At 40.7% G+C, this 72,089-nt stretch overlaps 2 protein-coding genes, 1 long non-coding RNA gene and 1 pseudogene across 4 annotated transcripts in view; 1 reads left to right on the forward strand and 3 right to left on the reverse strand.

The window, feature by feature from the left end:
• Positions 1 to 32,680: 32,680 nt before the first annotated feature.
• On the reverse strand, positions 32,681 to 33,365 carry LOC149751245 (uncharacterized). The gene is made up of 3 exons (XR_016398564.1): positions 33,172 to 33,365; positions 32,955 to 33,062; positions 32,681 to 32,848 (listed from the first exon to the last, which is right to left on the reverse strand). It is a non-coding gene; the product is annotated as an uncharacterized LOC149751245 (long non-coding RNA).
• A 183-nt stretch (positions 33,366 to 33,548) lies between these two features.
• LOC149751246 (uncharacterized) lies at positions 33,549 to 34,166 on the reverse strand. Its single transcript, XM_089927648.1, has 2 exons — positions 33,818 to 34,166; positions 33,549 to 33,715 (listed from the first exon to the last, which is right to left on the reverse strand). Exons 1-2 carry the CDS (start codon positions 34,162 to 34,164, stop codon positions 33,583 to 33,585), a joined length of 480 nt encoding a protein of 159 aa, XP_089783774.1. The 5' UTR covers positions 34,165 to 34,166; the 3' UTR covers positions 33,549 to 33,582.
• A 33,624-nt stretch (positions 34,167 to 67,790) lies between these two features.
• LOC103719799 (flavonol sulfotransferase-like pseudogene) lies at positions 67,791 to 68,985 on the forward strand (annotated as a pseudogene). The gene has a single exon (XR_015973529.2). The product of XR_015973529.2 is annotated as a flavonol sulfotransferase-like pseudogene (transcript).
• Positions 68,986 to 70,181: 1,196 nt separating this feature from the next.
• Positions 70,182 to 72,089, reverse strand: part of LOC120113234 (ubiquitin-NEDD8-like protein RUB2) — a 7,928-nt gene continuing 6,020 nt past the window's right edge. The window contains exon 3 of the mRNA XM_039134036.3: positions 70,182 to 70,502. Coding sequence (XP_038989964.1) covers positions 70,394 to 70,502 — 109 coding nt within the window. The 3' untranslated portion in view covers positions 70,182 to 70,393. The remainder of the gene's footprint in view (positions 70,503 to 72,089) is intronic.

Below are 72,089 nucleotides of genomic sequence, written 5' to 3' on the forward strand. Positions count from 1 at the left end.
TTGTTGAACATTATCTTAGGATTCTAAACTCTTAAATGGAATGATCAATTGAGGGGGAGAAAGAAAATTTCAGAAGGAGAGGTCTTATGGAACTTAATTACATGAATCTATAGGAGAGGGAAAGAATACTAAATGAAAAGTGATCCTAATACTCTCCAATATGTATCATCTGAAATTTAAATCTGAAAATCTTTATGATACACCTTGAGGCGTGTTATTTGGTTAGTATATCTTATGCATCACTCATGAACCAAATTACAAATCTTAAGAGCCTCTAATTTAATAAAACAGGGGGAGAACAATGTATTAAATTTTCTTGAGTATCTCTTAGAAAATCTATTTTGAACCTCACTAATGAGTTTTAATTGGCTTGCTCTTTAGAACTTCTATTTTGTGCCAATTCATTATTTTATGTATCAAATTGTGCTTATTTTATGAGTGCCTACGAAAACCAGCTTTAGGCGTGCTATGCTTACAAGGTTTAAACTTTTATAAGTATAGCGTTCCTTTTTTTCTCCCTTCGACCCCCTTTTTGTTGGTACTTTCTCACCTTCACGCCATTCCATTCCACCAAATGCCAACAAGAAAAGTCTCACTCCTCTCTTTCTCTCTACGTCTTCTTATCATTATGAAACTGGCATAATATCACTTCAGGGATAAGCCCTAGCTTTATGAATTTTTCATAGGCACTCATGAAACTAGCATGGGCTTTATTGACCCAAAGATTGATATTGATGATCACAAAACCTTGAAGTATAATTACTAATGGTTGTGTTGCAAGAAGAAAGATAATTTGTTTTGCAAAGAATATAGCAAGTTGAAGAATACAAGAAGGGCTATAGTGCCGAGCTGACTCCTATTCACAAGTCGATTTCTGCTTCAGCCGAGTCGACGTAAGGTCTGCGCAAGTCAACTCGAGCACGCTGGGAGGCATAACGGGTAGTTTTTCACGACTCCAACGGCTAGTTTTTCATCTCTAACGGCTCTATTTCGTCTCTAACGGCTAGGAGAAGCTTTTCACATATTTTTCAGGCTATAAATTCATGGAAACACCATTAAACAAAGTGAATAAGAGCTCCACAAGATCAAATTTTTTCAAGAACTCCAAAAGTGAGGGCATAAGGCCAAATCCACAAAAAAGGCCAAACATTTGAGCAAGAGGAGAACTATTCAAGTTAGAATCAATCAGAATATCTACCAAGAACCTCAAGATCACATCCTCAACCTCAATCAATTGGTGAAGAGCTTCAAAGATCTACCACTACACCAATCCGAGTTTTGCTCTTTTCTTCTTTTGTATTTTATATCTTGAGCATAACTCTAGTGTGCTTTAATTTCTTCAATTTTTGCACTTGTAAAGGTTCTTCCAAACTTAAATTGGAAGTTGTTGAATTAGGAGGATTCAACAAGGGAAAAGATTTTGGTAGGTGTGCCTTGGAAAAAATCAACCGGGTTGTTTGTGAGTCCCAAAAAAAAACAAACAGTGTAGGTTTTGGTTGGTGAGCCTTGAGAAAAATCAACTGGATTGTTTGTAAGCCCGAAAAATAAATGTTGTAAATGTTTTGGTTGAAAAACCAACTGGGTTGTTTGTAAGCCCGAAAAAAATGTTAGGATCTGTCACATGCCGCTGAAAATTCAAAAAATTTTCAGATGCACAGCGGAAAGACATGTGCATATCCCGTTCATCGCATGAACGTATTTTAAAACCTTTTGTAGATAGATCAGGATTAAATTCTTATTAAACCATTTTAAAATCATGATTAAGAAGATCAGATCTTCACCTTGTACGGGTACATGGTCTCCGCAAATCTGATTTACGTGGTATTTGATGAAGGTTCAATGGAAGCCGCACACGCGTCCGACCTCTACAGGTATCCACACGAAGTAATGAGTCGATCGAAGCCTTTGGATCTTCTCGGGGTGCTAGCTCTCTTGCAGAGAAGGCTATTGATGGCTGAAGTCCTCTCCTTTGAATCAACCTTTGATTGGCTTGAGAGGAGAAAGAAGAAGGAGGGATCTAGGAAGAAGAAAACAAGGCTCTTCGCAGCCTTTTCTTTTCCTTATGCTAGAACCAATAGAAGAGGAGGAAGGAGGCCACGCCACCCTTTGTTTTCTTCCCTTGTGATGACCCAAAGATTGATTCATAGATTGATTTTGATGATCACAAAACCTTGAAGTATAGATACTAATGTTTATGTTGCAAGGAGAAAGATATTTATTTTGCAAGGAACATAGCAAGTTGGAAGAACACAAGAAGGCCTCCAAAGCTCTCAAGTTGGAAGAAAGCTACAATTTATTGGCCCAAAGTTTAAAGTTCAAAGGATTCAAATTGGAGGAGTAAAATCAAAAGAAAAATTCAAAAGAACAGTCTTCGAGTCGACTCCAGTGGAATTCGAGTCGACTCCGGAGAAGTATGAGTCGACTCCGAAGAAGTATGAGTCGACTCCTAGGAGTCACAGGCAGAAAAGTCAGAGAGCAGTTTTCGGGTCTGAGATTCGAGTCGACTCCAGTGGAACGCGAGTCGACTCCGATGGTTGGTAGGTCGACTCCAAAAAAAGCAAGAGTCGACTCTCAGCGGAACACAAAGAAAAAGTCAGAGAGCATTTTTGGGACTCTGAGATTCGAGTCGACTCCCGCATTGCACGAGTCGACTCCGAGACTCCGCGACCATCAACAGACAGAAAACCAAGTTACTGCCTCTGAGATTCGAGTCGACTTCCAGACAGCTCGAGTCGACTCCAAGACAGCTTCACATCAAAAAGGCAGAAGACCAAGTTTCGCAAACTGAGAGCCGAGTCGACTCCAAGGAAGTTCGAGTCGACTCCAAGACTGGACGAGCCAAAAGACAGAGGATCGGGAGTTCGGGCTCTGAGATTCGAGTCGACTCCCAAGACAGTCGAGTCGACTCAAGAGGACAAAATTCAAAATTGGATCCACGAACTTCAGTGGATGAGCCGACTCCGAAATTGCCAAGTCAGCTCCAGAAGTTGACGAGTCGACTCCGGGTTAAGACGAGTCGACTCCCAGTCGAGGATGCACCATAATTCAAATTTGGAACAGTGGCCGAGTCGTCTCCAGTAAAGCACGAGTCGACTCCTGCAACAGGCGAGTCGACTCCTGATCGCGCGAGTCGACTCCGATCCCAACGGTAATATTATCAGGAAGTGCAGACTGTGTCCAACGGCTCTATTTTTGTCTCTAACGGCTAGATTCTTGTTTCCACGCCATCAAAAGCTATAAAAACAAGAGGAGAGCTAGGGGAGAAGGCATGGAAGTGGGAGAGATCATTTAGGAAAGAGATTCCAAAGAGATTACAAGGGAAATCTCCCATAAGCACAAAAGGGCCATTCAAAGTAAAATAGAGAGAAGAAGAGCATCCAAGTGAATCCCAAAGCTTCCTCTCCATCCGTGTGCTGCCTCGGTGATCCTCTACTTCGTGCCAAATCAGAAGAGGGTCAAGTAAAGAAGAAGCCGAGCTCCTTCATCTTCAAAACTCGTTTGAGGGCTTCTCTTTACTCTATTTGTTTATATTGTCATATTTGCTTGTTTAAGAAGCTTTGTTTTGTTTTATACTTTGTTTTAATATCTTGTAACTTGATTCAATCAAGGGATTGAATCAAGGGGTTAAGGTTTGTTGGTGAGCCAAAAGGAAAACCAACTGTGTAAGGTTTGTTGGTGAGCCAAAGGGAAAACCAACTGTGTTAGGTTTGTTGGTGAGCCGAGGGTAAAACTAACGAGTAGGGTTCGATTGTGATCCCGGGAAAACAATCGGAGTGGTTCTAGTCGGTGAGCCTGGGAAAACCGACCGAGTTCGTTGTGCGCTCGTAAAACAACAAGTTGGGTTGTGAGCTTGTAAAACAACCGGCTGTAATCGGTAGGATTATAGTGAAATTCCCAAGAGGTCTTGGGGAGTGAATGTAGGTGCTGGGGTGCACCGAACCACTATATGTCCTTTGTGTTTGAAATGCCTCTAGTTATTGTCTAACTAACACACTTACTTACTTAGATAAATTGCTTGCTTAATTCTTATCCGCACATCCTTTAGTTGCAAGCATATTTAATCAAGTCGAAGTCTATACATCAAACCCTTGCTAAGTTTAACTTTCACTGTGCATCTATACAACTTAGCATAGTTAATCAAAAAGTTTTAGAAGTAGCATAAAAGTTTTGAAAGACCCAATTCACCCCCCCTGGGTTGTATCTACTGGGCAACACCTTGTTCTTGCGGCTGAAAGGAGGAATGGGAGGGGAGGTTTGCTGCCGTGAAAGCCAAGGAAAAACATGAGAGAAGGGGTCGAAATCCCTCCTCCTTTTTAATTCCTTAAGAGATAAGGATGAGTTCCTATTTTCTAGGAACTCATCTTTATCTCTTCTTTTGGCTAGTTAGGAGGGGCGTACGCCTCTCCTTTTCTCTCCACATACGGCAGCTAGGGAGGGGCATATGCCCCTCCCTCTTATCCCTTTTAATTATCCACTTAGTCATATTAAGTGGCTATTTAGTTTGGGTCCAATGCACGAGTTCAATTCTATTCCAAATAGAATTAGGTGCACCCATTTTCTTTCATTCCAAATTCTAATCTAATTAGGATTCAATTAAACTATGACTCTATTGAACTCTTCAATCCTAATCCAATTAGGAGTCATTTAATTAATTAGATTAAAATTAAAATTAATTAGGACTTGAAAAAATCCTAATCTAATCAGGACTTGTTCAAATTTCAGTCCTAAGACAATTAGGACTTTAAAAATCCTATTCCAAGTAGGACTCTAATTTAATTTGAAATCCTAATCCAATTAGGACTTCATGAATCCCCCTCCAAGTAGAACTCATGATCAAGTCCAATTAATTAAATCTAATTAATTAAATTAAATTGCAATCCGATTGCAATTATTCCTTCTTCTAACCACTAACTCTTAGCGGGTTTTCAATTTATCAATCTAATTGATCATATTTGATTCTTAATCACAATTCAACCATCGAATTGGTCAATACTTCTAATGTGTGTGACCCCATAGGTTTTATTCTGACTGGTAGTGAGATATATTGCAATCTCTATCACAATATCATTGAAAACTCCTTTCAATAGTTGAAACAATTCCAACTCAACTCACCAGGGATTATCGACCATCGAGATGATCCCTGTGAGTCTCACCATCCACCAGTGACACCTAGCAGTACGTAGTGGCTACCCAGCAGAATAAAATGATGAACCTCTAGGTGTAGTTATCGTATGATACAGTCCTTTTATCGTGGATCCCTACAGATCGGAGGTCATGGATAACTCGTCAAATTTCGTTGTCTGTCATATGTCTATATTTATTCGACTTGAGTTCAATAGTGAAAAACTCTTTCTCCACTTTATATTATGCCCTGGCTAAAGTCTTAGAACTCAGTCTTATAAATCACATAGGATCACTCATCTTTTATCAAGGGCGATCGATTCCATGTAAGTGCATACCCTACTCCTACAGTGAACCTACTGCAGCCAATCTACACAACAAGGACCCATATGACTAGAGACCATGTATATGTGCAGTCAAACTACAATAACCTCAATGTGAATAGGCGAAGCACCGTAGGTCAAAGGACCAGTCACACTACTGCAACATCAAGCAAGTCACTGACGAGTGGATAGACATTCAAGTGACTTCTTGTCTTGGTCACGCTCAGTACCCTTGTTCTCTAACAAGCACCTGCACTATCACTTCAGTGTCCCTACACTGTGGACTCGAGTCTCGTCCATTCATAAGAAAAGCGATCTGTGCACTAATTGGATCGATCACCGTCCTCGTGATGATCCATTGATCAGGAGCATTTAGAAATTAATCACCAATGATACATGGCTCAAATTCTCTACTCTTGAGAATATGTATCATCATCTTATTAATTTCTTGGATGATTCATAGACACATAAATAATATGAATGAAAAGATGCCCATTTATTATTCAATAATAATAAAGTCAAGTACAAATTTATATCCCAGAATTAATAATGTGTCCGCCAGATTGGCTTCTAGGGCATACATCTAACAATCTCCCTCTTGCACTAAAGCCAATCAGACATATATCTAAGTCCCATCTTCTCAAGGTGGGCTTCAGTTTTTTTCTGATTTAACTGCTTAGTGAGCGGGTCCGCCACGTTGTCCGCGGAGTCTACTCTCTGCACCTCGACATATTTCTTTTCGAGGTACTCACGTATGAGGTGAAAGCGCCGCTCTATGTGCTTGGACTTCTGATGAGACCTTGGCTCCTTAGCAAGAGCTATGGCGCCATTATTATCGCAGTAGAGTGTGATGGCATCTGATGACATTACATCTAGCTTTGCAATGAATTTCTTGAACCAGAAGGCTTCCTTTGCAGCTTCAGAGGCAGCGATATACTCAGCTTTCATGGTAGAATCAGCAATGATCGGTTGTTTGGAACTCTTCCAATTTACCGTACCACCATTGCACAAGAACACATATGCAGATGTAGACTTTCTATCATCAATATCAGTCATGAAATCTGAATCTGTATATCCTTCTACCTTTAACTCTGATGATCCTCCAAAAACCAAGAACAAATCTTTAGTTCTTCTCAAGTATTTAAGAATATTCTTTACAGCTGTCCAGTGCTCTTCACCTGGATTCGACTGATATCTGCTAGTGACACTCACAGCAAGGGCTATATCAGGTCGTGTACACAGCATGGTATACATGAGACTCCCTATTGCCGAAGCATAAGGGATCTTTCTCATGCGTTGAATCTCTTCAGATGTGTTAGGGCACATCTTCTTGGAGAGATGAATCCCATGCCTAAGGGGTAATAGACCCCTCTTAGAGTTTTCCATAATGAACCTCTTCAGTACCTCCTCTATGTACATCTTCTGTGATAGGCCAAGCATCCTTTTAGATCTATTTCTATAGACCTTAATCCTCAAAATGTAGGATGCTTCCCCAAGGTCTTTCATGGAGAACTCTTTTGATAACCAGATCTTGACCGAGGTTAGCATAGGAATATCATTCCCAATCAGGAGGATGTCATCCACGTATAGTACGAGGAACATGACAGCACTCCCACTAACCTTCTTGTAAACACACGGTTCCTCTTCATTTTTGATGAAATCAAACGATTTGATCGCAGATGGACCTTTTCAAGTGCCAAGAGATTATACCGTTTAGGCAAGTTCTTGACAGTGAAGCATGAGTACTTTTTAAACTTGACTCATAGAAGAGCTGAGTCTTAAATATACGCCAGCATTCAGCATCATTTTTGATGAAATCAAACAGTTCCCCTTCTTGTAATCCAACTCCGAGATACTTGCTTTAGTCCATAGATGGACCTTTGCAGCTTGCAGACCTTGTGATCTCCATCACCGGAGGTGAAACCCAAAGGCTGCTCCATGTAAATATCTTCATCAAGATATCCATTCAGGAAAGCAGTTTTCACATCCATCTGCCATATTTCATAATCATGAAATGCTGCAATGGCAAGCAATGTTCGAATGGATTTCAGCATGGCTACAGGTGAAAAGGTCTCCTGATAGTTAATGCCTTCGCGCTGACTATACCCTTTCACCACTAGCCTTGCCTTACAGGTCTCTACCTTTCCATCCAAACCTATTTTTCTTTTGTAGATCTATTTCCATCCAATAGGTACTATACCTTCTGGTGGATCTACAAAGGTTCAGACTTGGTTAGAATACATGGAGTCTATCTCTGACTTCATGGCTTCCAGCCATTTCTCGGAATCGATATTAGATATCGCCTCGTTGTAGGTATTGGGATCCTGTACATGTCCCTATCTCCCATGAGGAACATTTTCTCGGTATCCTCTACTAGTATACCAAAGTATCTATCAAGAGGATGGGAGACCCTACTTAATCTACGAGGTGGGGGAGGTACAACGTGTACTGGCTCTATGTAAATAGGTTCTATAAGATCCATTACTCGTTGCTTTTCAGAGACTTTCTCTTCAAGCTCAATTTTTCTCTCACTGTCTCTATCAAGGATAAACTGTTTTTCCAAGAAGATGGCATGTCGGCTCACAAACACATTGTGATCCTCTGAGACATAAAAATTGTATCCTAATGACTCCTTAGGATATCCTATGAAACGAGCACTTATGGTCCTAGACTCTAACTTGTCCGCCTGTTGTCGTTTGACGTGGGCCGGACATCTCCAAATCTTGAGATGACCAAGACTCGGCTTCTTACCATGCCATATCTCATACGGTGTGGTAGGAACGGATTTAGAGGAAACTCTATTCAATAAATAAATTACGGATAATAAGGCATCTCCCCAAAGAAACATAGGCAGATCTGTGAAGCTCATCATGGATCGGACCATATCCAATAGAGTTCGATTCCTCCTTTCTGACACCTCGTTGAGTTGAGGTGTACCCGGAGGCGTCCATTGTGAGACTATGCCATTCTACTTGAGATAGTCCCATAATTCCCCACTAAGGTATTCTCCTCCTCGATCTGATCGAGGAACCTTAAGAATTTTTCCAGTCTGTTTTTCTAATTCATTTCTGAATTCTTTGAACTTTTCAAAAGACTCAGATTTGTATCTCATAAGATACACATACGCATATCGTGAATAGTCATCAGTAAAGGTAATGAAGTACGAATAACGACCCTGGCTGACACATCAAATGGGCCACACACATCGGTGTGTACCAGGATAAATATTTCAGTGGCCCTCTCCCCATGTCCTGCAAAGGGTAGTCTAGCCATTTTTTCTTGAAGTCATGACTCACAAACTGGATATGACTCGAAAGTCAATGGGCCGAGAAGCCCATCTTTCTCCATTTTGTTCATTCTGTTCTCTCCAATATGACCAAGCCTGAGGTGCCACAAATACTTCTGGTTTATCTCATCTCTGGATCTTTTAGATCCTATGACATTCGCTACTTGCTCAGACATATTTACAGACATATCAATATGCAAGTGATAGAGAATGTCGATCATGAAACCACGTGCAACTAATTTATTTCTAAAATAAGTAGAATAGTAGTCTTTGTCAAATATCAAAATATGACCATCCTGTGCTAAACATGAAACAGAAATCAAATTCCTGCTAGCAACAGGGACATAGTAACAGTCTCTAAGCAATAAACTAAATCCAGACGGTAATCGTAGAGGAAAGGTGCCCACAGCTACAGCAGCAACTCTTGCCCCGTTGCCAACCCGAAGGGTCACTGCACCTTCCGCCAGCCTCTTACTTTCCTTTAGACCCTACATAGTAGTGCACAAATGAGCACTAGAACCAGAATCCAAAACCCAACTAGAAGTAGAAAAAACCGTAAGGTTAGTTTCAATTACGAGCAAGTCTAACATACCTTCAGAAAGTGTGTCTGCCTTTTTGTTCTTCAGGCTCTCGAGGTATGAAGGGCAGTTCCTTTTCCAATGGCCGTCGACGTTGCAGCGGAAACATTTTACCTTGTCATTAGCCTTTTTTTTATGAACTTCCTTCTTCGGCTTCTTGTTTTTCTTCTGCTTCTTTACAGGCTTCTTTTTCTTCCAAGTAGACTTTCTCTTGGAACCAGAAGTCAGCTTAGCAGCCAGAACAGAGCCCCTTGAACTTTTCAAGGCTCCCTCAGCAGTTACCAACATATTCAACAATTCGGTCTTAGTGCAATCAATCTTATTCATGTGGTAGTTTACTATAAACTGCCCAAATAAATCAGGAAGAGATTGCAAGATCAGATCTATCTGCAGTTCCTTATGCATGGTCATACCGAGCTTCTCAAGCTCCTCTATGTCCTTGATCATAGTCAAACAGTGATCGTGGACAGACTGCCCCTCGCGCATTTTTGCCTTGAAGAGCCTCTTGGACACTTCAAAGCGTGCAGTGCGGCTTTGCTCACTATACAACTCTTGCAGGTGTGCCAATATTTTTCTAGCAGTCTACATATTTTCATGCTGGCATTGAAGTTCATTAGTCATGGATGCCATGATGTAGCACTTGACCCTAATGTCATCATCTGTCCACTTTTGATGCGTCTCACGCTGATCATCAGTAGCACGTGCTGGTAACCTGGGGATATCACTCTCGAGTATATACCCTAGTTTCTTACAATTCAAAATGATTTTCAGGTTTCTAAGCCGGTCTTTATAATTGGTTCCAATCAGTCGGTTGGTCTCAAGGATACGGGTCAAAGGATTTAAAGCTGACATTGTGATCTGTAGAGAGTAAAGATTCTAGTTAGACTTTGTACTTGAACCTAATTTATTCTAGAAACTTTTAAAACAAAAATGCTCCCACTATTTTCTCGAATCCCTCATACTCCCCTGATGGAGAAACAAAAATCCTACGCGACTAGAATTTCTAGTGGGTACTGCGATCTTACCGATTTATATGCCGCCTCACCTAACAATTATTGATAACATATAAATGGATGAGTGTACAACTATTGTACAATGCTTCTTAAGCAAATTACAGTGGTACTTGGTCTCTAAGTCATGAAGACCTCACCTAACAGTTATTGGCCCCATTACTTGTTAAGTCAGACCCACCATATAACCGCAGAAATAAAGTCGTCATTGGGTCCTCACCTAATAGTTATTGGTGCCCAACCCCACCTTTACCCCACAACATCTCATATCTAATAGAGAGGTCCAGTCTTCCGATGCAACTTGCCCACTGTGTCCAGCCGAGACAAATTAACACCGGAAAGACCTTAGCAGCTCTACTACGGTGAAAGACCTATGGACTTAATATTGCATAATCATGTCTTAGTGTTTGCAACTTGAGTTCTTCATAAGAGGTGTTGCCCAGATAGACAACCCAAGAGGGGGGGGGGGGTGAATTGGGTTTTAAATTAATTTGGATAATTAAAACGTTATGGATGATTAATTAAAAACTATTGCAAGTTATTTAATTAATGCTAAGTGCGGTGAGTGATGTGAGAGGAAGAAGAGAAGAGACAATCCAATGCAAACACAGAGTTTTATAGTGGTTCGGAGCTACCCCTTGCTCCTACGTCCACTCCCCCAAGTCTCTCTTGGGAATTCACTATAACCCCCTTGGATTACAGCCGGTTGTTTTGCAAGCTCACAACCAAACTTGTTGTTTTACGAGCTCACAACGAACTCGGTCGGTTTTCCCAGGCTCACCGACTAGAACCAACCCCGATTGTTTTCCCGAGCTCACAATCAAACCCTTACACACGTTGGTTTTAACTTGGCTCACCAACCAACCTTAATCCCCTTGATTCAATCCCCCGATTGAACCAAGTAAATACAGTGTGTAAAAGAAAACAGAAAACAGCTTCTCAAAAAGCAGATAAAAACAATATGAACAATAAATGAAGTTAAGAAGCCTCAAACGCTTTTAGATCGGAGATGAGGAATGGCTTCTTGAACTTCTGGTCTCCTCTTGAAAGAGTGGTCGACTTGAATGCAGGAGGAGGAAGCTTTTAATGTTGAGAAGATGTAGTTGGATGCAGTTATTTCAGATCTTCCCTCTTTTTCGTTGAAGAACAAGTTGCAGAGTTGAAAGCTTGAATGCTTGGAGTGGAATGGTTGTTCTCTGCCTTGCTACAGTCCTCTGTGGCTATTTAAGCCAACACCCACGGAAACTAGCCGTTGGAGTGCTTTTTCTGCCCGTTCTGAACACTCTGCGCATCCTGACAATATGACCGTTGGTGGGTTGGAGTCGACTCGCGCGATCAGGAGTCGACTCGGCTGTAGCGGGAGTCGACTCAAGCTTTTCCGGAGTCGACTCGGCAACTGTTCCAAATTTGAATTAAAGTTGCCGTCACGACTGGGAGTCGACTCGTCTTGACCCGGAGTCGACTCGCCAACTTCTGGAGCTGACTTGGCAATTTTGGAGTCGGCTCATCCACAGAAGTCCGTGGATCCAATTTTGAATTTTGTCCACTCGAGTCGACTCGACTGTCCTTGGAGTCGACTCGAATCTCAGAGCCCGAACTCCCGATTCTCTGTCTTTTGGCTCATCCAGTCTTGGAGTCGACTCGAACTTCCTTGGAGTCGACTTGGCTCTCAGTTTCCGAAAGTTAGTCTTCTGCCTTTTGACGTGAAGCTTGTCTTGGAGTCGACTCGAGCTGTCTGGGAGTCGACTCGAATCTCAGAGGCAGTAACTTGGTTTTCTGTCTGTCTTGGGGTCGCGGTGTCTTGGAGTCGACTCGCGTATTGCGGGAGTCGACTCGAATCTCAGAGTCCATAAAATGGTCTCTGACTTTCTTTGTGTACCGCTGAGAGTCGATTCTTGCTTTCTTTGGAGTCGACTCGCGTTCCACTGGAGTCGACTCGAATCTCAGACCCGAAAACTGCTCTCTGACTTTTCTGCCTGTGACTGCTTGGAGTCGACTCTTACTTTCTTTGGAGTCGACTTGGTGAACATTGGAGTCGACTCGCGCACTTTAGGAGTCGACTCGTTGACAGGTTCTGAGTTGATCCTTTCTGTTCTCCTGTCTGTTCTCAGTCGGAGTCGACTCGTACTCATCTGGAGTCGACTCGAGCTCGTGCCAGTGAACTTGATACGCTTGGAGTCGACTCGTGATACTCGGGAGTCGACTCGAGTCTCAGACTTTGGTTCAGCAGACTTCTTAACTTATCCAAAATACTATGAACCAAATCTAGAGACACTTGGACAGGATTTTCACTGAAACACTCAATTGAATTCATTAGTAATCACAAGATATACTCAAATGCTTTGAGCTCATCAAAATCAAATGGGATTTTAATCAATCACTCCACAATCTCCCCCTTTTTGATGATGACAAAACTTTGAGTATATGTAAAATGACTTGCTCAATAAATAATGAAATAAAATCCATAAATGAATTCAAATATCTGATAATTTAATTTATCCAAGTTTGAAAGGAGTGAAACAACAAATTTCGGAGTTAAAGCTCCCCCTTTCATTTGGAATTATATAAGCCTTCATATTATGCAATCAATTGTTTGGCTTATATGTCATTAATGATTTAGCTTGATTAAAATTCAGATTCTCCCCCTCAACATATGCATTCAACTATGTTTTGATTCTCTGAATTTCCTTTTAATGCTTTGAAGTTTTTGAACTGAATTTTTTGTTTTTAGAGGGAAAATCTGTCAATTTGTTCTTGAGTAGGATTCAGCTAATCTCCGAATATCCCTTGAATAGATTCTGGAGATTACTCCATTAGGAGCCCCAAAAGAGAGATAATGAGCCTCGAGGTACCGAATCCACTTAGAACAAATTTATTTATTTCCATTGATTTCTTTTACATATTTTTTCATATTTCTCCCCTTTTACACATTTTATACATATTTCTCCCCCTTTTTGTCATCATACCAAAAAGGAGGAAATCAACCACAATCAATGGCACAACCAATCATCAAATGACACATAATTGAAGATAAGATGTCTACTCATTGTATTGATATGAATTGAAGTAGATTTGAGCATACAATAAGTAAAGTAAAACAATACAAAATAGAACTCAAACACATCTATGTCCTCCTCGAGGATGAAGCTCCCCCTCTCGAGGATGCATCTCCTCCTCTGGAGGATGTGGCTCCTCCTCTCGAGGATGTGGCTCCTCCTCTCGAGGATGGTGCTCCTCCTCTCAATCGGCTCTGCTCCATGAGGAGGGTGACTGCATCTGTGACATGGCCAAGCTGTGTGATGATAGACGTGGTGGCTCTGCTATGTGTAGTGGAGAGCTCTGTCACCGACGCCTGAAGCCCAGTCACTGACGTCTGAAGTGCATCTAGCTTGTCGATGAGTACATTCGACAAGCGCTCGGCCCCCTCGGTGGTGGTGTGCATGTCACGACCTATCTCCTCTCGCATCTGTCGAGTGGAGCTCGTGACCTCACTCATGCTGTGGAACTGGGCCTGGACCAAACTCCGGACATTGTAGATCTCTTCCCGTACATGAGCCGTCATGTCAGTCACGGCTGTCAAGGAAGGGACCAACTGAGAAGATACGGGTGCAGGAGTGGGAGCAGGCACCGCACCTCGGAGCTCTCGAAGCAGCTCATCCCTCACCTCTCTGACTATCTCCTGTCGCAGCTCTCGGAGCTGCTCAGGATCAATCCGGACCGCCATAGAGGGTGGTGCCGAGGAGGAAGGTCCGGCGGAGGTGGTAGGAGCAGGAGGAGTGGATGGAAGGTCTGGATGGTCTGGAAGGTCTGGGTAGTCTGAATCGGGCTCAGGACTGGGTGAAGGTCTGGTGGTCTGAGCGGTGAGGGTAGACTTCCTAACCCATACCCCCTCTCTCTTCCGAAACCCCATCCTGTGCATGGTCCCCGTACACAAGCGATCTGTCCATCGCAATGCACGAGAGGGTTCCCTCTCAGGAATGGGAATCTCGTACTCTCTAAAGAGAAGAGTAAAAATCATGCCGTATGGGAGGGTGAGCCTAGGTCTATCTAGGGGCTCACACATATACCTATAGATGAGTTTGGGGAAGTTGACCGGGGTGTCCTGAAGAATGTAAGACATAATAGCTAGGTCCCTCTCATTTACAAAATCAAATCTTCCTGTCTTAGGGAAGATGGACCTGGACAGAATACTCAAAAGGATTCTCACTTCAATAGGAAGTGAGCTAGCAGATACCTCGTCTAGGGGGGACTGAGGTGGATGCCCTAAGACGACCGTAAGGGCCTCAACTCTATCCTCAGGGTGTGCGGGAGCCACCCCTACTAATGGAAGGTGGAGGATGTGGGCAATGAGATCCTCCGTGACACGCACAGGGACACCTACTACTGTGCCCTCGATACCTCCATCTCCCCGATGGACGGTACTATAAAACTCTTGAACAAGGCCAGGGTAAGTGGGAAGGTCCAAAGTGAGGAAGTACTCTAGGCCCTGGGCTCTAAGCCTATCACCTATGGTGAACCCTTCCCGGGAGAGATAGTCAAAGTCGACATACCTCCCGGTGGTGACGGCCTTCCCGGCCAACGGCCTTGCGGGAACCGCCCTAGGCGGGGAACGAGCCGGAGGTGGTTCCCTCGCGGGATCGTGCCGCGCCTTGGAGCGCCGCTCGGGACCGGCCTCGGAACGGGACCTCTTCCTAACCACGGTATTACGAGGCATCTTGACCTAAACGGGAAGAAACACCTAAAGGACGGAGAAAGGTCGACGGAGGAGACTCGGGACGGACAGGAGACGACCTAGGAACGGACGAAAACCCTAAGAACCGGTGAAAAATCGACCGAACAGAGGTTGGAGATGATCGGGGACGACCTAGGAGTCGGCTCTAGGGCTTTTTGAACAGTGGCGGCTTGAAAGAAAAGTGTTTGCGAAACGACAAACCTAGGGTTAAAAAGTCGGATCCCGACTGCGAGTCGACTCCCCTGAGTCGCGAGTCGACTCGACCTCGAGTCGACTCTAGAATATGCGCGAGTCGACTCTCCTTATGCGCCTGTAGACTTCGAGTCGACTCCCGACAATGTGCGAGTCGACTCCCCCTCAGCTGCCATCTTTGCGAGTCGACTCCCGCAAATGCGCGAGTCGACTCCCCCTTAGGAGCCGGCTCTGAAACTTACTCGAGTCGTCTCTAACTTTGGCACGCACCTAAAACTCATGCTATAATCGTGCCAAATGAGGGAAAATCACCTAATTATGATCTGATTTGATGATCATTGAAAAGAAACTCTATTTTAACCATATTGTAATCATCAAAATCAATTATTCTAGTGAAAACCACCACTAGGATGGATCAATCACTCCTAATCCCCTCCTAAGCACACTAAACCTCTCTTCACTTAGGGGTTTTGTAAAAATATCTGCTAATTGATTATCAGTACAAACAAATTGGAGTGCCACATCACCATTCAATACATGATCTCTTATGAAGTGATGTCTTATCTCAATGTGTTTAGTTCTTGAATGTTGAATTGGATTTTTAGTTAGATTTATGGCACTTGTATTATCACAATTAATGGGAATTTTATCTTGTTTAATGCCATAATCTTCTAATTGTTGTTTAATCCACAAGATTTGAGCACAACAACTCCCGGCTGCCACATATTCAGCTTCAGCAGTGGATAGTGCAACCGAGTTTTGTTTCTTGCTAAACCATGAGATAAGGTTTTCTCCTAGAAATTGACAAGACCCGCTGGTACTTTTTCTATCAAGCTTACATCCAGCGAAGTCTGAATCTGTGTATCCTATTAAGTTTAGGCTAGATTCTTTAGAGTACCATAGCCCTATGTTCTTAGTTCCTATTAAGTATTTAAAAATTCTCTTAACTGCAGCTAGGTGTGATTCTTTAGGATTAGCCTGATATCTAGCACACATGCACACACTAAACATAATATCAGGTCTACTTGCAGTAAGATACAGTAAAGATCCTATCATACCTCTATAAAGTTTTTGATCTACAGATTTACCTGATTCATCTTGATCTAATTTGCATGATGAGCTCATGGGGGTGCTGATTGACTTGTTTCCCTCCATATCAAACTTCTTGAGCATCTCCTTGATATATTTTGCTTGATTGATGAAGATTCCTCCTTCAGATTGTTTGATTTGAAGCCCTAGGAAGTAGTTCAGCTCTCCCATCATGCTCATCTCAAACTCACTCTGCATCAAATCAGCAAACTCTTCGCAGAGGCGATTGTTAGTAGCACCGAAAATGATATCATCAACATAAATCTGTACTAATAACATATCTTTGTTTTGCTTTTTCAGAAATAATGTTGTGTCTACATTTCTCCTAGAGAATTCATGTTCTAATAGGAATTTACTAAGTCTCTCATACCATGCTCTAGGTGCTTGTTTTAATCCATAAAGTGCTTTGTTCAGTTTATACACATGATTAGGGTATTGATGATTTTCAAAACCAGGAGGTTGTTCTACATACACTTCCTCATTAATATACCCATTTAAAAATGCACTTTTTACATCCATTTGAAATAGTTTGAAATCCTTAGAGCATGCATATGCTAATAATAGTCTAATAGCCTCAAGTCTAGCTACGGGAGCAAAGGTTTCATCAAAATCTATGCCTTCTTCTTGATTATAACCCTTTGCCACTAGTCTAGCCTTATTCCTTATAACAATTCCATTTTCATCTAGCTTATTTTTATATATCCATTTTGTACCTATAATTGGATATTCAGAAGGCCTCTCTACTAGATCCCACACTTTGTTTCTAGTAAATTGGTTTAGTTCTTCTTGCATTGCATTTATCCAATTTACATCATTTTCGGCTTCTTCTATATGTTTGGGCTCAAAGTGTGAAACAAAAGCTAGATGGTTATTCAAATTTCTAAGTGAAGCTCTAGTCCTAACCGGTTGAGATGGATCATCTAGAATGAGTTCCTTAGGATGCCCGTGAGCATACCTCCAAGCTTTTGTTAGCCCATGATCCACAATAGGCTCTTGGCTTGATGATGCTTCTTCAATCAATTTTTGATTATCATCTTGTAATCCCATCTCATCTATCTTTTCTTCAAGTATTTCAACATCATCATCAAAATTAACCTTCTTACTAGATGAGATGTCACTAGAGTCATCAAAAACAACATGTATAGATTCTTCTATAACTAGGGTTCTTTTATTAAAGACTCTATAGGCTTTACTAGTTGTAGAATAACCTAAGAATATGCCTTCATCAGATTTAGGATCAAATTTCCCTAGATTATCTTTCCCATTATTATGTACAAAACACCTACATCCAAAGGCATGAAAGTAATTAACTTTTGGTTTTCTGTTTTTCCAAAGTTCATAAGGTGTTTTCTTTATAATGGGTCTTAATAAAACTCTATTTAATATGTGACAAGAGGTATTAATGGCTTCTCCCCAAAAGTACTTAGGGAGGTTACTTTCACATAACATAGTCCTAGCCATTTCCTCTAGTGTTCTATTCTTCCTTTCCACAACTCCATTTTGTTGTGGTGTCCTAGGTGCAGAAAAATTATGGGTTATCCCCTTTTTACTACAAAATTCGTCAAATAATTGATTTTCGAATTCGGTACCATGGTCACTTCTAATGGCTATGACTGAAGACTCTCTAGCATTTGTTACTTCCTTATGAAACTTCTTAAACATAGAAAATGCTTGATCCTTATGCGCTAGAAACATGACCCATGTGTACCTAGAGTAATCATCTACTATAACTAGACCATATTTATTTCCACCTAGGCTTGTTGTTCTAGTTGGACCAAATAGGTCCATGTGTAGTAATTCTAGAGGCCTAGAAGTAGAGACACATTTTATGGATTTAAAAGAGTTCCTAGATTGTTTGCCAAATTGACATGCTTCACATATTTTGTTCTTTTCAAATTTTAATTTTGGCAAACCTATCACGGAGTCTCTTTTAACTAGTTTAGTTATTGTGTCCATGCTTGCATGACCTAACTTACGGTGCCATAACCAACTAGCATCATTATCTTTAGTTTCATTTACAACTAGACATTGGTTATGTTTTGCAAGATCTTCTAGGTCTACAACATATACATTTCCACGTCTAATTCCTTTAAAAACTAAACTATTATCATTAGGATTTGTTATAATGCATAGTGATGGTTTAAACATAACATCATATCCTTTATCACATAATTGACTAATGCTTAACAAGTTATGCTTAAGACCATCAACATATCTAACATTATCTATAAAAGTAGAAGGGGTGATTTGAACTTTACCAATACCAATGATGTGACCTTGGTTGTTGTCTCCAAACGTCACAGCACCTCCCTTCTTAGCTTCAAGGGTGAAAAATTGATCTTTATCACCCGTCATGTGCCTTGAGCAGCCACTATCCAAATACCAGCAGTTTTTGTTGACTTTGGCTGCAAGACACTCCTACACAAGCAAATCATGTCATCTTAGGTACCCAAGTTTTCTTGGGTCCTTCATGGTTAGTCAAGTTGGTTCCTTTTGGAACCCATACCTTTTTAATTTTTCTTTTAGTTTTACTTTTCCTAAAATTACACACATTTGCTTTATGACCTACTGTACCACAACAAAAGCAAGTTATTTTCTTAATTTTAGTTTCTCCAGCTTTAACAAAGAAGTTACTGAGAAGTTTTTGTTTATTTCTTGGTTTATATCCTAAACCCGCTTTATTAAATACGGCTCGTTGATTATTAAGTATCATATTTAACTTTTCAGAACTATACGTAAACCTTTCAACTAAAGGTTTGTATTTTCCAAGTTCTTTAGTTAATGTTTGATTTTCTGCTTTTAAATCATTTAGTTCTTTTGTGAGATCCTTGTTTAAGATTTGTTTATGGTTTTTAAGTTCTGAAAGTTCCTTAGTTAGTTTTTCATTATCTTTCGTTAAGTTGTTAGTCTTCTTAATTAAGAGTTGGTTGCTTGTCTTAAGTTCTAGATTTTCTTTGGTAAGATTATCTTTATCCTTAATTAATGAATCATGCTTATGAATGTAAGTTTGGTTAGTTACTTTTAGTTCTCTATTTTTAACATTTATATTCTTATATTCAATCATTAATTCATTAAACGCATCATAAAGTTCATCAAATGTAAAATCAAAATGCGTATCGGAAGTTACCTCGTTTTCGTTGGCCATGAAGCAGAAATTGGCCTTCTCTTCTTGTTCTTCATCCGATGATGAAGATGATGCGTCGGAGTCCGATAGGGTGGTGACAAGGGCTTTCTTCTTCTTCTTGTACTTGCTGCCCTTCTTTAGTAAGGGACACTCAGCTCTGATGTGTCCCGGCTTTTTGCACTCATAGCACCCAATCCCCTCATTTTCTCTTTTCTTACCTTTGTCCTTGCGGTAGGAATTTGAGGGGCCTCTCCTTTGATGATAGGACTTCTTGTGGTTGATGAATTTCTTGAACTTGTGCACAAGAAGTGCCTCACCACCATCTTCCTCATCTTCTTCTTCTTCACTACTGCTACTGCAAGATAAGTCTTTGTTAGATGAAGTAGATTTTAAAGCTATTACCTTTTTCTTATGGGAGGACTCTTCCTCGTTGTGTTGTTTCATGGTGAGCTCGTGCGTCATAAGGGATCCAAGAAGCTCCTCAAGTGGTAGTTTGTTCAAGTCCTTGGCTTCTTGGATTGCCATCACTTTAGCTTCCCACGACCTTGGTAGACACCGAAGGATTTTCCTGACAAGCTCACTGTTAGTATAGTTCTTGCCAAGGCTTTTTAGGCCATTGACAATATCAGTAAACCTAGTGAACATGCATGTGATTGTTTCATTTGAATCCATTTTAAATAGTTCATATTTATGAACCAAGATGTTTATTTTGGATTCCTTGACTTGATTCGTGCCCTCATGGGTCACTTCAAGTCTGTCCCAAATTTCTTTTGCAGAATTACAAGTTGAAACCCTATTGAATTCATTACGGTCTAAGGCACAATAAAGCACATTCATAGCTTTAGAGTTTAATTGTGCCTTCCTCATGTCATGTTCATCCCAATTCTTTTCTAATTTGGGTACCTTAACACCCTCTACATATGTGGATGGGATGTATGGGCCATTCACTACAATGGTCCACATCTCATAGTCTTGGGCTTGGATGAATATTCTCATCCTAGCCTTCCAGTATGAGTAGTCGGATCCATTGAAGAAAGGGGGTCTTTGGGTGGACTGACCCTCAATGTGAGAAGATTCAAATGGGGTTGTCATTTTGATCTTTTAACTCTTGAGTGGAAGAGTTTTTGGCTCTGATACCACTTGTTGCCCAGATAGACAACCCAAGAGGGGGGGGTGAATTGGGTTTTAAATTAATTTGGATAATTAAAACGTTATGGATGATTAATTAAAAACTATTGCAAGTTATTTAATTAATGCTAAGTGCGGTGAGTGATGTGAGAGGAAGAAGAGAAGAGACAATCCAATGCAAACACAGAGTTTTATAGTGGTTCGGAGCTACCCCTTGCTCCTACGTCCACTCCCCAAGTCTCTCTTGGGAATTCACTATAACCCCCTTGGATTACAGCCGGTTGTTTTGCAAGCTCACAACCAAACTTGTTGTTTTACGAGCTCACAACGAACTCGGTCGGTTTTTCCAGGCTCACCGACTAGAACCAACCCCGATTGTTTTTCCGGACTCACAATCAAACCCTTACACACGTTGGTTTTAACTTGGCTCACCAACCAACCTTAATCCCCTTGATTCAATCCCCCGATTGAACCAAGTAAATACAGTGTGTAAAAGAAAACAGAAAACAGCTTCTCAAAAAGCAGATAAAAACAATATGAACAATAAATGAAGTTAAGAAGCCTCAAACGCTTTTAGATCGGAGATGAGGAATGGCTTCTTGAACTTCTGGTCTCCTCTTGAAAGAGTGGTCGACTTGAATGCAGGAGGAGGAAGCTTTTAATGTTGAGAAGATGTAGTTGGATGCAGTTATTGCAGATCTTCCCTCTTTTTCGTTGAAGAACAAGTTGCAGAGTTGAAAGCTTGAATGCTTGGAGTGGAATGGTTGTTCTCTGCCTTGCTACAGTCCTCTGTGGCTATTTAAGCCAACCCCCACGGAAACTAGCCGTTAGAGTGCTTTTTCTGCCCGTTCTGAACACTCTGCGCAGCCTGACAATATGACCGTTGGTGGGTTAGAGTCGACTCGCGCGATCAGGAGTCGACTCGGCTGTAGCGGGAGTCGACTCAAGCTTTTTCGGAGTCGACTCGGCAACTGTTCCAAATTTGAATTAAAGTTGCCGTCACGACTGGGAGTCGACTCGTCTTGACCCGGAGTCGACTCCCAACTTCTAGAGCTGACTTGGCAATTTTGGAGTCGGCTCATCCACAGAAGTCCGTGGATCCAATTTTGAATTTTGTCCACTCGAGTCGACTCGACTGTCCTTGGAGTCGACTCGAATCTCAGAGCCCGAACTCCCGATTCTCTGTCTTTTGGCTCATCCAGTCTTGGAGTCGACTCGAACTTCCTTGGAGTCGACTCGGCTCTCAGTTTCCGAAAGTTAGTCTTCTGCCTTTTGACGTGAAGCTTGTCTTGGAGTCGACTCGAGCTGTCTGGGAGTCGACTCGAATCTCAGAGGCAGTAACTTGGTTTTCTGTCTGTCTTGGGGTCGCGGTGTCTTGGAGTCGACTCGCGTATTGCGGGAGTCGACTCGAATCTCAGAGTCCATAAAATGGTCTCTGACTTTCTTTGTGTACCGCTGAGAGTCGACTCTTGCTTTCTTTGGAGTCGACTCGCGTTCCACTGGAGTCGACTCGAATCTCAGACCCGAAAACTGCTCTCTGACTTTTCTGCCTGTGACTGCTTGGAGTTGACTCTTACTTTCTTTGGAGTCGACTTGGTGAACATTGGAGTCGACTCGCGCACTTCAGGAGTCGACTCGTTGACAGGTTCTGAGTTGATCCTTTCTGTTCTTCTGTCTGTTCTCAGTCGGAGTCGACTCGTACTCATCTGGAGTCGACTCGAGCTCGTGCCAGTGAACTTGATACGCTTGGAGTCGACTCGTGATACTCGGGAGTCGACTCGAGTCTCAGACTTTGGTTCAGCAGACTTCTTAACTTATCCAAAATACTATGAACCAAATCTAGAGACACTTGGACAGGATTTTCACTGAAACACTCAATTGAATTCATTAGTAATCACAAGATATACTCAAATGCTTTGAGCTCATCAAAATCAAATGGGGTTTTAATCAATCACTCCACAAGAGGTAATCGAACAATTGGCCAGGTAAGCAGGTGGGAGGCTCCCCTTACTCGGAGAGTAAGGTTCTAATTAAGTAACTACCTTTTAGGCTTGCCTAGACACCAATTAGATCAATTAATCAAATATGACTAACTCATGTTGGTTCACCATCGACTGATTAGGAAGGTTTATAATTCGGTTTCACTCGATCGCGTATTCACATCTCATGCAAATATAAATCTACCCTCATAGAAATAAACATTAAACATCCAGGCATTTATCAATAATAAAATTAAATGGTGATGATCATGGATCCAGGATGGGGTCATTTTACAAGCACATGCACGTCAATTGGTTAGATCGTCTTCAACTCTTGACTTGATCATGATCCCTTAGGTCCAATTATGATCAACTTCTTGATCTATCTTCAATCAACCCTTGATCTCGATCTGCGCATGTTGAGCTTGTTGATGTACATATTGATCAACCATCGACGTGCAACACACATCACAGATTACATCCCAAATTTTTTTAAAAATTAAATAAAAATAAAAATAAAATTACAACCATTTTTCATGAGACACGCAGGTCTCTAATACATGAATTTAAGATGCACGCAGGCATCTAAAAAATTAAAATTATATACATCACAGAACATCGCAGAATATTTCAGCACATTCAAAGGGTCCATCCATGATCATCACCATACGCATCACATGCATAAAAATTATTTTCAGATCTGTAATTTAATTGATTATTCCATCTCATTACTTGCTGATCATGCTAGATTTGACTCTAAATATTTGTAATCACATTATCAAAGTATTAGAATCATTAATCTAAGCATCTAAAAATTAGTATGCAGAAAAATCAGCAAGCTGAAAATTCTGCATACATAAATTTCAGCAAACATAATCCCTTAAATTTCAGATCTAAAATATCTTTAAAAATTTAATCCTAATCTTAATCTACATAACCATGGCTCTGTCACATGCCGCTGAAAATTTAAAAAAATTTTAGATGCGCAGCGGAAAGACATGTGCATATCCCGTTCATCGCATGAACGTATTTTAAAACCTTTTGTAGATAGATCAGGATTAAATTCTTATTAAATCATTTTAAAATTATGATTAAGAAGATCAGATCTTCACCTTATGCGGGTAGATGGTCTCCGCAAATCTGATTTACGTGGTATTTGATGAAAGTTCAGTGGAAGCCGCACACGCGTCCGGCCTCTACAGGTATCCACACGAAGTAATGAGTCGATCGAAGCCTTTGGATCTCCCCGAGGTGCTAGCTCCCTTGCAGAGAAGGCTATTGATGGCGGAAGTCCTCTTCTTTGAATCAACCTTTGATTGGCTTGAGAGGAGGAAGAAGAAGGAGGGATCTAGGAAGAAGAAAACAAGGCTCTTCGCAGCCTTTTCTTTTCCTTATGCTAGAACCAATAGAAGAGGAGGAAGGAGGCCACGCCACCCTTTGTTTTCTTCCCTTGTTCTTGCAGCTGAAAGGAGGAATGGGAGGGGAGGTTTGCCGCCGTGAAAGCCAAGGAAAAACATGAGAGAAGGGGTCGAAATCCCTCCTCCTTTTTAATTCCTTAAGAGATAAGGATGAGTTCCTATTTTCTAGGAACTCATCTTTATCTCTTCTTTTGGCTAGTTAGGAGGGGCGTACGCCCCTCCTTTTCTCTCCACATACCCCTCCCTCTTATCCCTTTTAATTAGCCACTTAATCATATTAAGTGGCTATTTGGTTTGGGTCCAATGCACGGGTTCAATTCTATTCCAAATAGAATTAGGTGCACCCATTTCCTTTCATTCCAAATCCTAATCTATTTAGGATTCAATTGAACCATGACTCTATTGAACTCTTCAATTCTAATCCAATTAGGAGTCATTTAATTAATTAGATTAAAATTAAAATTAATTAGGACTTGAGAAAATCATAATCTAATCAGGACTTGTTCAAATTTCAGCCCTAAGACAATTAGAACTTTAGAAATCCTATTCCAAGTAGGACTTTAATTTAATTTGAAATCCTAATCCAATTAGGACTTCATGAATCCCACTCCAAGTAGGACTCATGATCAAGTCCAATTAATTAAATCCAATTAATTAAATTAAATTGCAATCCGATTGCAATTATTCCTTTTCCTAACCACTAACTCTTAGCGGGTTTTCAATTTATCAATCTAATTGATCATATGTGATTCTTAATCACAATTCAACCATCGGATCGGTCAATGCTTCTAATGTGTGTGATTCCATAGGTTCTATTCTGACTGATAGTGAGATATATTGCAATCTCTATCACAATGTCATTGAAAACTCCTTTCAATGGGTTGAAACAATTCCAACTCAACTCACCAGGAATTATCGACCATCGTGATGATCCCTGTGAGTCTCACCATCCACCAGTGACACCTAGCAGTATGTAGTGGCTACCCAGCAGAATAGAATTATGAACCTTTAGGTACAGTTATCGTATGATACAGTCCTTCTATCGTGGATCCCTACAGACCGGAGGTCATGGATAACTCGTCAAATCCCGTTGTCTGTCATATGTCTAGATTTATTCGACTTGAGTTCGATAGTGGAAAACTCTTTCTCCACTTTATATTATGCCCTGGCCAAGGTCTTAGAACTCAGTTTTATAAATCACATAGGATCACTCCTCTTCTATCTGTTGGGGTATGTGGAGACCATTGGTGATGAAGAAAATTGAAGGAGAATCAATTCTTCATAGTTCTGTCTGGCGGACTGTCAGAGTCGACTCGAGCTACAGTCGAGTCGACTCGGGAACAGTCGAGTCGACTCGGGAACAGTCGAGTCGACTCGAGGCCCGTCGAGTCGACCCGGAAGGAGAAAAGCTAGAAGACTGAGAAAAACCATGTTTCTGTCTAGACTGTAAGAGTCGACCCGAAGGTTGGTCGGTCGACTCGAAACATCGTCGAGTCGCCTCAAGCTACAGTCGAGTCGACCCGAGATCGTGCCAGTTATACTAGAATTTGTCCAGACGTGCCCGAGTCGACTCGAACTACAGTCGAGTCGAGTCGAGCTCGCGGGAAATCATACGGACGAGTTTCCTTTGGTGTTTTTGGTGGCGTTTCGACGGCTATGATCATCTGAAGGTCTTGAGACTATATATAGGACTCATGAGAGCCCTAGGGGATGTGATTCCAATATATCTTGAGAGAGACTCTTGTTTTGTGAGGCTAGGGTTCTAGAGAAGAAGAGGATTGGGATCCTACTTCTTGTGCAAAGGAAATTCTGTGTGAATCTCTTGTAGAGCGATCGCTTGTGATCATTCGGGTGTGTGCTATCTCTGTAATCAGTTCATCCTAATTGAGATTTGGAGCGGTGGAGGATGTAGGCTACTTGTAGCCGAACCTTGTTACATCTTTGTGTTTGCTTTGCTATTTTCTTCCTTTTTCTTTCTTTGGTTTGATAATCTGCTGTGGTGCTCAAGTATTTTACCCTATTGATACCAGGGGTAATATTTGCCCTTCGTAACGGAGCGAAGAGGTGATCCTTGAGTCCGGTGTCGAGGGAGCGAGAGAGTTCTTATCCATATATTCTCTCTTTGCTTGTCCGACGTTGGTGGTGGTGCCGGTGTGAGTGGGTTCCGGCAGTGGCGCTGACAACAAGTGGTATCAGAGCTTTTGGTATTCTGCGATGGCAGATGAAGGGAAGTTGCGAATTGAGAAGTTCAATGGCACGAACTTCGGGTTTTGGAAGATGCAAATAGAGGATTATCTTTACCAGAAGGATCTCTATTTACCTCTTGGAGGTAGAGCGAAGAAACCAGAGAAGATGCCCGATGAAGACTGGAAGATCCTCGATCGGAAGACGCTCGGCACCATTAGATTGTCACTTGCATCCCAAGTGGCATTCAACATCAAAAACGAGAAGACGACGATGGAGTTAATGGCAACATTGTCGCGAATGTATGAGAAACCCTCAGCATCAAACAAGGTATTTCTCATGAAGAGGTTGTTTAATCTTCGTATGAAAAATAGCGGCAGCGTAGCAGAATACCTCAACGAGTTCAATGGACTCACGGCCTAGTTAGAGTCAGTGGAGATTAGTTTTGACGATGAGATTCGGGCATTGCTAATCCTCTCCGGATTGCCTGATAGCTGGGAGGGCCTGGTGATGGCGGTGAGCAACTCTTCGGCAATGGGGAAGTTGATCTTTGATGACGTTGTGGGAGTGCTTCTGAGTGAAGAAGCAAGAAAGAAATCTTCTGGAGCTACGGAGTCGTCTGGAAGTGCACTAAACACCTCTGATCGGGGAAGACAAAAGAAGGACAGTCGATTTCGAAGCGACTCGAAGTCGAGATCCAGCAGGTCTCGAGCACCTCAGAACAGGAGAGCGAAGTGCTGGAACTGCGGAAAGACGGGGCACTTTAGGAGGGACTGCAAATCTCCTAAAGGGAAGTAAGGCGACCACACCGAAGGAGTCAGAAAGGATCCGACAAATCTTGCTGAAGACGGTAACAAGGATGCCCTCGTTCTATCTTTATCTACCTGTGACGAGTCTTGGGTGATAGACTCGGGCGCATCTTTCCATGCTACATCCCAACGGAAGCTTCTTGGATGATATGAGAAGGGAGACTTCGGCAAAGTCTACTTAGGGGATGGAGAGCCTTGCACCATACAAGGAAGGGGAAGCGCGGAAGTGAAGTTGATTTCTGGATCTTCACTTGAGCTTGAGGACGTACGACACGTGCCTCAACTGCAGAGGAATCTGATTTCTGTTGGACAGTTGGCGAGCCAGGGGTACAAGACTACTTTCACAGCTGATCAGTGGAAGATATCCAAGGGTTCGTTGACGGTGGCTAGTGGCAAGAAAGTTGGGACACTTTATGTCGCTAACGGCACGGAGAACTCTATTGGAGTTGCTGCAGCAGATGTGGACGCCAAGTTATGGCATTGCAGACTTGGGCACATGAGTTATCAGGGACTGGAGGTGATGCACCAGTTGGAAAAGCTGCAGGGTCTCAGGAGTGTTGAGATGGACTTCTGTGAGGATTGTGTTCTCGGAAAGCAGAAGCGTGTTTCATTCAACATTCAACAAAGAAGGTAAACCTCGAAAGCAAGAAAAGTTAGATCTCGTGCACACGGACGTGTGGGGGCCTGCACCGGTTTCTTCCATTGGTGGATCTCAGTACTTTGTTACTTTTATTGATGATGCTACCAGGAAGCTTTGGGTGTTCTTCTTGAAGCACAAGTCAGAGGTATTTGGGGTCTTCAGGAGATGGCAAGCGATGGTAGAACTCGAGACAGGAAGGAGGTTGAAATGCCTGAGATCGGACAACGGTGGTGAGTATTGTCGCAGGGAGTTTGAGGACCGCTGTGCAAAGGCTGGAATCGTCAGGCAGAGGACAGTTCCAGGGACACCACAACAAAATGGAGTTGCTGAAAGGATGAACAGAACAATTAATGAGCATGCCAGGAGTATGAGAATACATGTTGGATTGCCACAGCAGTTTTGGGCGGAAGCAGTTAACACTGCTGCCTACTTGATCAACAGAGGGCCATCAAAGAAACTTGAATTTGGAATTCCTGAGGAAGCATGGACACTGAAGAAGATTGATTTGGCGCACTTATGAGTATTCGGTTGTACCAGTTATGTCCATGTTGATTCCAGTCAAAGAAGCAAACTAGACGCCAAATCAAAGAAGTGCATTTTCGTTGGATACGAAGGTCAACAGTTTGGGTATCAATTTTGGGATCCCGTACACAGGAAGATCATTCGTAGTAATGATGTGGTATTTAATGAGAAAATGCAGCAGAGCACTGAATCAGAAACAAAACCTGTTGAGCCGTGTTTTGTGGATCCTGAAGAGGAGTCTACAAATTCTGGTCAGAAGACTCAGTCAGAGCAAGAACCTGAAGCATTGGCACCCTCTTCACAACTAAGAAGGTCCACTCGTAGTACTTATGGGAAGCCTCCTCAAAGGTATGATGGGACTCTTAGTTATTTGCTGCTCACAGATAATGGCGAACCTGAATGCTTCACGGAAGCATTGGAGGTTGATACCAGGGAGGAGTGGGAGTTGGCCATGGATGATGAGATGGAGTCATTGGAGCAGAATCAAACGTGGGATTTGGTAAATCTGCCCAAGGGGAAGAAAGCATTGTCAAACAAATGGGTTTATAGGCTGAAGGAAGAGCAGGATAGGAAGAAGCGGTACAAGGCCAGGCTGGTTGTAAAAGAATTTCAGCAGAGAGCAGGTATCGACTTCACGGAGATCTTTTCTCCTGTAGTCAAGATGAGTTCTATTCGGGCGGTGCTGAGCATGGTGGCAGTATAGGATCTTCACTTAGAGCAGCTTGATGTGAAGACGGCTTTTCTCCATGGAGATCTCGATGAGGAGATATATATGCAGCAGCCAGAAGGATACATTGCAGCTGGCACGGATGACTTGGTTTGCAAATTGAAGAAAAGCCTCTATGGTTTGAAACAGGCGCCCAGGCAATGGTATCTCAAGTTCGATAGTTACATGCTTGAGATAGGATACAGGAGATGTTAGGAGGATCACTGTTGCTACTTCCGGGACTTCGGCACATCTTACATTATCTTGCTATTGTATGTTGATGACATGTTAGTTGCAGGAGCTAGCATGCATGAGATTGCAAAATTGAAGCTGAAGCTGTCAAGAAAATTTGCAATGAAGGATCTAGGAGCAGCGAAACATATCCTTGGGATGCAGATCAGCAGAGATAGGTCTAAACATATCCTCAGACTATCTCAGGCGGAGTACATCAGCCGAGTACTCAGGAGATTCTGCATGGAGGGTGCCAAACCTGTTGGCACACCACTGGGTGCCCACTTAAAGCTTTCAAAAGGGCAAAGTCCGAAGACGCGGGTGGAGGAGCTCAATATGTCAAAAATCCCGTATGCATCGGTGGTGGGAAGCTTGATGTATGCTATGGTGTGTACGAGACCAGACATTGCTCAAGCAGTGGGAGTTGTGAGTCGCTTTATGAGCTTCCCAGGCTTGGAGCATTAGCGCGCGGTCAAATGGATACTGAGGTATCTGAGAGGCACGGAGCACATGTCATTGTGTTATGGAGGTTCTGAGATCCGGTTACAGGGCTTTGTGGACTCAGACATGGAAGGGGACTTGGACGGCAGGAGGAGCACGATAGGGTACTTGTTCACCTTGGACAGTGGAGCCGTCAGTTGGATTTTCAGGTTGCAACCAGTTGTTGCATTGTCGACTACGGAGGCGGAGTATGTGGCAGCCACAGAGGCGTGCAAGGAACTAATATGGCTTCAGGGCTTGATGAAGGAGCTTGGAAAGGAGCAGAAGGATTGCATGTTATATTCAGATAGTCAAAGTGCAATTCATCTGGCGAAGAATTCAGCTTTCCATTCGAGAACGAAGTATATTGACATACAATACCACTTCGTGAGGTCATTGCTCGAGCAGGGACTCGTCAAGTTGGAGAAAATTCATACAAGTCAGAATCTTGCAGATATGTTGACGAAGGTCGTCACGGTGGAGAAGCTGAGGAGTTGTTCAGCTTCTGCTGGTCTTCATGCTTGAAGATGTTGAGGAGGCATCATACCTATCTCACTAGGATGATTCAGTTTCAGTGGGAGCACAGAGGAGAGCCAAACAACAAGAGGATATACCCAAGGTCTCCAAGTGGGAGATTGTTGGGGTATGTGGAGACCATTGGTGATAAAGAGAATTGAAGGAGAATCAATTCTGCATAGTTCTATCTGGCGGACTGTCAGAGTCGACTCGAGCTACAGTCGAGTCGACTCGGGAACAGTCGAGTCGACTCGAGGCCCGTCGAGTCGACCCGGAAGGAGAAAAGCCAGAAGACTGAGAAAAACCATGTTTCTGTCTGGACTGTAAGAGTCGACCCGAAGGTTGGTCGAGTCGACTCGAAGCATCGTCGAGTCGACTCGAGCTACAGTCGAGTCGACCCGAGATCGTGCCAGTTATACTAGAATTTGTCCAAACGTGCCCGAGTCGACTCGAACTACAGTCGAGTTGACTCGAGCTCGCGGAAAATCATACAGACGAGTTTCCTTTGGTATTTTTGGTGACGTTTCGACGGCTATGATCATCTGAAGGTCTTGAGACTATATATAGGACTCATGAGAGCCCTAGGGGATGTGATTCCAATTTATCTTGAGAGAGACTCTTATTTTGTGAGGCTAGGGTTCTAGAGAAGAAGAGGATTGGGATCCTACTTCTTGTGCAAAGGAAATTCTGTATGAATCTCTTGTAGAGCGATCGTTTGTGATCGTTCGGATGTGTACTATCTCTGTAATCAGTTCATCCTAATTGAGATTTGGAGCGGTGGAGGACGTAGGCTACTTGTAGCCGAACCTCGTTACATCTTTGTGTTTGCTTTGCTATTTTCTTCCTTCTTCTTTCTTTGGTTTGATAATCCACTGCGGTGCTCAAGTGTTTTACCCTATTGATACCAAGGGTAATCTTTTGCCCTTCGTAGCGGAGCGAAGAGGTGATCCTTGAGTCCAGTTCAAGGGAGCGAGAGAGTGCTTATTCGTTTATTCTCTCTTTGCTTGTCCGATGTTGGTGGTGGTGCCGGTGTGAGTGGGTTCCGGCATTGGCGCTGACAACACTATCAAGGTCGATAGATTCCGTGTAAGTGCATACCCTACTCCTACAGTGAACCTACTGCAGCCAATCTACACAACAAGAACCCATATGACTGGAGACCATGTATATGTGTGGTCAAACTACAATAACCTCACTATGTATAGCCGAAGCACTGCAGGTCAAAGGACCAGTCACACTACTGCAACATCATGCAAGTCACTGACGAGTGGATAGACATCCAAGTGACTTCTTGTCTTGGTCACGCTCAGTACCCTTATTCTCTAACAAACACTTGCACTATCACTTCAGTGTCCCTACACTGTGGACTCAAGTCTCGTCCATCCATAAGAAAAGCGATCTGTGCACTGATCGGATCGATCACCGTCCTCGTGATGATCCATTGATCAGGAGCATTTAGAAACTAATCACCAATGATACATGGCTCAAATTCTCAACTCTTGAGATTATGTATTATCATTTTATTAATTCCTTGGACGATTCATAGACACATAAACAATATGAATGAAAAGATGCCCATTTATTATTCAATAATAATAAAGTCAAGTATAAATTTATGTTCCAGAATTAATAATCACTACCAGAAAATACGCGTATAGTGACGGAGATTCCCATTACTATACCGTATTTCCGGTTACTAATACAAAATTTGTGACCAGAGCTCCCGTCACTGAATTGGTTACAGAAACACGCGTCACTAAATTCTCAGTGACGGCGGTGATTTCCGTTACTAACCTCCATGACGGAACCGCCGTCACTAAGCCGTTACAAATTCAAAAATTAAATATTTAAGAAATTATGTATTTCCCGTCACTATCTAGTTGCGGAGTTAGTGACGAGGGTAACTTGGTCACTGATTTTGTCACAGAATGCGGTCACAAGTTTGGTCACTGATCTGTCACAACCTTCAGTGACAGATTTAGTCGTTACAGATATGGTCACACATTTTGTCACTACATTTGTCATTAATCCCGTCACTGACCTAGTGATAAGTTTACCGTCACTAATTTGTTACAAACGCGCTGAGCAAAATAAATTTTTATTAACCAAAATCCTGTCACTAAGTTTATGACTGCTCGTCACAATACTTGGTAAATAATTTAGTAACCAAAATTTGGTCACCGATCACAATCTAATAACCTGGTACATTTGGTACATTAATTGGCTCATAATAATAATAATAATATCATTAATAGCAAAGGCATTCAACATTACGCAAAAGTCATTTAAAATGTCATTCAAAATTGGCATCAACATGTCCTAAATCCATCAAAATCAAAGTCTAAAAATATGTCATAGAGATCAACAAAGATTTCATTCCTCCTAGGAATGCAAAGACCTATCATCTAAGGCAAAAACAATCATAATGAAGCATGATCAGTAGAACCAGAATCGCCATTACTCCCCCGATCTGCATGCCTTGGTCCAAAGCCAATCTCTTCTCTCATCTTTTGAAGAACCTCCTCTTGCCATTTTTTTTTCTGCTCAAGAATACGTAGAAGGTCTTCATAAGTGTACAGCTCTAGAGCTTGACTTGTAGAGGTTGAAGAGGATGATAATTGCCCAATAATTCCAATGAGATCCTCTAGGGGACTAAAGCCATAGACATGGCCATGAGTTGGGACACCAGTTGCCTCAAACCACAAGTCATAATCACGTGGAGGAGCATCTGAGGTGGAGGCATCACCATATTTTTTGGAGTATTCAGCTGAATACTTTGCCTGCCAGTTGATTTAAAAGAAGAGAAAAACATTATGGTGGATCAAACAAGAGATAAACATGAGCAAGCTCAATAATATTTATGAATCATAAAAAAATTATACTTACCATGACAGCTTCACTTCTCTTATCTACATATCCTCCCATGCCTTACTTTGTCTTATGCGTCCGATTAAAAGATTCAACTATTGTTGGCTCCCTACTTAACTTTAATTTCTACAAAAGAGAAAAAAAAAAATTCATTAACATATAATGGGCTGGTTTGAGATGATTGAACAATAATATAAAAATTATTATAGAAATCTAATTGAATAAAGATATGTACCAGTCGTTCGTCATGATTGATAAATGTGATTGATCCTCCACAGTATTTAGAGATGCTACCATTCTTCATAGTGTTTCTATTATTTTTGTTGGCTTCTGATTTCTTCTTCCATTTTGGGAAGATCCAAATGTCAATTAGCTTATTCCAATTTTCTCTAGAGATCCAATTAAGGGGTTTATCACGGGCTTTATTTAAATCTCCTTTTGCTTCCAGAAGCTTTTGGCTTCTGACCCTCCTTAATGAGGTTGTCAACCGTCGCTGACAATGCTTGTCCCAAACTTGATGCACATGATGCAATTGTCCTGGAAGAATTGTCTGTATCTCCTAACAATATATAGGTCGCAAGTAATCAGACTTACTAATTGGCATGTGTAACAAGGGCAAAAGTTAATGATAAGAAATATAAATTAATTACATCACCTCAAATTTGTTCCACATTCCAACTTTAGCATGTGTAGGGACCTCCCTCCATGACAACCACGGACCATTGAAAAATTGGCGCATGATAGCAACAGCTTTGTGACTGACCTCATAATCAAGAAACCTGCAATTTAAAAAAATATTAATTAGAAAATAAATTAAATACTTTAAATGCAACAAACACATAAATTCAAATTAGTGATAGAAGAAAGTGATATTTTCATACATTCCTCTTGTGCACCTAACAATCACTTTTCCATTTGCATCAATAGGGGCTTTAAGGGTTGGTTCTCGGCCATTGCTCAGTCTTGGATCAATCCCAAGTTCATCATTCATCTGATCCTCATTCATTGTATCCTCATGATTTTGCACTGCACCATTCATTTCTTCATCATTTATTTCTTCATTTGTATCCACCTCTTCAATCATGTCCCCATCAGGAATGTAATCATCATCATCATGACATTCCTCGACACGCTCAGGCAACCTAGGAGGTTGAGGAGGAACTTGAGTAGCAGCCAATATTAAAGCTGCTTTTCCATTACCTCTTGGTTTTTCTTTTTTCTTGGCCATAGCTGCACAACAATAAAAAGTTGTAGTTATTTTACAATGTAAATGTCAACAAATCCAATCAAAGTAAAGAACAATCAGTGGACCTATTGCTTTCCCTTTGCTCTTTCTCATGTCTGCACAATTATAATTTATAAGGAATTAATCTTTACAAGTTATCTATTCATTCATCTAATACCAGCAATATTCAAAAAGCATTTAATCTTTACAAAGACAAGGAATACAAGTCAAATCATCCAAATTTACATATGGAATACTATCTGCTTCACATAGAACAAATGTTAATATACATGATCGCCTCTGATGCTAGGAAAGCATGGTACTTCTTAGCAAGCTTTTTGACCAGCTTCTTGATTGCACACCGGAAATAAGTCACAACCATGAAGCAACACCACTTTCCACCACTTTTTATTTTTCCTTGCAGATGAACATTGATTGTAGAAATGAATAACATGACAAAGAAATTAAAATCCATGAACTTTACAGAGTCAAGTTAATGTTTTGAGAAAATTTTCAAACATGTAAACCAATGTCATAAGAAGCATGACTGGCATGCTTTGAATTACTATTCAACAATCATGAAAATAAATTTTGCAAGTTGATGAAGAATCAATAATTGATACTCTTTTTTAAGTATTAGATCTCTAATGGGCCCAAGTTTGGTGCTTGACGAATGATATTCATAGGAAAGCTCAAATCTATCACAATACACAAAGATTAGATTTCCTACAAAGGTCCAAGTAAATAAAATATATTCAATTATATTACATTAAATTAGAGGTTACTGTAGATTCAGATTTAGGAGCAAAAAAAATTGCACCAATGATACACAACTCTTCCCTTAATATTTTCACATGAACAATAAAAAATAGAGATTAATCATTGAGAGCTAATAGTATCGGACCATTGGAACCACAATATCTCATGTTGAAACTCTTGAAACAAAGTACTACTATAATCCTTGGCAGCTGGAAACACAAGCCTTTAGTTCATGATTTCATCAGTTTTTCAGCTGAAGTTAAAACATGCGCCAAAGAGTGAGATCTGTTTGTGAGGTTTTGCAATTTATCCGTGCCAGATCTTTCTGAAAGATAGATTCAACGTACCCTGTGGTTCTCTCTCTCTCTCTCTCTCTATCAGCAGGAAGTATTTTTCTCTGATGCTTTTTCCACACAAACAAGGGAAGAACGTCTTGCTCTCATATGAAAAAGTCTTTAATAGAAGTGGCAAATTAAGCTGCCTTATAAGACTAAAATGAAGGAACAAATGGCTTGCAGTTTCTTGACAAGAGGTTTATCTAATGAGTTTCGATTCTTGTCATTTAGAAGAACCCCCACATAGGATGATGCATCAAGTCCTTTTCAATGTTGTGTGGTAAATACGTCTTGTGCAACCATTATTTTTGTGCCCATATACTCGTTAAATCAAGAACATATATTCTCTAAATCCTGGCTGCTTCATATTTCTCAAAAAGAAAAAAAGGAAGAAAAAAAAAAGAAATAGTTGCTGCTCCATGTCACAACATGAGATATTGTGGTTCCAAACTTAGCAGACACTATTAATCAAAAACTTCGTCTGCTAAAAGGAAACATCAACAAGGAATTAAGGGAAACAAACCCTGCTTCACCATAGCATCTCAGAAACCCTACTTCACCACAGCATCTCAGAATGGAGATTAAAATGTATACATTTACATCCACATCTGGAATCTTGGATCATGTATATAATGACTAGATGAAGATGAACACAAAGAGATGCAAACATAGGATCATGTATATAATCGAAAGGCACGGCGATCAAGCGCGACGCCGGATCCACAGGGGGAGACCCTCGGTAGGTTCCTTCCCCCTTCCTCTTCCTCTTCTTCGTTTCTTTTATTTTGTTATCATGGGTTAAAAGGAAATGGGGTTAGGTTTACCTCCGGGAAGAACCAGTTGTGGGTTCTGAAAATCCTAGCCGATGAGCAAGAAAGAGGGGGGCGTCGACGGGGTGACGTAGCCACGATGATCTCGTCCCGGGTGAGAAGGAGATGAACACAGGCGCCGAGCAAAGAGATAATGAAACCCTCAGTAGGTTAGGGTTTACCTTCGGGAAGACCAGTTGTGGGTTCTGAAAATCCTAGCCGACGAGCAAGAAGGAGGGGGGCATCGACGAGGTGATGTAGCCGCGATCGGGAGGCGTGATGTAGCCGTGGTCGCCGTCGACGGGGAGGTAAAAATGGTCGGCAAGGGGGAGCCGGAGAGGAGAGGCCGGAGGTGGAGGAGAGGGAGGAGATGGGAAGCCGCGATACCAAATCCCTAACCACACCAATCTTTTAATCGAGACCAGGGAAGTGCTTCGAGTCACAAGCTCACAGCTCCAAATCGGGATGGGACTGCAAGCCAAATTTCATATTAAACTATTTTTTATCTATAAGGCTGATTGGACTAAGTCGGTCTGCAAGCCAAATTTCATATCAAACTATTTTTTATCTATAAGGCTGATTGGACGGAACTTGCAGGAAAAAATATTTTTGAACTATAAAGCATGGTAAAAAAATCCCAGACCTTCTTCTAAAATCCAATCCCATTGCAGGAAAGTTGCAATAGGGGTGCAAATGGGTCATGGCCAACACCATGAGATTTGAAAATGAGAAGAAAAAATTTGAGTTTTCTGGAGAGCGATTGGAATTTAGATTATCGAAGAAATTTGGGCGAAACGGCGGGCACACTTAGTTTCATTTTGGATTTTCCTTCTTTTATCTTTTTTTTTAAATTTAGATTTACTCAAAAATAATATTTTTAAAATTTATAAATACTTGGGTTACGATATTTGTGACAGCTGAATTTGTCACTGAGAGGTTGCAATTTCGGTTATCATTTTGCTGACAGATACCCCGTCATTATGATGGTTACTAAGTTTTGGCGCCCATCCTATCCGCGCATTCTGTGACCGGTCTGTCACTAATCGGTCACTAAGTTTACACCACAGTGACCAAATTTCTGGCGGTCACTAATCAGTCACAAATAGTGACTGATAACGGTCTGTCACTAATTTTCCGTCACTATACGCGTGTTTTCTGGTAGTGAATGTGTCGCCCAGATTGGCTTCTAGCGCATACATCTAACAAAACAAATGTTGCAAAGGTTTTGGTTGGTGAGCCTTGGAAAAACCAACTGGGTTGTTTGTGAGCCCGAAAAACAAATAGTATATTTTACCAAAAAAAAAACAAATAGTATAGATTTTGGTTGGTGAGCCGAAGAAAACCAACTGGATTGGATTGTGAGCTCGAAAAAACAATCGGTTTGGTTCTAGCCGGTGAGCCTGTGAAAACCGATCGAGTTCGTTGTGATCTCGTAAAAACAACAAGTTGGTTGTGAGCTTGTAAAACAACTAGACTGTAATCGGTGAGATTATAGTGAATTCCCAAAGAGACGCTTGGAGAGTGAATGTAGGTGCTTGGAGTGCACCGAACCACTATACATGCTTGTATTTGTAGTGTTTTCCTTGTGCATCTTGTTTTACTTTCATACTTGCATAGTGTACTTGCTCTAGCTAATTCTCTATTGCTTTACTTATGATTGCCTAGAGCTTAAGTAAGATAACACCTTATCATTCCGCTACATTCAATTCAAAGTTAATTTAAAAACATAATTTTTAGAAAATCCAATTCATCCCCCTTCTTGGGTTGTCACCTTGGGCAACAGGCTTGGATCGACGTAGTGGGTATAGTTGCAATAATTTAATAAATGTCATTTATATGACTTCTATTTTAAAGATACTATGCCTCTTTCCAATAATAGCTCTGCACCTCCTAATGTTATTTTCTCCTTCTTTCAAAACTGAATCACCAATTGAAAATTCAAAAAATAAAAAGAAAAAAAGTTATATTCTCCTCCTTTGAAAACTGAATCACCAATTTGTAAAAAAAAAAAATCACCAATGGAGAAGAATATAACCTTTGTATTTAAAAATTTGACCACTCAGTAGCACAAATTTTAGATATTTAGTTGACAAGTTTTACCCCTTGGTTTCACTCTTCAAGTTTTTTGAAGTAGGTGAAAAGAAACAGCAGATGTAATATATCAACTACAGAAAACATGAGGGGGAGGGGAGAGAAAAGCTCTCTCGAGCTGCATGCAAATCTGTGTGACAGAAAATATGGGTCTCTCAGTCTCTTCTCATAGCTACGAAAAATTCATAAGTGCCTACGAAAACTAACTTTAGGCATGCTATGCCTGCAAGGTCTGAAATTTTATACGTATGACATTCCTTTTTTTCTCCCCTTGACACACTTTTGTTGGTACTTTCTAACCATATTAGAGACCTGTCTCCAAGCTCTTTAGTCACGCCATTCCGTTCTACCAAATGCCAACTAGAAAAGTGTTAGATGTATGCCCTAGAAGTCAATCTGGCTGACACATTATTAATTCTGGAATATAGTTTTGTACTTGACTTTCTTATTGAATAATAAATGGGTATCTTTTTCATTCATATTGTGTATGTGTCTATGAATCGTCCAAAAAATTAATAAGATGATGATGCATATTCTCAAGAGTTGAGAATTTGAGCCATGCGTCATTGGTGATTAATTTCTAAATGCTTCTGATCGATGGATCATCACGAGGACGGTAATTGATCCGATGAGATTAGTGCATAGATCACTTTTTTTTAGGGTAGACCAGTCTCAAGTTCACATTGTAGGGACACTGAAGTGATAGTGCAGGTGCTTGTTAGAAAACAAGGGTACTGAGCGTGACCAAAATAAGAAGTCACTTGGATGTCTATCCACTCGTTAGTGACTTGCTTGATGTTGCAGTAGTGTGACTAGTCCTTTGACCTATGGTGCTTCGACTATTCATAATGAGGTTGCTGTAGTTTGATTGCACATATACATAGTCTCTAACCATATGGGTCCTTGTGGTGTAGATTGGTTGCAGTAGGTTCACTATAGGAGTAAGTATGCACCTATATAGAATTTATCGATCTTGGTAGATAAGGAGTGCTTCTATGTGATTTATAAGACTTAGTTCGTAAGACCTCGGCCGGGGCAGTATGTACAATGGAAATGGAGTTTTCCACTCTTGAACTTAAGTCGAATAAATCTTGACATATGACAGACGATGGGGTTTGACGAGTTATCCATGATCTCTATCATATAGGGATACACGATAGAAGGACTGTATCATACGATAACTGTACCTAGAGGTTCATTATTCCATTCTGCTGGATTGCCACTACATGCTGCTAGGTGTCACTGGTAGATGGTAAGACTCACAGGAACTATCTTGATGGTCGATGATCCCTGATGGGATGAGTTGGAATTGTTCCAACTCATTGAAAGAAGTTTTCAATGATATTGCGATAGAGATCGCAATATATCTCACTACCAGACGGAATAGAACCTATGGGGTCACATACATTAGAGGTATTGACCGATCCGATGGTTGAATTATGATTTGGAATCACAATAGTTTATAATTGTCAATTTGATTGATAATTGGTTTAACCCACTAAGAGTTAGTGAGTTAAAGAAGGAATAATTGTAATTGGATTGCAATTTAATTGAATCAATTGAACTTAATTAATTAGGCTTGATCTTATTAAATAAGAGTCGTACTTGGAGTAGGACACCTAGAGTCCTAATTGAAGTAGGACTCCTAGAGTCCTAATTAGATTAGGACTTCAAATTATTAGAATTCTAATTGGATTAGGATTCCTAAAGTTCTAATTGGATTAGGACTAAAATTATATGAGTCCTAATTGGATTAGAATTCCTAGAGTCCAATTAATTTTGATCTAATAAATAAAGATGATTTCCAATTGGATTAGGATTGAAGAGTTCAATTGAGTCATGATTGAGTCATGATTTAGAAGAAACCTAATTAGATTAGGACTATTGGCCACCTAATCCTCCTTAGAGGATTAGGATTCACGCAAACAAGAGGAAGGGCGTACGCCCGTCCTTGGAGATAAAGATGGAGCTCCTAAATTTTAGGAGCTCCACACGTCAAACAAAAGGAGGGATGGGGCGGCCTCCTAAGTGATTCTAATCCCTTTTGAGCCGAAAAGGAAAAGAGAGAAAGTCTCTCTTCTTTTTAGCCGTGAGATCCTCTCATCTTTCCTCTTGGAGCCGCAAGAAACCAAGGAAAAATAAGGGTAGCGTGTGGCCCTTCTCCCCTTCCTTTTTCCACAAAAATAAAAAAGGCAGCAAGCGTGTGCTTCCTTTTATTCTTCCCTCTCCTCGTCTTCTTCCTCAAGAGAGAGCAATCAAAGTGTTGGTTGCTGCAAAGGAGAGAGGATTTCAGCCATCAAAAAGGCAGCAAGCGTGTGCTTCTTTTTATTCTTCCCTCTCATCTTCTTCTTCCTCAAGAGAGAGCAATCAAAGTATTGGTTGCTGCAAAGGAGAGAGGATTTCAGCCATCAAAATAAATCTCTGTAAGACAGTTAGCACCCCAGAGAGATTTAGGCGTTTGGATTGGTCCTCTACCTCGTATGGATACCCATAGAGGCCGAACGCGTGTGCGGCTTCAAGCGAACCTTTTAACAAAAATACCACGATCATCAGTTTATGGTGATCATCTACCTTTTAACAAAGTGTTGGTTGCTTCCTTTTATTCTTCCCTCTCCTCTTCTTCTTCCTCAAGAGAGAGCAATCAAAGTGTTGGTTGCTGCAAAGGAGAGAGGATTTCAGCCATCTGTAAGGGAGCTAGCACCCCAGAGAGATTTAGGCGTTTGGATTGGTCCTCTACCTCATGTGGATGCCCTAGAGGCCGGACGTGTGTGCGGCTTCAAGCGAACCTTTTAACAAATACCACGATCATCAGTTTGTGGTGATCATCTACCCGCACAAGTTGAAGATCTGATCTTCCTAATCTTATGAAAAAGTTTTAATCCTAATCTATCTACAAATGTCGGTTTTAAAATACGTTCATACGATGAACGAATCCACGCATGCCTCTTCCGCTGCATTTCTGATTTTTCTGCGGCGTGTGGGGATCCCAACAAAAAGTCTCACTCCTCTCTTTCTCTCTACATCTTCTTGTCACTATGAAACTAGCATAATACACTTCAGGGAGAAGCCGTAGCTTTCTAAATTTTTCATAGGTACTCATGAAACTGGTATGGGCTTGGCTCAAGGTAGTGGGTAGAGTTGCAATAATTTAATGAATGTCATTTATATCACTTCTATTTTAAAGATGCTATGCCTCTTTCCAATAATATCTCTGCCCCTCCTAATGTTATATACTTCTTCTTTAAAAACTGAATCACCAACTGAAAATTAAAAAAATAAATAGGAAAAAAAGTTATATTCTCCTCCTTTCAACATTGAATCACCAATTGGTAAAAAAAATCACCAACAGAGAAAAATATAACCTCTGTATTTGGAAATTTGACCACTTAGTAGCACAAATTTTGGATATTTAGTTGACAGGTTTTACCCCTCGGTTTCATTCTTCAGATTTTTTGAAGTAGGTGCAAAAAACAACAGGCGTAATATATCAGCTACAGAAAATTTGAGGGGAAGAGGAGAGAAAAACTCTCTCGAGCTGCGTGCAAATCTGTGGGACAGAAAACATGGATCTCTCAGTCTCTTTTCATGGCTACGAAAAATTCATGAGTGCCTATGAAAACCAGCTTTAGGCGTGCTATGCCTGCAAGGTCTGAACTTTTATAAGTATAGCGTTCCTTTTTTCTCCCCTTGACACCTTTTTGTTGGTACTTTCCCACCATATTAGAGACATGTCTCCAAGCTCTTTAGTCATGCCATTCCATTCCACCAAATGCCAACAAGAAAAGTCTCAATCCTCTCTTTCTCTCTACATCTTCTTGTCGTTGTGAAACTGGCATAATATCACTTCAGGGATAAGCCCTAGCTTTCTGAATTTTCATAGGCACTCATTGTTAGAAGTATGCCCTAGAAGCCAATTTGGCTGACGCATTATTATATTCTGGGACATAAATTTGTACTTGACCTAATTATGAATTTATTAAGTTGGGCATTCTTATCATTCATGTTCTTATATGTCCATGAATCGCCTAAGGAATTAATAAGATGATGACACATATTCTCAAGAGTTGAGAATTTGAGGCATGTGTCATTGGTGATTAATTCCTGTATTGCTATTGATCGATGGATCATCACGAGGACGGTGATCGATCCGCTGAGATTAGTGCACATATTACTTTTTTTGATGGACGAGTCTTGAGTCCATAGTGTAGGGACACTAGAGCAATTATGCAAGTGCTTATTAGAGAACAAGAGTACTGAGCATGACCAAAGCAAGTAGTCACTTGGATGTCTATCCACTCGTCAGTGACTTACTTGATGTTGCAGTAGTGTGACTGGTCCTTTGATCTGCGGTGCTTCGGCTATTCACAGTAAGATTGCTGTAGTTTGACTGCACGTATACATGGTCTCTAGCCATATGGGTCCTTGTGGTGTAGATTAGCTGCAGTAGGTTCACTGTAGGAGTAGGGTATGCACCTATATGGAATCTATCGACCTTGATAGATAAGGAGTGATCCTATGTAATTTATAAGACTGAGTTCGTAAGACCTCGGCCGGGGTTGTATGAACAGTGGAGAAAGAGTTTTCCACTCTCGAACTTAAGTCAAATAAATCTAGACATATGACAGACGACGGGATTTGACGAGTTATCCATGACCTCCGTTCTGTAAGGATCCATGATAGAAGGACTGTATCATATGATAACTGCACCTAGAGGTTCATCATTGCATTCTGCTGGGTTGCCACTACATGCTGCTAGGTGTCACTGGTGGATGGTGAGTCACAAGGACTATCTTGATGATCGATGATCCCTGGTGAGTTGAGTTGGAATCGTTCCAACCTATTGAAAGGAGTTTTCAATGATATTGTGATAGAGATCGTAATATATCTCACTACCAGACATAATAAAACCTATGGGGTCACACACATTAGAGGTACTGACCGATCCGATGGTTGAATTGTGATTAGGAATCACAAATAATTTATAATTATCAATTTGATTGATAATTAGCAAGTTGAAGAAGGAATAATTGCAATTTGATTGTAATTTAATTTAATTAATTGAATTTAATTAATTAGATTTGATCATATTAGACACGAGTCCTACTTGGAGTAGGATTCTAAGAATCCTAATTGGATTAGGATTTCAAATTAAATTAGAGTCCTACTTGGAGTAGGATTTCTAGAGTCCTAATTAGATTAGGACTGAAATTTAATATGTCCTAATTAGATTAGAATTTCTTAAGTCCTAATTAATTTTAATCTAATAAGATAAATGACTCCAAATTGGATTAGGATTGAAGAGTTCAATAGTCATGGTTCAATTAAATCCTAATTAGATTAGGATTTGAAGGGAAAGAAAATGGGTTCACTTAATCCTATTTGGAATAAGATTAGACCCATCTTGTAATTGACCCCCCCCCCCCCCCCCCACTTAATTTGATTAAGTGGGGCGTGAGATAGAAAGGGAGAAGAGGGAGGGGCGTAAGCCCCTCCCTTGGCCGAAATCACAAAGAAAAGAGGAGGGGCGTACCTCCTCTTGGCTCCAAAAGGATAAGGATGGAGCTCCTAATTTTTAGGAGCTCCAATCCTAATCTTAAATAGGAAAAAGAAGGGGCTGCCGTGAGCCCTATTCTTTTCTTCCTTGAGTCGTGAACAGCCTCTCTTTTCCCCTTTCCTTGGGTTTCAGCCGCCAACATGAAAATAAGGGTCTCACGTTTAAGATGATTCAAAAGGAGGGCATGCGGGCCCCCTTTTGAACCTCCCTCCTTGGAAGTACATGGGATTCCTCTCCTTTCCTTAAGAGCGGTGAACAGCACCTCTCCAATCTATTTTTCAGCCGTGAGACAATGAAAAATATAGGGAGGCATGCATCCTTTTATTCACCCTTTTTGGTTTCAAGTCAAAGGGAAAAGAAAAGGCTGCAAAGGCTTTTGTTTTCTTCCTTGAATCCATCCTTCTTTTGTTTTCAAGAGTTAATTCAAAGGGAGGTTTTCAGCCATCAAAAGACATCTCTACAAGGGAGCTAGCACCCCGGGGAGATTCGCGAGCTTTGATCGGTCCTCTGCCTCGTGTGGATACCTGTAGAGGCCGGACGCATGTGCGGCTTCAAGCGAACCTTCAACAAATACCACGATCATCACATTGCGGTGATCATCTTCCCGCGCAAGGTGAAAATCTGATCTTCCTAATCACGTAAAAGTTTTTAATCCTAATCTATCTACGAACGACGGTTTTAAAAAAATATGTTCATGCGATGAACAAGATCTCGCGCATGTCTTCCGCTGCCCGCAGAATTTTTCTGTAATTTTCTGCGGCGTGCAAGGGATATCCAGCAGTGATATCAAAGCCAGATTTTGTAGATTAAGGTTAGGATTAATTATTAAAGGGCATATTAGATCTGAAATTTAAAGGATTATGCCTGCTGATTTTTATGCATGCAGAATTTCAGGTTGCAGATTTTTCTGCATGCTAAAATTTTTGAATGTTTTGATTAATAATTCTATTGCTTTGATAATGTGATTACAAATATTTAGAATCATGTCTTGCATGATCAGCAACTCATGTGATGACGTAATCAATTAGATTTCAGATCTGTAAATTATAATTTATGCATGTGATGCGAATGGTGATGATCATGAATGACCCTTTGTGAATGTGCTAAAATGTTCTGCGATGTTCTGTGATGTTATGTGATGGCATGTAAATCAGATTTTCAGATGCCAGCGTGCATCTTATATTGATGTATTAGAGACCTGCGTGTCTCATGAAAAAGGGTTGTAACTATTATTTAATTTTATTTATTTTAAAGTTATCTGGGATGTAATCTGTGATGTGTTTGCACGTCAATGGTTGATCGGAGCATGCCTCTACAAGCACGATTTGCGTGGATCGAGATCAAGGGTTGATTGGAGATGGATCAAGAAGTTGATCGCAATTGGACCAAGGGTGCTCAAGATCGAGTCAAGAGTTGAAGACGATCTAACCAATTGACGTGCATGTGCTTGTACTATGACCCCATCTTGGATCCATGATCATCACCAGTTTAATTGTTGTTATTATGCCTGGATGTTTATGTTTATGTTTATGCATAGCGGGTAGATAATTATTTGCATGAGATGTAGATAATTAAATGAAAGAGACCTAAATTAAATCTTCTCGAAAAATATTAAGTCCATAGGTCTTCCACCGTAGTAGAGCTGCTAAGGTCTTTCCGGCGTTGATTTGTCTCGGTTGGATACAGTGGGCAAGTTACATCGGGGGACTGGACCTCTCTATTAGGTATTAGATGTTGTAGGGGTAAAGATGGGGTTGGGCCCAATAACTGTTAGGTGAGGGATCCAATGACAGCTTTGCTTCTGCGGTTATACGGTGGGTCCGACTTAACTAAGGAATGGGGCCAATAACTGTTAGGTGAGATCTTCATTACTTAGAGACCGGATAGCACTACAACTTGCTTGAGAAGCATTATACAAGAGATGTACACTCATCATTTATGTGTCACCAATAACTGTTAGGTGAGGTGGCATGTAAATTGGTGGGACCGTAGCACCCCACTTGAAATCTAGAGTCGCAAGGTTTCCGTTTCTCTACCAGAGGAGTGTGAGAGATTCGAGAAAATAGTGGAAAATATATTTGTTTTAAAAGGCCCTAAAATAAATAGAGATCAAGTACAAAATTCTAACTAGAATCTTTACTCTCTGAGGATTATAAAGTCAGCTTCTAGACTTTTAACTCATATCCTATAGAACAACCATTTGACCAAACCCAATTATGAAGACTTGCTCCGCAAATTTCAAAAATAGTTTTGAATTATGAGAAATTAGGGTATGTGCTATACCATGGAATCCCCGTGTTACCAGTCCGTCCGATCACTATCAGCGTATGACGCATGCTAAGTGGACGAATGATGACAATATAGTTAGGTGCTACATAATGGCATCCATGTCTAATGAACTACAATGCCAGCATGAGAATATGAAGATTGCCAGGGACATATTATATCACCTACAAGAGTTGTATGGTGAACAGAGTCGCGCAGCATGGTTTGAAGTGTCCAAGAGGCTCTTCAAGGCCAAGATGCGTGATGGGCAGTCTGTCCATAATCATGGTTTGACCATGATAAATGACTTAGAGGAGCTTGAGAAGCTCGGCATGACCATGCACAAGAGATTGCAAACGGATTTGATCCCGCAATCCCTTCGAGTTTCATATGAACAGTTTATAGTAAACTACCATATGAACAAGATTGTATGCACCAAATTAGAATTGTTAAATAAATTGGTAACTACCGTAAGGACCTTGAAGAGTTCAAGGGGCATCGTTCTCGCTGTCGAGTTGGTTTCTACTTCCAAGAGAGAGTCTACCTGGAAGAATAAGAAGCCTACGAAGAAGCAGAAGATTGAGAAAAGGCCAAGTAAGGAAGTTCCAAGAAAAGGGCCGATTGCAAGGGAAAGTGTTTTCATTGCATCATAGACGGCTATTGGAAGAGAAATTGTCCTACATACATGGAAAGCATAAAGAGCAAGAAGGGTGACAGACCTTCAGAAGGTATGTCAGATATGCTCATTATTAAAAGGATACTTAGGGACCGTTACCTATTGCTAGCAGAAATTTGATTTCTATATCTTGTTTAGTACAGGAAGATTTTTATAAGACTACTGTTTCATTTATTTGAGAAATAAATTGGTTGCACGTGGTTTTATAATTGACGGTTTCTATCACATACATTTGGATGTATCTGTGAATGTATCTAAGCAAACAGTGAGTACCATAAGATCCAAAAGATATAGAGATGAGATAAACCAGAAGTATTTGTGGCACCTCAGACTTGGTCATATAGGAGAAGACAGAATAAACAAATTGGAGAAACATGGGCTTCTAGGCTCATTGACTTCTGAGTCATATCCGATTTGTGAATCCTGTCTTCAAGGAAAGATGGCCAAATTATCCTTTGTAGGACATGGGAGAGGTCCACTGCGATACTTACCCTAGTACACACTTATGTGTGTGGCCCATTCGATGTGCAGGTTAGGGATTGTAATTTTTATTTCATTTACCGATGATTACTCACGATATGGATATGTGTGTGAGTTCTATGATTAAGGTTCTGTTGCCCAGATAGACAACCCAAAGGGGGGGGGGGGTGAATTGGGTTTTAAATTAATTTGGATAATTAAAACGTTATGGATGATTAATTAAAAACTATTGCAAGTTATTTAATTAATGCTAAGTGCTGTGAGTGATGTGAGAGGAAGAAGAGAAGAGACAATCCAATGCAAATACAGAGTTTTATAGTGGTTCGGAGCTACCCCTTGCTCCTACGTCCACTCCCCAAGTCTCTCTTGGGAATTCACTATAACCCCCTTGGATTACAGCCGGTTGTTTTGCAAGCTCACAACCAAACTTGTTGTTTTACGAGCTCACAACGAACTCGGTCGGTTTTCCCAGGCTCACCGACTAGAACCAACCCCGATTGTTTTTCCGAGCTCACAATCAAACCCTTACACACGTTGGTTTTAACTTGGCTCACCAACCAACCTTAATCCCCTTGATTCAATCCCCCGATTGAACCAAGTAAATACAGTGTGTAAAAGAAAACAGAAAACAGCTTCTCAAAAAGCAGATAAAAACAATATGAACAATAAATGAAGTTAAGAAGCCTCAAACGCTTTTAGATCGGAGATGAGGAATGGCTTCTTGAACTTCTGGTCTCCTCTTGAAAGAGTGGTCGACTTGAATGCAGGAGGAGGAAGCTTTTAATGTTGAGAAGATGTAGTTGGATGCAGTTATTGCAGATCTTCCCTCTTTTTCGTTGAAGAACAAGTTGCAGAGTTGAAAGCTTGAATGCTTGGAGTGGAATGGTTGTTCTCTCCCTTGCTACAGTCTTCTGTGGCTATTTAAGCCAACCCCCACGGAAACTAGCCGTTACACTGCTTTTTCTGTCCGTTCTGCACACTCTGCGCAGCCTGACAATATGACCGTTGGTGGGTTGGAGTCGACTCGTGCGATCAGGAGTCGACTCGGCTGTAGCGGGAGTCGACTTAAGCTTTTCCGGAGTCGACTCGGCAACTGTTCCAAATTTGAATTAAAGTTGCCGTCACGACTGGGAGTCGACTCGTCTTGACCCGGAGTCGACTCGCCAACTTCTGGAGCTGACTTGGCAATTTTGGAGTCGGCTCATCCACAGAAGTCCGTGGATCCAATTTTGAATTTTGTCCACTCGAGTCGACTCGACTGTCCTTGGAGTCGACTCGAATCTCAGAGCCCGAACTCCCGATTCTCTGTCTTTTGGCTCATCCAGTCTTGGAGTCGACTCGAACTTCCTTGGAGTCGACTCGGCTCTCAGTTTCCGAAAGTTGGTCTTCTGCCTTTTGACGTGAAGCTTGTCTTGGAGTCGACTCGAGCTGTCTGGGAGTCGACTCGAATCTCAGAGTCCATAAAATGCTCTCTGACCTTTTCTTTGTGTACCTCTTGGAGTCGACTCTTACTACCCTGGAGTCGACTCGTTGAACATTGGAGTCGACTCGCGCACTTCAGGAGTCGACTCGTTGACAGGTTCTGAGATGAGGCTTTCTGTTCTTCTTTCTGTTCTCAGTCGGAGTCGACTCGTACTAGTCTGGAGTCGACTCGAGCTCGTGCCAGTGAACTTGATACGCTTGGAGTCGACTCGTGATACTCGGGAGTCGACTCGAGTCTCAGACTTTGGTTCAGCAGACTTCTTAACTTATCCAAAATACTATGAACCAAATCTAGAGACACTTGGACAGGATTTTCACTGAAACACTCAATTGAATTCATTAGTAATCACAAGATATACTCAAATGCTTTGAGCTCATCAAAATCAAATGGGGTTTTAATCAATCACTCCACAATCTCCCCCTTTTTGATGATGACAAAACTTTGAGTATATGTAAAATGACTTGCTCAATAAATAATGAAATAAAATCCATAAATGAATTCAAATGTCTGATAATTTAATTTATCCAAGTTTGAAAGGAGTGAAACAACAAATTTCGGAGTTAAAGCTCCCCCTTTCATTTGGAATTATATAAGCCTTCATATTATGCAATCAATTGTTTGGCTTATATGTCATTAATGATTTAGCTTGATTAAAATTCAGATTCTCCCCCTCAACATATGCATTCAACTATGTTTTGATTCTCTGAATTTTCTTTTAATGCTTTGAAGTTTTTGAACTGAATTTTTTGTTTTTAGAGGGAAAATCTGTCAATTTGTTCTTGAGTAGGATTCAGCTAATCTCCGAATATCCCTTGAATAGATTCTGGAGATTACTCCATTAGGAGCCCCAAAAGAGAGATAATGAGCCTCGAGGTACCGAATCCACTTAGAACAAATTTGTGTGTGTTTTTAAGAGTTTATCTTTTTATTTATTTTCATTGATTTCTTTTACATATTTTTTCATATTTCTCCCCTTTTACACATTTTATACATATTTCTCCCCCTTTTTGTCATCATACCAAAAAGGAGGAAATCAACCACAATCAATGGCACAACCAATCATCAAATGGCACATAATTGAAGATAAGATGTCTACTCATTGTATTGATATGAATTGAAGTAGATTTGAGCATACAATAAGTAAAGTAAAACAATACAAAACAGAACTCAAACACATCTATGTCCTCCTCGAGGATGAAGCTCCCCCTCTCGAGGATGCATCTCCTCCTCTGGAGGATGTGGCTCCTCCTCTCGAGGATGTGGCTCCTCCTCTCGAGGATGGTGCTCCTCCTCTCAATCGGCTCTGCTCCATGAGGAGGGTGACTGCATCTGTGACATGGCCAAGCTGTGTGATGATAGACGTGGTGGCTCTGCTATGTGTAGTGGAGAGCTCTGTCACCGACGCCTGAAGCCCAGTCACCGATGTCTGAAGTGCATCCAGCTTGTCGATGAGTACATTCGACAAGCGCTCGGCTCCCTCGGTGGTGGTGTGCATGTCACGACCTATCTCCTCTCGCATTTGTCGAGTGGAGCTCGTGACCTCACTCATGCTGTGGAACTGGGCCTGGACCAAACTCCGGACATTGTAGATCTCTTCCCGTACATGAGCCATCATGTCAGTCACGGCTGTCAAGGAAGGGACCAACTGAGAAGATACGGGTGCAGGAGTGGGAGCAGGCACCGCACCTCGGAGCTCCCGAAGCAGCTCATCCCTCACCTCTCTGACTATCTCCTGTCGCAGCTCCCGGAGCTGCTCAGGATCAATCCGGACCGCCATAGAGGGTGGTGCCGAGGAGGAAGGTCCGGCGGAGGTGGTAGGAGCAGGAGGAGTGGATGGAAGGTCTGGATGGTCTGGAAGGTCTGGGTAGTCTGAATCGGGCTCAGGACTGGGTGAAGGTCTGGTGGTCTGAGCGGTGAGGGTAGACTTCCTAACCCATACCCCCTCTCTCTTCCGAAACCCCATCCTGTGCATGGTCCCCGTACACAAGCGATCTGTCCATCGCAATGCACGAGAGGGTTCCTTCTCAGGAATGGGAATCTCGTACTTCCTAAAGAGAAGAGTAAAAATCATGCCGTATGGGAGGGTGAGCCTAGGTCTATCTAGGGGCTCACACATATACCTATAGATGAGTTTGGGGAAGTTGACCGGGGTGTCCTGAAGAATGTAAGACATAATAGCTAGGTCCCTCTCATTTACAAAATCAAATCTTCCTGTCTTAGGGAAGATGGACCTGGACAGAATACTCAAAAGGATTCTCACTTCAATAGGAAGTGAGCTAGCAGATACCTCGTCTAGGGGGGACTGAGGTGGATGCCCTAAGACGACCGTAAGGGCCTCAACTCTATCCTCAGGGTGTGCGGGAGCCACCCCTACTAATGGAAGGTGGAGGATGTGGGCAATGAGATCCTCCGTGACACGCACAGGGACACCTACTACTGTGCCCTCGATACCTCCATCTCCCCGATGGACGGTACTATAAAACTCTTGAACAAGGCCAGGGTAAGTGGGAAGGTCCAAAGTGAGGAAGTACTCTAGGCCCTGGGCTCTAAGCCTATCACCTATGGTGAACCCTTCCCGGGAGAGATAGTCAAAGTCGACATACCTCCCGGTGGTGACGGCCTTCCCGGCCAACGGCCTTGCGGGAACCGCCCTAGGCGAGGAACGAGCCGGAGGTGGTTCCCTCGCGGGATCGTGCCGCGCCTTGGAGCGCCGCTCGGGACCGGCCTTGGGACGGGACCTCTTCCTAACCACGGTCTTACGAGGCATCTTGACCTAAACGGGAAGAAACACTTAAAGGACGGAGAAAGGTCGACGGAGGAGACTCGGGACGGACAGGAGACGACCTAGGAATGGACGAAAACCCTAAGAACCGGTGAAAAATCGACCGAACAGAGGTTGGAGACGATCGGGGACGACCTAGGAGTCGGCTCTAGGGCTTTTTGAACAGTGGCGGCTTGAAAGAAAAGTGTTTGCGAAACGACAAACCTAGGGTTAAAAAGTCGGATCCCGACTGCGAGTCGACTCCCCTGAGTCGCGAGTCGACTCGACCTCGAGTCGACTCCAGAATATGCGCGAGTCGACTCTCCTTATGCGCCTGTAGACTTCGAGTCGACTCCCGACAATGTGCGAGTCGACTCCCCCTCAGCTGCCATCTTTGCGAGTCGACTCCCGCAAATGCGCGAGTCGACTCCCCCTTAGGAGCCGGCTCTGAAACTTACTCGAGTCGTCTCTAACTTTGGCACGCACCTAAAACTCATGCTATAATCGTGCCAAATGAGGGAAAATCACCTAATTATGATCTGATTTGATGATCATTGAAAAGAAACTCTATTTTAACCACATTGTAATCATCAAAATCAATTATTCTAGTGAAAACCACCACTAGGATGGATCAATCACTCCTAATCCCCTCCTAAGCACACTAAACCTCTCTTCACTTAGGAGTTTTGTAAAAATATCTGCTAATTGATTATCAGTACAAACAAATTGGAGTGTCACATCACCATTCAATACATGATCTCTTATGAAGTGATGTCTTATCTCAATGTGTTTAGTTCTTGAATGTTGAATTGGATTTTTAGTTAGATTTATGGCACTTGTATTATCACAATTAATGGAAATTTTATCTTGTTTAATGCCATAATCTTCTAATTGTTGTTTAATCCACAAGATTTGAGCACAACAACTCCCGGCTGCCACATATTCAGCTTCAGCAGTGGATAATGCAACCGAGTTTTGTTTCTTGCTAAACCATGAGATAAGGTTTTCTCCTAGAAATTGACAAGACCCGCTGGTACTTTTTCTATCAAGCTTACATCCAGCGAAGTCTGAATCTGTGTATCCTATTAAGTTTAGGCTAGATTCTTTAGAGTACCATAGCCCTATGTTCTTAGTTCCTATTAAGTATTTAAAAATTCTCTTAACTGCAGCTAGGTGTGATTCTTTAGGATTAGCCTGATATCTAGCACACATGCACACACTAAACATAATATCAGGTCTACTTGCAGTAAGATACAGTAAAGATCCTATCATACCTCTATAAAGTTTTTGATCTACAGATTTACTTGATTCATCTTGATCTAATTTGCATGATGAGCTCATGGGGGTGCTGATTGACTTGTTTCCCTCCATATCAAACTTCTTGAGCATCTTCTTGATATATTTTGCTTGATTGATGAAGATTCCTCCTTCAGATTGTTTGATTTGAAGCCCTAGGAAGTAGTTCAGCTCTCCCATCATGCTCATCTCAAACTCACTCTGCATCAAATCAGCAAACTCTTCGCAGAGGCGATTGTTAGTAGCACCGAAAATGATATCATCAACATAAATCTGTACTAATAACATATCTTTGTTTTGCTTTTTCAGAAATAATGTTGTGTCTACATTTCCCCTAGAGAATTCATGTTCTAATAGGAATTTACTAAGTCTCTCATACCATGCTCTAGGTGCTTGTTTTAATCCATAAAGTGCTTTGTTCAGTTTATACACATGATTAGGGTATTGATGATTTTCAAAACTAGGAGGTTGTTCTACATACACTTCCTCATTAATATACCCATTTAAAAATGCACTTTTTACATCCATTTGAAATAGTTTGAAATCCTTAGAGCATGCATATGCTAATAATAGTCTAATAGCCTCAAGTCTAGCTACGGGAGCAAAGGTTTCATCAAAATCTATGCCTTCTTCTTGATTATAACCCTTTGCCACTAGTCTAGCCTTATTCCTTATAACAATTCCATTTTCATCTAGCTTATTTTTATATATCCATTTTGTACCTATAATTGGATATTCAGAAGGCCTCTCTACTAGATCCCACACTTTGTTTCTAGTAAATTGGTTTAGTTCTTCTTGCATTGCATTTATCCAATTTACATCATTTTCGGCTTCTTCTATATGTTTGGGCTCAAAGTGTGAAACAAAAGCTAGATGGTTATTCAAATTTCTAAGTGAAGCTCTAGTCCTAACCGGTTGAGATGGATCATCTAGAATGAGTTCCTTAGGATGCCCGTGAGCATACCTCCAAGCTTTTGTTAGCCCATGATCCACAATAGGCTCTTGGCTTGATGATGCTTCTTCAATCAATTTTTGATTATCATCTTGTAATCCCATCTCATCTATCTTTTCTTCAAATATTTCAACATCATCATCAAAATTAACCTTCTTACTAGATGAGATGTCACTAGAGTCATCAAAAACAACATATATAGATTCTTCTATAACTAGGGTTCTTTTATTAAAGACTCTATAGGCTTTACTAGTTGTAGAATAACCTAAGAATATTCCTTCATCAGATTTAGGATCAAATTTCCCTAGATTATCTTTCCCATTATTATGTACAAAACACCTACATCCAAAGGCATGAAAGTAATTAACTTTTGGTTTTCTGTTTTTCCAAAGTTCATAAGGTGTTTTCTTTATAATGGGTCTTAATAAAACTCTATTTAATATGTGACAAGAGGTATTAATGGCTTCTCCCCAAAAGTACTTAGGGAGGTTACTTTCACATAACATAGTCCTAGCCATTTCCTCTAGTGTTCTATTCTTCCTTTCCACAACTCCATTTTGTTGTGGTGTCCTAGGTGCAGAAAAATTATGGGTTATCCCCTTTTTACTACAAAATTCGTCAAATAGTTGATTTTCGAATTCGGTACCATGGTCACTTCTAATGGCTATGACTGAAGACTCTCTAGCATTTGTTACTTCCTTATGGAACTTCTTAAACATAGAAAATGCTTGATCCTTATGCGCTAGAAACATGACCCATGTGTACCTAGAGTAATCATCTACTATAACTAGACCATATTTATTTCCACCTAGGCTTGTTGTTCTAGTTGGACCAAATAGGTCCATGTGTAGTAATTCTAGAGGCCTAGAAGTAGAGACACATTTTATGGATTTAAAAGAGTTCCTAGATTGTTTGCCAAATTGACATGCTTCACATATTTTGTTCTTTTCAAATTTTAATTTTGGCAAACCTATCACGGAGTCTCTTTTAACTAGTTTAGTTATTGTGTCCATGCTTGCATGACCTAACTTACGGTGCCATAACCAACTAGCATCATTATCTTTAGTTTCATTTACAACTAGACATTGGTTATGTTTTGCAAGATCTTCTAGGTCTACAACATATACATTTCCATGTCTAATTCCTTTAAAAACTAAACTATTATCATTAGGATTTGTTATAATGCATAGTGATGGTTTAAACATAACATCATATCCTTTATCACATAATTGACTAATGCTTAACAAGTTATGCTTAAGACCATCAACATATCTAACATTATCTATAAAAGTAGAAGGGGTGATTTGAACTTTACCAATACCAATGATGTGACCTTGGTTGTTGTCTCCAAACGTCACAGCACCTCCCTTCTTAGCTTCAAGGGTGAAAAATTGATCTTTATCACCCGTCATGTGCCTTGAGCAGCCACTATCCAAATACCAGCAGTTTTTGTTGACTTTGGCTGCAAGACACTCCTACACAAGCAAATCATGTCATCTTAGGTACCCAAGTTTTCTTGGGTCCTTCATGGTTAGTCAAGTTGGTTCCTTTTGGAACCCATACCTTTTTAATTTTTCTTTTAGTTTTACTTTTCCTAAAATTACACACATTTGCTTTATGACCTACTGTACCACAACAAAAGCAAGTTATTTTCTTAATTTTAGTTTCCCCAGCTTTAACAAAGAAGTTACTGAGAAGTTTTTATTTATTTCTTGGTTTATATCCTAAACCCGCTTTATTAAATACGGCTCGTTGATTATTAAGTATCATATTTAACTTTTCAGAACTATACGTAAACCTTTCAACTAAAGGTTTGTATTTTCCAAGTTCTTTAGTTAATGTTTGATTTTCTGCTTTTAAATCATTTAGTTCTTTTGTGAGATCCTTGTTTAAGATTTGTTTATGGTTTTTAAGTTCTGAAAGTTTCTTAGTTAGTTTTTCATTATCTTTCGTTAAGTTGTTAGTCTTCTTAATTAAGAGTTGGTTGCTTATCTTAAGTTCTAGATTTTCTTTGGTAAGATTATCTTTATCCTTAATTAATGAATCATGCTTATGAATGTAAGTTTGGTTAGTTACTTTTAGTTCTCTGTTTTTAACATTTATATTCTTATATTCAATCATTAATTCATTAAACGCATCATAAAGTTCATCAAATGTAAAATCAAAATGCGTATCGGAAGTTACCTCGTTTTCGTTGGCCATGAAGCAGAAATTGGCCTTCTCTTCTTGTTCTTCATCCGATGATGAAGATGATGCGTCGGAGTCCGATAGGGTGGTGACAAGGGCTTTCTTCTTCTTCTTGTACTTGCTGCCCTTCTTTAGTAAGGGACACTCAGCTCTGATGTGTCCCGGCTTTTTGCACTCATAGCACCCAATCCCCTCATTTTCTCTTTTCTTACCTTTGTCCTTGCGGTAGGAATTTGAGGGGCCTCTCCTTTGATGATAGGACTTCTTGTGGTTGATGAATTTCTTGAACTTGCGCACAAGAAGTGCCTCACCACCATCTTCCTCATCTTCTTCTTCTTCACTACTGCTACTGCAAGATAAGTCTTTGTTAGATGAAGTAGATTTTAAAGCTATTACCTTTTTCTTATGGGAGGACTCTTCCTCGTTGTGTTGTTTCATGGTGAGCTCGTGCGTCATAAGGGATCCAAGAAGCTCCTCAAGTGGTAGCTTGTTCAAGTCCTTGGCTTCTTGGATTGCCGTCACTTTAGCTTCCCACGACCTTGGTAGACACCGAAGGATTTTCCTGACAAGCTCACTGTTAGTATAGTTCTTGCCAAGGCTTTTTAGGCCATTGACAATATCAGTAAACCTAGTGAACATGCATGTGATTGTTTCATTTGAATCCATTTTAAATAGTTCATATTTATGAACCAAGATGTTTATTTTGGATTCCTTGACTTGATTCGTGCCCTCATGGGTCACTTCAAGTCTGTCCCAAATTTCTTTTGCAGAATTACAAGTTGAAACCCTATTGAATTCATTACGGTCTAAGGCACAATAAAACACATTCATAGCTTTAGAGTTTAATTGTGCCTTCCTCATGTCATGTTCATCCCAATCCTTTTCTAATTTGGGTACCTTAACACCCTCTACATATGTGGATGGGATGTATGGGCCATTCACTACAATGGTCCACATCTCATAGTCTTGGGCTTGGATGAATATTCTCATCCTAGCCTTCCAGTATGAGTAGTCGGATCCATTGAAGAAAGGAGATCTTTGGGTGGACTGACCCTCAATGTGAGAAGATCCAAATGGGGTTGTCATTTTGATCTTTTAACTCTTGAGTGGAAGAGTTTTTGGCTCTGATACCACTTGTTGCCCAGATAGACAACCCAAGAGGGGGGGTGAATTGGGTTTTAAATTAATTTGGATAATTAAAACGTTATGGATGATTAATTAAAAACTATTGCAAGTTATTTAATTAATGCTAAGTGCTGTGAGTGATGTGAGAGGAAGAAGAGAAGAGACAATCCAATGCAAACACAGAGTTTTATAGTGGTTCGGAGCTACCCCTTGCTCCTACGTCCACTCCCCAAGTCTCTCTTGGGAATTCACTATAACCCCCTTGGATTACAGCCGGTTGTTTTGCAAGCTCACAACCAAACTTGTTGTTTTACGAGCTCACAACGAACTCGGTCGGTTTTCCCAGGCTCACCGACTAGAACCAACCCCGATTGTTTTCTCGGGCTCACAATCAAACCCTTACACACGTTGGTTTTAACTTGGCTCACCAACCAACCTTAATCCCCTTGATTCAATCCCCCGATTGAACCAAGTAAATACAGTGTGTAAAAGAAAACAGAAAACAGCTTCTCAAAAAGCAGATAAAAATAATATGAACAATAAATGAAGTTAAGAAGCCTCAAACGCTTTTAAATCGGAGATGAGGAATGGCTTCTTGAACTTCTGGTCTCCTCTTGAAAGAGTGGTCGACTTGAATGCAGGAGGAGGAAGCTTTTAATGTTGAGAAGATGTAGTTGGATGCAGTTATTGCAGATCTTCCCTCTTTTTCGTTGAAGAACAAGTTGCAGAGTTGAAAGCTTGAATGCTTGGAGTGGAATGGTTGTTCTCTCCCTTGCTACAGTCTTCTGTGGCTATTTAAGCCAACCCCCACGGAAACTAGCCGTTACACTGCTTTTTCTGTCCGTTCTGCACACTCTGTGCAGCCTGACAATATGACCGTTGGTGGGTTGGAGTCGACTCGTGCGATCAGGAGTCGACTCGGCTGTAGCGGGAGTCGACTCAAGCTTTTCCGGAGTCGACTCAGCAACTGTTCCAAATTTGAATTAAAGTTGCCGTCACGACTGGGAGTCGACTCGTCTTGACCCGGAGTCGACTCGCCAACTTCTGGAGCTGACTTGGCAATTTTGGAGTCGGCTCATCCACAGAAGTCCGTGGATCCAATTTTGAATTTTGTCCACTCGAGTCGACTCGACTGTCCTTGGAGTCGACTCGAATCTCAGAGCCCGAACTCCCGATTCTCTGTCTTTTGGCTCATCCAGTCTTGGAGTCGACTCGAACTTTCTTGGAGTCGACTCGGCTCTCAGTTTCCGAAAGTTGGTCTTCTGCCTTTTGACGTGAAGCTTGTCTTGGAGTCGACTCGAGCTGTCTGGGAGTCGACTCGAATCTCAGAGTCCATAAAATGCTCTCTGACCTTTTCTTTGTGTACCTCTTGGAGTCGACTCTTACTACCCTGGAGTCGACTCGTTGAACATTGGAGTCGACTCGCGCACTTCAGGAGTCGACTCGTTGACAGGTTCTGAGATGAGGCTTTCTGTTCTTCTTTCTGTTCTCAGTCGGAGTCGACTCGTACTAGTCTGGAGTCGACTCGAGCTCGTGCCAGTGAACTTGATACGCTTGGAGTCGACTCGTGATACTCGGAAGTCGACTCGAGTCTCAGACTTTGGTTCAGCAGACTTCTTAACTTATCCAAAATACTATGAACCAAATCTAGAGACACTTGGACAGGATTTTCACTGAAACACTCAATTGAATTCATTAGTAATCACAAGATATACTCAAATGCTTTGAGCTCATCAAAATCAAATGGGGTTTTAATCAATCACTCCACAGGTTCTTCGATCGGATCGAGGAGATGAACACCTTAATAGAGTGTTCCATGATTATCTCAAGGAGAATGGTATAGTTTCACAATGGATCCCTCCTAGTACACCTCAGCTCAACGGGATGTCAAAGAGGAGGAATCAAATCCTATTGGATATGGTTAGGTCCATGATGAGCTTCACTGATTTACCCTTGTTTCTTTAGAGAGATGCCATACTTTCAGCAATTTACTTATTGAATAGTGTTTTCTCTAAGTCTGTTCCTACCACACCGTATGAGATATGGCATGGTAAGAAGCCGAGTCTTGGTCATCTCAAGATTTGGGGATATCCGGCCCACGTCAAGCGACAACAGGCCGACAAGTTAGAGGATAGGATAATTAATGCTCGTTTTATTGGATATCCTAAAAGAGTTATTAGGATACGATTTTTACGTCCCAAAGGATCACAAAGTATTTGTGAGCAGACATGCTATCTTCATGGAAATAGTTTATCCTTGATAGAGGCAGTGGGAGAAAAAATGAGCTCTAAGAAAAAGTCTCTGAAGAGCAACGAGCCATTGTGCCTATAGAACCTATTCATATTAAGCCAGTACACGTAGTACCTTCTCCACCTCGTAAATCTAGTAGGATTTTCTGTCCGCCTGAAAGGTACTTAGGTATGCTTACAGAGGATGTAGAGGAAGTGTTCCTCATGGGAGATAGGGATCAAGGTAAGGATCCCAATACCTAGAACGAGGCGATGTTAGACATCGATTCCGAGAGATGGCTGGAAGCGATGAAGTCAGAGATGGACTCCATGCATTCCAACCAAGTCTGGACCTTAGTAGATCCATCAGAAGGTATAGTACCTATTGGGTGTAAATGGATCTGCAAGAGAAAATTAAGTTCGGATGGCTAGGTAGAGACCTATAAGGCAAGGCTAGTGGCGAAAGGTTATAGTCAGTGCGAAGGCACTGATTATAAGGATACTTTTCACCTGTAGCATTGTTGAAGTACATTCGAATATTGCTTGCTGTTGCAGCATATCATGATATTGTGATGGTGATCACAGAGTATATAAGCTGCAAAGGTCCATCCATAAATAAAAGCATGTATCTCGGAGTTGCAACACTCGTTTCAACGATATAATCAAATTGTTTGATTTCATCAAGAACGAGGAGGAACCATTTGTTTATAAGAAGGTTAGTGGGAGGGCTATTGCATTCCTCGTATTGTACGTGGATGATATCCTTCAAATTAGGAATGATATTTCCATACTGACTTAGGTCAAGGTTTGGTTGTCTAAGGAATTCTCTATGATAGACCTTGGGAAAGCATCCTATATTTTGGAAATTAAGGTCTATAGAGATAGATCTAAGAGGATGCTTGTCCTATCACAGAATATGTACATAGAGGGAGTGCTGAAGAGTTCAGCATGAAAAACCTCTAAAAGGAGATTATTACCTCTTAGGCATGGGATAAATCTCTCCAAGAAGATGTGCCCCAACACATCTGAAGAGATTCATCGGATGAGCAAGATCTCTTATGCTTCGGCTATAGGGAGCCTCATGTATACCATGCTATGTACGTGACTTGATATAGTACATGCTATGAGTGTCACGAGCATATATCAGTTAAATCCAGACAAGAAGCACTGGATAGCTGTGAAGAACAGTCTTAAGTACTTGAGAAGAACTAAAGATATGTTTTTAGTCTTTGAAAAAAGATCAGAGTTGAAGGTAGAAGGATGCACACATATTGATGATAGAAAGTCTACATCAAAATATGTGCAATGGTGGTTCAGTAAATTGAAAAAGTTCCAAACAACCGATCATTGTAGATTCTACCTTAGAAGCTGAATGTTAAGCCGTCTCTAAGGGTGCAGTGGAAACCTTCTGGTTTAAGAAGTTCATTGTAGAGTTAGGTGTAATGTCATCAGATGCCATAACACTCTACTGCGATAACAAAGGCACTATAGCACTAGCTAAGGAGCCAAAGGTCTCACCAGAAGTCTAAGCACATAGAGCGGCGGTTTAACCTAATAAGCGACTACCTTGTAAAGAAATAAGTAGAGGATCAGAGAGTAGACTCCACAGAAAATATGGTGGACCCCTTCACTAAGCAGCTAAGCCGGCAAAAAACTGAAGCGCATCTTGAGAAGATGGGGCTTTAGGTTTATGGCTGATTGGCTTTAGTGCAAGTGGGAGATTGTTAAAAGTATGCCCTAGAAGCCAATTTGGCTGACGCATTATTATATTCTGGGACATAAATTTGTACTTGACCTAATTATGAATTTATTAAGTTGGGCATTCTTATCATTCATGTTCTTATGTGTCCATGAATCGCCTAAGGAATTAATAAGATGATGACGCATATTCTCAAGAGTTGAGAATTTGAGGCATGTGTCATTGGTGATTAATTCCTGAATTGCTCATGATCGATGGATCATCACGAGGACGGTGATCGATCCGCTGAGATTAGTGCACAGATTGCTTTCTTTGATGGACGAGTCTTGAGTCAGTGTAGGGACACTGGAGCAATTATGCAAGTGCTTGTTAGAGAACAAGGGCACTGAGCGTGACTAAAGCAAGTAGTCACTTGGATGTCTATCCACTCGTCAGTGACTTACTTGATGTTGCAGTAGTGTGACTGGTCCTTTGATCTGCGGTGCTTCGGCTATTCACAGTGAGGTTGTTGTAGTTTGACTGCACGTATACATGGTCTCTAGCCATATGGGTCCTTGTGGTGTATATTGGCTGCAGTAGGTTCACTGTAGGAGTAGGGTATGCACCTACATGGAATCTATCGACCTTGGTAGATAAGGAGTGATCCCATGTGATTTATAAGACTGAGTTCGTAAAACCTCGGTCGGGGCTGTATGAACAGTGGAAAAAGAGTTTTCCACTCTCAAACTTAAGTCGAATAAATCTAGACATATGACAGACGACGAGGTTTGACGAGTTATCCATGACCTCCGTTCTATAGGGATCCATAATAGAAGGACTGTATTATACGATAACTGTACCTAGAGGTTCATCATTCCATTCTGCTGGGTTACTACTACATGCTGCTAGGTGTCACTGGTGGATGGTGAGAGTCACAAGGACTATCTTGATGATTGATGATCTCTAGTGAGTTGAGTTGGAATCATTCCAACCTATTGAAAAGAGTTTTCAATGATATTGTGATAGAGATCGCAATATATCTCACTATCAGACAGAATAGAACCTATGGGGTCACACACATTAGAGGTACTGACCGATTCGATGGTTGAATTGTGATTAGGAATCATAAATAATTTATAATTATCAATTTGATTGATAATTAGCAAGTTGAAGAAGGAATAATTACAATTTGATTGTAATTTAATTTAATTAATTAGATTTAATTAATTGGACTTGATCATATTAGATACGAGTCCTACTTGAAATAGGATTCTAAGAATCCTAATTGGATTAGGATTTCAAATTAAATTAGAGTCCTACTTGGAGTAGGATTTCTAGAGTCCTAATTAGATTAGGACTGAAATTTAATATGTCCTAATTAGATTAGAATTTCTTAAGTCCTAATTAATTTTAATTTAATAAGATAAGTGACTCCTAATTGGATTAGGATTGAAGAGTTCAATAGAGTCATGGTTCAATTAAATCCTAATTAGATTAGGATTTGAAGGGAAAAGAAATGGGTTCACTTAAAATCCTATTTGAAATAAGATTAGACCCATCTTGTAATTGACCCCCCCCCCCCCCCCCCCCCCCCCACTTAATTTGATTAAGTGGGGCGTGAGATAGAAAGGGAGAAGAGGGAGGGGCGTAAGCCCCTCCCTTGGCCGAAATCACAAAGAAAAGAGGAGGGGCGTACCTCCTCTTGGCTCCAAAAGGATAAGGATGGAGCTCCTAATTTTTAGGAGCTCCAATCCTAATCTTAAATAGGAAAAAGAAGGGGCTGCCGTGAGCCCTATTCTTTTCTTCCTAGAGCCGTGAACAGCCTCTCTTTTCCCCTTTCCTTGGGTTTCAGCCGCCAACATGAAAATAAGGGTCTCACGTTTAAGATGATTCAAAAGGAGGGCATGCGGGCCCCCCCTTTGAACCTCCCTCCTTGGAAGTACATGGGATTCCTCTCCTTTCCTTAAGAGCGGTGAACAGCACCTCTCCAATCTATTTTTCAGCCGTGAGACAATGAAAAATATAGGGAGGCATGCATCCTTTTATTCACCCTTTTTGGTTTCAAGTCAAAGGGAAAAGAAAAGGTTGCAAAGGCTTTTGTTTTCTTCCTTGAATCCATCCTTCTTCTTCTTCCTCCTCCTCAAGGCAATCAATATTTGATTCAAAGGGAGGTTTTCAGCCATCAAAAGACATCTCTGCAAGGGAGCTAGCATCCCGGGGAGATTCGAGAGCTTTGATCGGTCCTCTGCTTCGTGTGGATACCTGTAGAGGCCGGACGCATGTGTGGCTTCAAGCGAACCTTCAACAAATACCACAATCATCACATTGCAGTGATCATCTACCCGCGCAAGGTGAAGATCTGATCTTCCTAATCACGTAAAAGTTTTTAATCCTAATTTATCTACGAACGACGGTTTTAAAATATGTTCATGCGGTGAACGAGACCTCGCGCATGTCTTCCGCTGCCCGCAGAATTTTTCTGTAATTTTCTGCGGCGTGCGAGGGATATCCAACACTCATGAAACTGGCATGGGCTTGGCTCAAGGTAGTGGGTACAGTTGCAATAATTTAATAAATATCATTTATATCACTTCTATTTTAAAGATATTGTCTCTTTCCAATAATATCTCTGCCCCTCCTGATGTTATATTCTTCTTCTTTAGAAGCTGAATCACCACCTGAAAATTTAAAAAATAAAAAGAAAAAAAGTTATATTCTCCTCCTTTAAACATTGAATCACCAATTGGTAAAAAAAATCACCAATGGAGAAGAATATAACCTCTGTGTTTGGAAATTTGACTTGAGTAGCACAAATTTTGGATTTTAGTTGACAGGTTTTACCCCTCGGTTTCACTCTTTAGATTTTTCGAAGTAGGTGAAAAAAACAACAGGTGTAATATATCAGCAATAGAAAACTTAAGGGGGAGGGGAGAGAAAAGCTCTCTCGAGCGGTGTGCAAATCCGTGTGACAGAAAACATGGGTCTCTTAGTCTCATCTCACGGCTGCAAAAAATTTATGAGTGCCTACAAAATCCAGTTTTAGGTGTGCTATGCCAGCAAGGTCTGAATTTTTATAAGTATGGCATTCCTTTTTTCTCCCCTTGACACCCTTTTATTGGTACTTTCCAACCATATTAGGGACCTGTCTCCAAGCTCTTTAGCCATGCCATTCCATTCCACCAAATGCCAGCAAAAAAGGTCTCACTCCTCTGCTTCTCTCTACATCTTCTTGTCGCTGTGAAACTGGCATAATATCACTTCAAGTAGAAACCGTAGCTTTTTGAAATTTTGTAGGCACTCATGAAACTAGCTTGGGCTTGGCCCGAGGTAGTGGGTACAGTTGCAATAATTTAATAAATGTCGTTTATATCACTTCTATTTTAAAGATAGCCTCTTTCCAATAATATCTACGCCCCTCCTAATGTTATATTCTCCTTTTTGAAAAACTAAATCGCCAACTAAAAATTAAAAAAATTAAAAAGAAAAAAGTTATATTCTCCTCCTTTGAAAACTGAATCACCAATTTGTGAAAAAAAGATCACCAACGGATAAGAATATAGCCTCTATATTTGGAAATTTGACTACTTAGTAGCACAAATTTTGTATATTTAGTTGACACGTTTGACCCCTCGGTTGCACTTTTCAGATTTTTCGAAGTAGGTGAAAAGAAACAAAAGGCGTAATATATCACCTACAGCAAACTTGAGGAAGATGGGACAGAAAACCTTTCTCGAATTGCATGCAAATCCACATGGCAGAAAACATGGGTCTCTCAGTCTCTTCTCATGGCTGCAAAAAAATTATGAGTGCCTACGAAAACCAGCTTTAGGTGTGCTATGCCTGCAACTAAACTTTTATAAGTATGACATTCCATTTTTCTCTCCTTGATACCTTTTTGTTGGTACTTTCCAACCATATTAGAGACTTGTCTCCAAGCATTTTAGTCACGCCATTCCATTCCACCAAATGCCAACAAGAAAAGTCTCACCCATCTCTTTCAAAAAAATAGGTTACCCACTTCTCTTATCTAAGCATTGGAGTGGTAGGCAGCTACAAGAACTGTAGCATGCAGCAATACTGATGAGTAGGGTATTCCTATAGTGCAACTGTACAGTTTTCTTTACCACTGTCACAATTCAACCATGTAAGTTCCCTAATCCAGGATTAGAGTATAATAAATTTCAGGCCTGTTTAGATATATGCAGGGATAACTTATCCATGACTAATGTTTAGAAATTGTTGGAAGAAAGAAGAAGAAGAAAGACAAGAAAGAAACTAATGGGATCGAAGGGGCAAGTAAATAAGTTTCCCGAGACTATTAATAGAATATCTAAGACATCTGATTTTGCGTCACCTAGACGTTTTTCTTTAAAAGTTTTGAATACAAAAAGTGATAAAAAACAGGATGATGGAAGTCTTGAAGGGCGAGGAGGAGATACGAAAGATTATTTTACTATGAAACAAATAGTTCTTCTACTTATTCTAATATTATTATGAAAGATTCCTAGATATTTAATAAGGATGGAAACTTACTTATCAAAAAAGGATCTGAAAACAAACCACTTTTTGCAAATTTCTCTTTCAAAAATATGTCGAGAGAGAGAGAGAGTTTTAGGAGAGTTTTTTGAAAAATTGACTTAACTGTCTCAAATAGGTTCAGAGTCTTTCTTTATTTCACTTTACAGCTTGATCCACTCAAACAACCTAGAAATTAGCCTCATTGTTCAAAAAATCAAATAAATTAGATTACATATTGGACTTTGTACAAGCTTTCCTTTCTATATATCAAACACAAAATAACAATAGTCTCATGTGAACCACCACTCCTAAAAACATACATGCAAACACATTGTAAGTATGATATCTTAATCAAGCATGCCCCTTATCATTCATGCTCTCGCATCGTACCTAGCATTCTCCTCTGAAAGCTTTCCTCTAATTTCCAACACATTTAACCAATTATTGATACTAGTATGGGCATCTCTAAATTCCATTATGAGGACCAAAGACATGGATGTCACGTGTACATGAACCACATGTGCATTATAAGCTCTTTCTCATTTAAACTTCCCAATTGACCTAAAAATTATAGAAAAAATAATTTTTCACGAAGCTATTTTAATGCACTGACCTATAATTTTACTAATCGCTAAGAAGAACGAAAGCTCACTTTAGTAATCGGATATTGGACTCCAACTCTCTAGTGATTCCTAAAAGGTGCAATTAAAAGAATTGATTGGGATTCAAATGTCTAAAGTATAAACAATTTGCAAACAAACATGATACCGATTCTAGGAGCTAGACATGAGTGCCCAAGTAGTGCAGCATATAAAAATGGTCATCTCCAACATCAATCACATATATGACTACAAATTAAAATCATTGTATTTGTTATGCTAAATGTAAACATTATTAATTTGTTATGCTAAAAGTAAATATGGTTCAATAATAAGAAATACGTATGGAGATGAAATATCCTTATGAACCCTAATCCCTTGGTTAAAGACAGTTGTGACTTAACTACCTTGGAAAATGCTTCTTTGACCTCTATATATATGATTTCTTTTTTATTATTGTTTATTGCTGATCTAGAGGAATAGAATTAGTAAAGGAATAGAATTAGGCTCCTAGGATTATAGGATTCTCGCCTTTTGAGTCAAATGACTATCTACAAGTATCAAAGTATCCTATAAGAATTGATGTCCATATAAGTACTTAAATCTTCAATAATGATATTTAACCAGGCGGCAAAAAGCTTATGGCTAGTTAACTACTACTGTTTTAGTGACTTATGTGCTTAATTTCTACTTCCTCGTACTCACCCATCTACCCGAGTGAAATTCAATAGGTGAAACTTTCAATGGACATAGACCTTTGCACATCTTCACCTCATTCACCTATTAGGTCACAAAATTAAACTATTTTGGACAGCAAAAGATTTAGGACATTCAACCAAAACCAACATATCCCAAATCATTTTGGCTGAACCAAATAAAAATCGAACTTTAATTATGAAACTTGCAATTACGATACTCAGACCAAATATCAGGTTGATTTGGCATGTTAATTGAAACTGTTTCATTTTACCCTCAACGTACACTAGTCTTGCCCCAAAACCTAAATGATCCAAAAAAAAAAATTATTCTAAAAATTTAAGATGCATTTAATATCGACCCATTGGTATTTTGTAATGCCACAAGATTTGAATGAATGGAATCTTTTTCTCCTGAAAAAGGTCAATTATTACCTTAACAAATCCTTAAAAGCATATCCATCCTTGCAGCTTTGGTCTAACTTCTAGATACTAATGTTCAATGAACGATCATCCATCCAAGATGATGGATCCCCTTGTGTATGGTAAAAGTGGCTTGAGAAACATTGTGAACATTGAAATTTTTCCCACCTACCTCTCTCATGCTCATTTATCAAAGGTGATCATACAAAGATTAGAAACTAAAAATCAAAAAAATCAAATTGAACAAACTATATAAAAGATAAAGACTCGACATCTGGCCGGTGCAAAATATGGGTATCAATTCATCAACCACAACCTAGTGTCAGGCACCATGTTTTAAAAAGATATTGACAAAAAACAGAAGGGAAGAAAAGGATAAATAAATGAATGAACAAATAAATAAATAAATAGGAAAGGAGGATAAGGAAAGGAGAAAATTTCTTTCCGTTAGGCCGAGCAAGATAAAGATGGTTGCTCGGCCAAAAACGGCAGGTTGCTCGAGGTTATCAATCTCGGGCGCTGGCTGCCAAGGATGCAAAACTAATTAATGGAGATAGGAGGAAACCCAGCCCTCCGATCGTTACATCCCATTCATTACCCAATTAATATATTTATATTATATGTCATGTAACACGTACTTTCTTTGAGTGTCTTTTCCAATGATAGGATTTTCTATAAGAACAACGAATGCTTGCACTCTCTGCAACGCATTGAAGCAACGTACCGTGCCAATAGCTTCTTTCATCTCATGGCCACATTTCCGTCTCTCTCCCACGACGGCTCCCTTCCGCCAAAGGCGCAAGAAGATAAGAGGGAGGCAGATCCAACTCTTGCACAAGGAATTTCGGAGTACAGTGACCTCATCTCAACCCTTCCCTTAGACAAAGGATGGGAACCTTATCTCCTCCGAAAATACCAAGGTTTTTGGATCGCCGAATACATACTCCCAGGCATCATCGCCCTCCAACAACACTTCAAGGCTTGCCACAGCGACCTCTTCCTCATGAGCTACCCAAAGTCCGGCACTACCTGGTTAAAAGCACTAGCTTTTGCCACCATAAACCGAAATCGGTACCAGTTTGCCGACCATCCTCTCCTCAGCCACAACCCTCATGACTGCATCCCCTTGATTGATATCGACTTTGCCTCCAAAATTAAAGACACGCCTTCCCCTAGGATCCTCCAGTCCCACGCTCCTTACTCACTGTTACCAGACTCTATCAAGGCTTCTGACTGTCGAATAATATATGTTTTCCGGGATGCAAAGGATGTGTTTGTTTCGGACTGGTTCTTCTTTAATAGGTTGAGGAGATCCAACGGGTTGGAGCCAATACCATTCGGTAAGGCTTTTGAGTTGTTTTGTGAGGGTGTTTGCTCGTATGGGCCAATATGGGATCACGTTCTTGAGTACTGGGAAGAGAGCTTGCGGAGGCCTGAGAAGGTGCTGTTCTTAAACTATGAGGAGATGCTGGCGGACCCGGCAGGGAACGTGAAGAGGTTGGCGAAGTTCATGGGATGCCCCTTCTCCACTGACGAAGAGAAGGAAGGTGTGGTCGAGGAGATTGTAAGGTTATGTAGCTTTGAGAAACTGAAGAACCTGGAGGTAAATAAGAGGAGTAAATTCGTACTGCCGAACGTCAAATTTGATAATGAATCCTATTTTAGGAAAGGAGAGGTGGGAGACTGGAGGAATCATATGAGACTTGAGATGGCTCTTAGGTTGGACGGGATCATTCAAGAAAAGTTGAGAGGAACCAGTCTGACCTTTGGCGGTGTTGGGGACTCTGACAGCAGCCACCACCAGCAGCTGAGTTCGTAGGTCATGAAGGATTATCCATGATCCAAAATGTTTTAAGATCATGTAGTTTCTGCAGTGCTTTGGTGTAGCCGAATAAATAAATAAATTTGTCTATCCTTTATTTTGCACCAGTTATATGGTTACTAGTTTTCGTATTGGTGAGAAATTAGTATTCTCAGCTGGTTAATATTGTCGATTAGCAAAATCTTATTGTTACAAGGCTTCATTCTATATGTTTGGTTTGAGACACATCTGGGCATGGGGCATTTTGGAAGCAATTCACCTTCCAAACATGCACACAGTATTCTCTCCTTAGCCAGCTCTCTCTCTCTCCCTAACATTTTTACATGAAAAATTATAAATTTCACTTTTTTAAGGAAAAAATGTAGGTTTATCTTTGATATATATATATTTTTATTTTCTTTTTATAAGTCACCCAAGTTGCCATTTGTCCACCACCTACGTTCCGCCCTATGCCCTAAACATTCAACCATCTCCGCCCTATGCCCTAAACATTCAACCATCTCCTTAAAGGCAATGCTATCCAATTGCACCTATCTACGAGCTAATTGTCTCTAAGGAAAATAATTAACCAAGAATAGATAATAAAATGAAGGAAATGGTGGTTATTAAAAAAAAAAAAGCCAACAACCTTGCATAGACTTAAAAACCGCAGCTAGCGTATCATTAATTTGCAATCTTCAAAAACAAATCACGAGCTCATGATATTCCTGAGGGAATCATTTGAAAAGTTTCATAAATAATGTTAGAATAAATCCTTTCATTTTTATTTCTCAAAAAAAAAATAGATAGGATCTTTCTCTATACAAAAAGAGGTTACTCATTTCTCTTATCCAGGGATTGGAGCGGTACGCGGCTGCAACAACTGCAGCATGTAGCAATACTGATGGGTAAGATGTTCCCCCAGTGCACTTGTATAGTTTCCTTTATCACGGTTACAACCACATAAGTTCCCAAATTCAGAATTAAAGTACAATAAATTTCAGGCCTATTTTTTTTTGAGATGTAGGGATAATTTAACTGTAGCTAATGTTTTGGAAATGGTTGGAGGCAAGAAGAAGAAGAGAGTGGCTGGAGGCAAGAAGAAGAAGAGAGACACAAAAGAAAGAAAACAACGGGATCAAACAAGCCAGCAAATAGGATACTAGATCCCTCCTCAAAGGTGATTTTCTCCTAATTTTTTAAGATTGGATGCTCCCAATATTTCCCTCGACCATTAAACTCCTCTTCTTCTACCTTATCCTCCCCATTAACAATATATAGATAATTAGATATTTTCAGAAATGGTTTAATATTTAAACGCTAATCCACAAATTTATATTGCACAAACAGAAACGTCTTCCATCTTATTTCAAGTAACTATTTGAAATAACTAGTGCTTTTGGAGAGAAAGCAATGCAAATCTAGTGCTCAAATATCTTTTGCAAGAAGAGCTCGTCAAAATATAAGGGAATCATTGCTTTCCTCTCGGTACATGGTTTGCACAGAAGCTGATACTACTAGCGACCACCCCTCAGCGCAAGAACAAGATGAAGGACAGAACCGCCCTCAATGTTATACTCCTTGGCAGTCCTGTCATCAGCTAACTGCTTGCCTGCGTATATCAGCCTGAACAGGGATTAAAACAAAAAAATAAAACTCTTGTGGAGCTTGTAACCGATTAAAGATGCAGGCAAGAACTAAAAAAGGTAAGATACTGCTAATAAACAGGTGAAATGCCAAGCCAAATATAATGAACTGGTGAAAGATGGGTTTGGCATGAGCCTCTCAAACTACATGAAGAGAACACCCTGCAACATATAAAGTTTAGCAGCAATTTTATTCATGTAAGGGAAACATGAGCCTCTTTCTGAGACCCAGAGAGAAAAGATAACTTTGCCTGCTAAATAAACAAAAAAACAAAAGAAGGAATCATTGCTTCATCAAATATAATCAAACTACTACCATCAGCACAAAAGTTTGTGGAATAACAATCTTAATTGAATAGTTTATGCCAGCATACAAGAATAAATTACAACCTTCAAACAAAGGGCTACTTCTAAAATAATGAACTTGCGTATCTGCAGGTTGAAAGTGAAGGTTTAACGCAGGGTTAGGGTGGTTTCATACAATGGTGCACATGGCAGAAGAAGATTTTTTTATAGAAGGATATAAAGATGAGGGTAATTCTCTACAAGTTATTTCCATGTAAAATTTCATAAAGCATGGAAATAAGGGCGGCGAGCGCAAGATGCATATTGCCAAGAGTGCCATTGCATAGAAAAAATAAGAAAGCTAATGCCTTAAACAATTAAGGAGGGGAAAATTAGAGAATGACATGGCAATATATCTTTTGCATCCAATAATTACACTTTGACAATTTTAACATCCACATAAAAATAGGTACATACTGAGGTTTCCTACAACATTATGGAGCGGTTGACAGTTACAACTCCATCAGTAATCCCAAACAAGGTGAAACTTTGCTTCCTCATAAGAACAAAGCACCACAAGAAATCATTCATGAAATCTACAATTTTGGTAACCCCCACCACCCCCACAAAGACAGAGAGAGACAGAGAGAGAGAGAGAGAGAGAGAGAGGACAAAACAAACCACCCTATAATCCATTTTCTTTTCCCAGGGAATAAATCTAAATCTCGCCAAGCTTAAAGACATAAGTTCAAGGAATATCCATGACATCTTTTCATTTTGGGTTGCAATTCTGGGATTCAACCCCAAAAAAGTACTTCTCTTTTAGCAAATCACATCCATGCTTGAATGTTCTCGAAAATGGACATAGTGGTTTTTGCCATCTACTAACCCATGATAATTGTTAGTCATTTCCCTCAAACAACAAGAACTCCCTCGAGAGGATTCACTATTCCTCTGTCACCAACCAAAACAATATGCCATTGTTAAAAAGAAAGAGTTAAAAATAGTACTTTGCTAGCTAATGACAACAACCCCTTGAATATGCTTGATTTGCTAAGAAAAAATGACTGCTCTAGAACTGGATCCTAAAATAGAGACCTAACCATCATAATCCCTTCTATAAATTGAAAAAGACCGAACGAGCCTTCATTACATCCTCAAAATGAAAAAGAGGGGGGGTATTTTCTCATACTCCGTTGTGCACATCACATGGATCAAGAGACTAAGAACTTCACATGGATAAGACTTCTAAAATAGTTTGCAAACCAAAATCCTGGCCACT

This window comes from Phoenix dactylifera, chromosome 15 (assembly GCF_051530095.1).
Source record: "Phoenix dactylifera cultivar Ajwa chromosome 15, Ajwa_hap1_PhDact_Kaust_v1.1, whole genome shotgun sequence".
NCBI classification, from domain to species: Eukaryota; Viridiplantae; Streptophyta; class Magnoliopsida; order Arecales; family Arecaceae; genus Phoenix; species Phoenix dactylifera.

Coding starts and splice junctions, on each gene's coding strand:
- LOC149751246 (XM_089927648.1), bottom strand. CDS start 34,164: ATGGCCAAGAAAAAAGAAAAACCAAGAGGTAATGGAAAAGCAGCTTTA. Junction 33,716..33,817: donor GTTAGGTGCACAAGAGGAAT/GTATGAAAATAT, acceptor TTTAAATTGCAG/GTTTCTTGATTATGAGGTCA.